Here is a 68,108-nt window from a genome sequence, read left to right on the forward strand (position 1 = left end):
AAAAAGAGAATATATTTCTTTTCAAAACTCAAGTTTTCATAGCTGCATATAACTCAATATAACCCCAAATGATTTGAAGCCCTACATACATTATTTTCCAAGTAAGAAAAATTCAACTATGTCTCTCAGCAAATTCTCTAAATTCTTCCTGTCTATATCTTCTGTTTTATTCACTGTTATTACTACAGTTAATTTAATCATTTCATATAATTATGGAAACAACCCCTTTTCCAAACCTAAACCTTTAGCACTTCCTGCTTCACACTCTCTTTATGTATAATGAACACAACTGCCCATACCACCTTCTATAGAAGGTACCTTACTTGGTTAATGATACCCAGATACATTCTTTAAAATCTTACCATCCAAGTGCTTCACCAAGCACTCCACACTGCTTCCCTTCTTTTGTGATTTAAATCTACAAAAGACCTTCCTCAATCCATTCAATTCAGTCCTTTTTAACAACTTTATATTTATTATTTTGAACTTCTGTGCCAAATATATGCCCCAAAACATACACAAGTTAGCCCTTTTTACTGTGGCTACTGCTTCCTCTGCAAAGCCTCTCTGGGCTAGAAGACCAATTAACTCCTCAATGTCACCTTCAGTGACACTTGCACTAATTCATTCAACAAACATTTGTTGCGCACCTATTCAGTGGTAGTACTCTGTACATTACCCGCAAATGCTTTATGTCCTTTCACACATGAATATTAAATCTTATCTATTTCATCACCGTTCATTACTCAAATAGATATCTGCTTGTGCTTGCTTGCATCAGCATAAACCTCTGTGAGTAAGGAATCACATCTGCGCACACTAGTACAGTCATAGGGTCACATTTCTTGCTTCTTGAAGGCATTCCAGAACTCTCCCGGAACAGGCCCAGGCACTAGGGAACACTGCGGTATGCTGCTCAGATCCTTTTGCTATGAGGAAGGACTTATCACCCCTGCTGCTGGAAGGACTGCCTGCAGACAGCCCCTAGCACCAGCCTCCTTCAAACACAGCCTCAACTGAAGAGAGTCATGTTGTCCAAGTCAAGTTCTTTTTGAGGATGGCCTACATCCAAAGACTGTTCACCGTGGAGCTAGAAAGGTCTATCTCTCTCATGTCAACTCGGGGTGGCTGTGAAGTAGACTTAAGAACTTCCCATAGGGTTGGCTAAGGCTTCTGCTGAAGCTGCCTTGAAACTTGACTTTTCCCTCCACGCCGTCCTGCTTCCTTCCCTTCTCTTTCACAAGCATCGATCTTAAGAGCACTCTGTAAAATCCCTCCTGCATGCTGGTCTCTGTCTTAGGGTTTGTTTCTCTGGGACGTCAACCTGCAACACACATAATGGATTAGGAAAGGTTTCCACCACTAGATGAGTAGGAATATAGAGGGAAAGCTCACCTACAGCAGACAAAATCTCAGTTTTCCACTTTCCTTTTAGCTTTTTGAAAAATGAAGTAATGGGCGGGCCCAGTGGCATAGTGGTTAAGTTTGGGGTGCTTTGCTTTGGGGACCCAGTTTCGTGGGTTTGGATCCCGGGTGTGGATCTACACCACTCATCAAGCCATGCTGTGGTGGTGACCCACATACAAAATAGAGGAATATTGGCACAGATGTTAGTTCAGGGCCAATCTTCCTCACCAAAAAAAAAAGAAAAGAAAAGAAAAAAGAAATGGGATGCAGAGACCACACATTAAAGAAACTGAGAAAGGTGATTCAGCAAGATGCCTGTTCTTTTCTAGTCATGGTGGATCCTGTAAGGCCTAAATTTAGTGAGGAGGAATAAACATTTATTGAGCCACCATTAAGTTCTAGGCATTTTAGCCACATTATTCCATTCAGTTTTTATAGTTACTCCAAAAAGGCTAACATGTGCAAAGAGTTAAGGTAATTTGCCACATATCACACCATTAATAAGTTAGTTAGAAACAAAAGGACTTGGAATACTGCAAAGGATAAAAGGGTGTAAGTTTTTAGCTCTTAAAAAAAGAGGCAAAAATTTAACTTAAATTTCTCCTTTCTGCATGACTCTTTGATATAAGATTTTAAAAAGATTTATAGGCCGGCCCTGTGGCTTGGTGGTTAAGTGCGCGTGCTGCGATGCTGGTGGCCCGGGGTTCGGATCCCGGGTGTGCATCGAGGCACCACTTCTCCATTCATCCTGAGGCCGAGTCCCACATACAGCAACTAGAAGGATGTGCAGCTACGACACACAACTATCCACTGGGGCTTTGGGGGGAAAAATAAAATAAATAAAATCTTTAAAAAAAATAAAAATAAAAAAAATAAAAATAAAAAGATTTATACTCTCTGATTAAAGTGGAGACCATGTTGCTGAGTTTGCTTTTCAAAGCCATGTTGAAAGCTTCTACCAATTCTTGGTAGATGTAGAGGAAAAGAAGCCTTTCTTGTTCTTTGTTGTTTATATACACAACAGAACAAGACCCTTCACAGTCAAGCATTATCACTTTCTGATGATGGCATTACATTAATCTACCAAGAAAACACTAGTATTGGTATATATCAAGTAATTTTGTGAAATATAAGGTTTTGGTAATTTAAGAATAAAAGAAGGCATTATACCTTACTTTTCCCCAGGTCCACATATCACTTCTCAGGCTCATTTTGTCAAAGACCACCCCCAAATAAGCTATTTAAACTCCTGTGAGGGCCTGTTTAATTTACGGCCCAGAGAAATGTGTTAAGTATTAGAGAATTGTGCCAAGAGACTGCTTAGCTGGGTTTTGTTAACTGACCTGAAATTTTCTGGGCCTTTTACAAGACTTGAAAGTTTCAAACTGAATTTATACATGTTTATAATAGCCAGAAAAATCAAAGTGAAAGGGACCAAAGAGACCTTTGGAGTGAAGGTCTCTTTCTCATGTCGACAGTTTAATTGCTTCGTGTGAAATAACACCACGCCATTAAAAATACTTTTGGAGGGCCTGCTTCACTCATAAAGCAGTAGATTTCCTGGAAGTATTGCAGTATGTTGCCATTGGCTCATCACCACTAGAAGGCTGCTTTTGGAATCCTGCAAAACTGGCTCTCTGTGATTACTTTTGAGCAAAGACCACATTCAGCAAATTTTAAGAAGGGACAATAGGTCATTGGCTCATGAAAAAAAATACCATTTCCCTAGATAGGTCTCTATCCTAGTGGTGTTCATGTCTTAAATAACTTCAAGCCCTATGGAGTAATCCATCTTGTCAATTTTTTTCAACTTCCTGCCAGTCTCTGTATCAGAGGAAATTAAATACCTGTCCTTGCAATCTTTATGTCCTGAGTAAACAGTGTGTCAGAAAAATTGTCAAAAATCATGAAATACCAATTTTTCTAATTTTAGTAATTTTTATATTTTTTCACATATTACTTTTAATTCTTCTAATAGTAATACTGACTTGTAAAACAGTAAGTGGTCCTGATTAAAGTGGCTATAAATGATGAATAGTGAAAGTGACCATTTATTAAACACATACTCACTATGGACCAGTTACTAATTTATGCAATTGGCATATGCCCTTTCTCAATAGCCCTAAAAGGAGATTCAGAGAGGTTAAGTAAAAACCAATACAATTAAAACTCAGCCTTACTCATTCCACACTGTAATTTTCACCATTGAACAGCACAACCACTCCAGAGTGAAGCTGGAAGACAAATGGTGACCTCTTTCCTCTCTCCCTTCTCCAGACATACTATTTACAATCCTCTCACAAGGCAAGAGAAGATGAAGAGCTTGATACCATCATATTTTTTCATACAATGACTTTGAGAGAAGAGTAATGAATCTAACTTCTGCCTGGCAAAATTCTTGTGCACAACAATTCTTGTGCTTGTTGTCTTATGGTCTTATTTGATAAATAGATAGATAGATAGATAGATAGATAGATAGATAGATAGATAGATAGGTAGACAGGTAGATAGGTAGGTAGGTAGACAGGTAGACAGACAGACATATGTATATATTACAAATTATATATAACATGTATATAGATTATATACACATATATGAAAAAGTACACCCAAAATTCTATAACAAAGGAACATAAGCATTTATGGAGAAGATATAGCAATGTTTTCAATGGAGGACTTTATTAAGGGAACTCTGCCAAGGACATTCATATTCTGTCAACAGTTAAAGGTATATATTTTGATTCCATTTTACAAATGAGGAGGCTGAGGGTAAAGTTAAGTATCTGGCGTAAGGCAATATGGCTATTAAACCTAATCATCTACACTAAAGCACCCCCTCAAATTCTCACATCGTCAACTTTCTTATCGTAATAACATCACCATTTCCGGCTGATTTCCAACAGCTGTTTTTGTTATTGTTCTCGATGTTGTTTTCATTTCCTGCTCCCCATTTACAACGAGATATTTTCAGAATAAATCTGCCTTTCAGCCAAGATAAATTTGTCCTACTTTAATTCTCACCAAATGATATAATATAGGGTTGAGTCTATTGCAGTAATTGCCAAACTTTGCTGACATTGAAATAACCTAGGAATCTGGAAAGACATACTCATGTTGTGCTCCTGTCCCCAGATATTCTGATTTAATTGGTATGGATGTGATCTGGGAATCCAGGTGTTTTAAAGCCCCCCCAGGAGATTCTAATATGCAGCAAAATTTGGGAATCTTGTTCTATGATTTTTTTAGTCTTGTCTTGGGCTGAATCTCCAAAACTCCCGGTTCATGCCATTGGACTATATTACTCACTATCCCTCTTTATTCCAGTCATCTATGGACCTCCAGAACCCTCCCCTCATTCCTTGAAGATATTAGCAATGGTCACTCCAAAACAATTACTGCCATAATTCTTGGTGATTTCCGTATCCAGGTAGACAATCCTTCCAATATCTTGTCCTTTCAGATTCTTGCCTCCTTTCTCGAATTGTAGCTGTCCTTAACACTGCCTAAGTCATCTCTGGCACAATACCCTCCATATGTTTTACCAATAACCTCACCATTCCCCAAGCTCAATTTCAAGTACACCTCTCTCCAACCACTACATCCTATCTTTCAAAATCATTTACTTTTGCCCACGACCCTAACAATCACTCAGCTTTGTTTGGACCTGTCTTTGGATCTCCAATTATTCTATCACCTCTTCGCTGTCCCTTATCATCCTCATATTCTTACCTCCTTCTTATCCAAGTTAGATTCTAGAATTCATCAGTATCATTGTTCCCTTACACACACTCTCTCACCCCACTTCCCCTCCATAGTAGTCCTCTGGCAAAAGTCTACACCTGGCTAAATACCACTCTCTCTCTAGTTTTCATATGCACCAAAGTAGGAGAAGAGATCCAAAAAAAAAGAAACATTCAACCATGCCGACTGGGCTCACTTTAAAATGATGACCATTAACCTCAAGTAGGCCCTTAGTGCTGCCAGGCAGTACTAGTCATTTCCCTAATTCATTCACTCATCCATTTCCCTAGCTCCTCAATCTGACCTGATGACCTAGATTCTTATTCTGCTGAAAAATATGAGTCAGATTGGGAAATAACATCCACATGGGTCTACCACAAAACCCACCACACCGTCTTTTTCTGTGCTCATATAATTGACCTTCCCTTCTGTTCTATGGATGAAACTTCTGTGCTCTTATGTGAGACAACCTCTTCACTTACACACGGAATTCTACCCTTCTCACTTACTTAAGGACCTCATTCAGGTAATGTTCCTCTTTTCTTAGAGATCATTTCTGTTAGCACACAAACATACAGTAAGAGTTCTTATTTAAAGAAAAAAAATCCTCCCTTGACCCCATATCTCCCTCTAGCAACTGCCTCATTTCTCTGATTGACTTTACTGCAAAACTTCTCACGCGTTAACCTATTCTCACTCTCCCTTTGCCCCAGTTACATTATTTCCATGAATATTCTATTTTTGTCTTGAACCCACTCTAATTGGGCTATTGTCCCTATATTGAAACAGCTTTTTATATGGTCCCAAATGATCTCCACATTTCCAAATCTGAAAGTCAAGTCTTAGTCTTCATCTTGACCTCAACAGAATGAATCACTCCTTCCATCTTCAATCAGCTTCTTCACTTGGCTTTCAGACCACATTCTTTTGGTTTCCTTCCTACTTTTCCAGTTGCATCTTCTCTCTCTTTATTGGTTCTTCCTCATCATCTTACACATGAAATTTTGAAATCCTTGGATTTCTACACTTTTTTTCCCTCTTTCTACACTTATTCCCAGGTCATCTCAATCAGTCTCATGGTTTATAATCTCCAGGCCAAAATGATTCCCAAATTTTTGTCTACAGTCCAAGCTACTTCCCTGAACTCATCTCAGATATCTAGCTGTCTACTCCTCATCATTACTTGGATGCTAATAGCCACTTAAAAATTGTGTGTTCAAATACAAACTCTTGGTAGCAGTGGGTGTATGTCCATGAGGCCCACCTTGCTGTACTTGGACTCTTGTGGGGAAGGGGCAGAAGAAGCCAATGTGTTAGGCTAAAATGAAAGAAAAGAAAGATGAGGCAGAGATGGAAATAAAGTGTTTTGAAACTGATTAGAAGCCATGGAGTGAGATATGGGTTAATTGTCAGCTGCTGCTCTAGGAATAGTTTCTGATGTCTTCACCTATTGAAAGTTGTTTTTTTTGTTTTTTTTTTTTTTGGTGAGGAAGAAGACTGGCCCTGAGCTAACAGCTGTTGCCAATTTTTTTTGGCTTGAGGAAGATTGGCCTTGAGCTAAGATCTGTGCCAATCTTCCTCTATTTTGTATGTGGGATGCTGCCACAGCATGGCTTGATAAGCAGTGCATAGGTCTGCCCCCAGGATCCAAACCCAGAAACCCCAGGCCGCCAAAGCAGAGTGTGGAAACTTAACCACTACGCCACCGGGCCGGCCCTGAAAGAAGTTTTTTATTTTCTCTATTTTTGTATATCTCTATTCTTGATTTGTTAAGCTAAAAATAAAAGCTATGAAAAGATATAAATAAATAAACAAATAACTCTTGATCCCTTCCAACACAACCTGCTATTCCTCTAGTGGGTCCCATCTCAGTAAATTGTGCCTTATTTCTTTCAGTTGCTTGGAACAAAAACCTTAGACTCATTCTTGACTGCCTTTCTCTCTCACACATTACATCCAGTCCATCAGCAAATCCTATTGACTAAAACTCTTTAAGTATGTACCTTAAATCCAACTACTTCTTACTTCCTCTACCACCTGGCTTAAGCCACCATTGTCATTCACCTGGACTGTTGCAATTAGCCTTCTACGTGAGCTTACTGCTCCCACCCTTATTCCCCCTCAGTTTAATCTCAACCTGCAGCTGGAGGTTTCCTTTTAAAATATAAGACATGTCACTCCTCAGCTCTGTATCTCCCCGTGATTCAGCCTCCCTTTGAGTAGAAGCGAAGTCACCACATGGATCGACAAGGCCGTCCATTATCTGCCCTTTGCTGTCTCTGACAGGTCCTTTTACCACTGTCTCCCTGGCTCAATACACTCTAGCCTCGCTGGCCTCCTTGCCGTTCCCCAAATATGACGAGCATACTCCCACTGCATTTGTACTTCCTGTTCTCTGGATTCTTTTCTCTCAAGTCTGCAGGGCTTTCTTCCTCACTTTCCTCAGGTCCACTCAGATATTACCTTCTCAGAAAGCCCTTCCCTGATCACTCTATATGAAAATTCCCCCTGCCTTTTTGAAAATCACTTATTGCCACCACCAACACTTTATACCAGGAGTCAACCAATATTGCTGTAAAGGGCCAGATAGTAAATATTTTAGGCTTTGAGAGCAAAAGGTCTCATCTCTGCCACAACTACTTAATTCTGCCATTAGAGTGCAAAAGCAGCCATAGATAATATGCAAAAGAATGGGGATGGCTGTGTTCTAACAAAACTATATTTATACAAATAGACGGTTGGCCAAATTTGCTCTATAAGCCGTAGTTTGTGGATACCTGCCTTATATAGTACCTACTTCTTTCCTAAACTCACCCTCTAGAATGTAAACTCCTTGTGGTAAAGATTTCTCTATTTAATAGTAGATGGTCAATTAATATTTTAAAGTAAATATTTTGTGTTGCACAAATCTATTTCTCTTTTTGTAATTGTTGCATCTCTTTCTGTGATATTCTTCCATGGGATGATCAGTACCAAACGACAATATTTTCATCAGTCAAGAGGGAATTGTGCATGTTTGGGTAGAATTTTCAGTATCGTTGAAAAAAGAAAAATCCAGCTAGTGGTCATTGGTAGATCTTCTTTATAAAAATATAAAATCAATCTTTTGTGTGTTTTGTGGGTAGGCATATTACTATTATTGTTTGGTGTCTTTGAATAGCATTTTCTTAAAAAAACAAAAATTGAATTGAATTTGAATCAAATTGGATAATAATCTATGTTTAATGTTTTAAAATAAAGTAAAATTAAATATTTGCCATAGCAATCAATTTTTTCTGAGGGAAGTTTTTTTTTTCTCTTTAAATAAGGAAAGTGGTCATTATTTCTAGTTTCATAAACCATGAGCTCAGGCTCTCAAATTTATACATCATGCCTGGAATCCACATCAATCCTACATAGATGTTTCCAGCGGAAGACTGCTCCAAATACTGTCAGAATCCCACTGTCATAAAATTCTAAAGTTGTCAGCTCAAAAATAGAGGAAAAGCATATGATTCTCAGCCATCTATCCTACTGGCATGTTTCTATGGTCACTGTTTGATGGTGGTGATTGCTTCCAAAGATATGTTCAGACTGAAGCATCAGTGTCTATAATTTATTCAAGTTTAATTTTTCACTAACATAAAAATTTTCAATTTTACAGCTTGTCCTGAAACTAAAGCAAAATGTTTTCTTCCTGAAGTTATTTGATCTCATCGCCTATGTGTTCCTAAATTATGTCTTAAAAGCATCCTCCTGGTGTTCCTAATAAAACTTGTTATGAGAAGATGTCAAGATTTCTTATTTTCCTAACAGTCACAGAAAATGCAGGAAATTTGCAAGGACTGTGAGTTTCCAAAGTGCAAAATGCTTCTGCATTCAATGCTTCTCGAGCATCTACAGCCACCATCAGTTAGATACTTTTGATTTGCTACTTGATCCTTATTTTGACAAGAACATAAAATAAGAAGTAAGAAAAATCTTCCTTCTTAATAACAGACAGTCTTTGCTTCAAAATTGTTAATTAAAAGCCAAATAAATAAATACATAGAATTATTCAAAGTAATTGAATTTCTTTCTTATCTTGAGATGCTGTTCTTCAAGGGTAGTTTTGGAAAATAAGGCTAGTCTTCTTGCACTCACTCTGAACATAAAAGTTCTCTATCTAGGCCTTGAATTATCACCTTGTGCTTTTCTAAAAGCAAAAGTGCATTCAGTTTGCAATGCGTACTTCTAAAGGAAAATAAACGCATTTCATTCAGATGTTTGTGAAACCAAACACGCACACTGTCATCCGAGGAGCAGAATTTATGGGGAAAAAAAAAAGAAAAGATTGTTCTGGGATAGTTCAAATCCCAAAGGAAGAGAAAAACACATATAACTTAGCAAGAATTCCCACCAGAGACAAGGGCACGTTCATTTCAGACAAGGAAAAACTGAATGGAACCCAAAAACAATAGACAGATAAGGAGGTTCAGATGAGTGAAAACTACTTTTCATTGTTTATATTACAGTGTTATAACTAGATTTTAGGGCAATTTGCCAGCGATAAATTCGTAAACCTCATTCAAATATGATAGTTGTTTAAGATATTCACTTTAATATTTTAATAAACATTGGCTTAATAGGGGTCACTAATGTGCTAAAAAGTCTCAGGATTAAAATATTTGCTCGAGATTTATTGGCGAGAGAACACTCATGTCAGCTTTCTAAAGAAAGGTAGCAGATAAGTAAAATAGGGGCTGTGACAGCTGCTTCAGAAAGTCTCTTCTTAAATGTTCCTTGTAGATGTAAGTCATCCCTAGCTGAGCACCTGACTTCTCAGACCCTTCAACTAGGGTGCAGCCTGGCAGTCAGCTATCTTCCCGCATGGGAGGAGTGTTAGTCTGACTTGAAAGAAGGAACACGCTGAACGCTATAAAGTTTTTGTTGGTGCATCTCAAAAAATCTTAAGGCTTAGTGCAATTCTATGCAAAATCCCCAAAAGATATTTTTAACTAATTCTAATTAGTTAAAATTAATTAACTAATTAACTAATAATTCTAAACATCTGTAAGCTGAAATGGGCAAGAAAAGCTAATAAATTTTTGTAAAGAACAAAAGAGTAACGTGAGGAATTTATCTTAGCAGGTGCTAAAATTTACTAGAAAGCTATAATAATCAAAACTGTGGAGCTAGAACAAGAATGAACAGATCAATGGAATATAATAAAGATCCCAAGAATACACATAGTTATATAAGAAATTAGTGTATGATACATGTGAGATTAGTAAGAAAACACGTAATCAGTAAAAAATATGCAATAAATAAGAAAATGAATGATAAGTAGGAAAAAATATTGTTCAATAAATGATTCTCGGAAATTGATCAATTATGTGAGAGAAAAAACAAGTAACTCCAAGTGTATTATAACGTTAAATATTAAAAATTTAAAGCAGAAAAGTCAAAGCTAGGAGAAAATGTAAATAAATATTTTCAATGCTTTATATGGAAAAACTCACAGAGAAAAAATTATTCAATTCAATTATTTGCAAGTACTATCAAGAAATATCATTATCAAAATTAAAAGGAAAACACTAAAATGGAAAAATAAATATGAATCCAACAAATATGGATTGAGATAATGTTCTTGATATGTAATGAACCTGAGAGCAACGCATTACACACCAAATTAAAATTAAGGAAGAATCACCAACGGGCATTTCACAAAAGAAACAACTTAAATGTCTATTAAACATAGGACGTTCATAATCTCCCTAAAGAGCAAAGAATGTGATTAAAAATAATAAGAAAACCTTTGCCTATAAAATTAAAAATAAATATGTATGTCTAATCAATGACAATACCCAGTGCTACAAAAATGGAGTGAAAGACCACTATGATAGATTGTTAGAATTATAAATTGGTAAAAGTTTTCTGGAAAAAAGATATACAGATATTTATCAAAACATTTTTAAAAAATAAAATCAAAACTGAAACAACTTAAACGTCTAATAACAAAGAAATAGCTAAATAAATGATGGTTAGCAAGATTGAGCATTTGGATACTATTTCATAACAGAAAATTCATGATGGATTATTAAAAAAACAAATATCAAAACCATATACAATATGATCCTAGTTTGTTCACACACGTGCGTGCACACACACACACACATTTTCACAGGGAAAAAAGAACAGAAAAATAGATAAATGCATTACTTGCAATTTTTGATTATTTCAGATTTGCTTTGTTATCTTGGTATTTCCCAGACTGTCCAAAAGGGGGATGTATTGCTATTTCTAGAAATTATTATTTAAAGTAACATATGTTTGCAGCCACCAGGCACATGTCTGGACTTCAGCAGAATTATATGAGATAGTTCCTGTTCTCAAGGAGCTTACAGTTTCACACCACACAAGCTCATAAACAAAAGAAAATTCAAATATATATGACAGGGTGTGTTCAAATATCAAAATAGGTAATCATTTGTATTTTGAAATTCAGAGGCTTTGTCAATTGCAGTAGTCAAGGAAAGGTGCCAGGGTTGGGTTTGAAGGAAGATAAGAGTTTGTCTAATGAGAAAAGATACGTGATAAAGACTTGAGAAGAGATAGTCAGGACTGGACATGACATATCCAAGAGACGATGACAACACACGCTTGGCAATATAGTCCATATTCTCTACCCTCTCAAAGGTTATTTTAGAGTTGTAAGATATATGGAAAACCAACATAAATATACTAATACACCAAATGGAGCCTTTGAAAACTTTCATTTTCTAACAGAGTTTCTACAATACCCTGTGTCTTTGAGAAAGAGGCAAAAATTATTAAAAATTGATGAATAAGTTATTCAAATGTACAAGCATTCTAAAATTCTTTTGCAATTATAGATAGGCAACAAGTTTGGCATCATGACTATATCTAAATTCCTTAGAGACAAATGGTTCTATCCACTAGTAAAATGCGGCTGTGGTGAGCAAGACTCGTATATGTGCTGTGCAGGAAAGACAGAACTTTCCCATGACCTAAAGAGACTCTGCAAAATGACCACAGATGGTTTATACCAAAAAAGCTGGAAAAATTATATGAAGTCCTGTGAAGAATATTAGTTTGGAAAAAATACGAGGAAACAAATAAATAGAAGTCACCAGCAACCTCAAAATTATAGGAGGTCTCTGAATCAGCCTCTGAGATTTTAACATATGGACTTTCCAAATCACAAAGGTCTGGAGAGAAGATGAGAACCAAAACGAGTTCCAAATCCCTGAGTTTTATTACCCCATTGTTATGCACTAGAGAGATTTATGGGAGCCTCTCCCATAAATGTTTTGAGTGTACTAAAGAAATGGCTTGTTCTCACTGGACCTTTTTGTAAAGAAGCGCTGCTGCGTGCCAGGAAGAGCACTGAGTGACTGGTTGGTGACCAGAATTCTAGCTACCTTGATAATTAACTTAGGGAAATGGCATCTCATACTTAACCTCACAGCGTTTTCACTTTCATTATCTGCACTATGCAGACAGTGTTTGAAAGCAGAGTAACACAATCAGTCCTAAGCAGGCTGAGAAGGTTGCTGCTCCGTAGCACTATTCAGAATGGTCAAAAACAAGAGATTGTAGCTGAATTCATAAAAGTCTGAATAGTGTGGAATACCCTATAGACCGCCAGGGGGAAGCTTAATGGTCTCTGGGGTCATCAATCCTACCTCATTAGAGCTAGGAACCTCCTGGCCTACCTCCTTCATTTTATAATAACAATACCTGATGTTGACTGAATGCAATCTAACATCAGGCTTGAAGTAAACAGTACTTTATTTATAAGGTAAATAATAATTTGAGGCAAATGATATCTCTATGAGATACATATTTTACAGGTGAAAAAACTCAAGGATAAGAGAAATTAAGTCACTTGTCAGAGATGAGACAGCTAAGTGGCAGAGCTGGGAGGTGAATGTAGGACCAGCCATTCCAGCGCCATGCTCTTAAGCAGTTTGCTCTACTTTCTCCAACGGGAAGGAGATAGGACCCAGCTGGGGCCAAGAACGGTTAAGTACTTTCCAAATAAGTGCTTGGAAAGATCTATCTAATACCATAAAAATAAAAAATAAGTACACCAAATTGCTCATCAGAAAGATGGTATGGAAACTGAAACACAACTGAATAACAACTTACAAAAAAATCCACCTTTTAACATTATTTTAAAATTTCACTGAGATGTTTTGAATAATTGAAGATGCAATCTCAAGATATCAGTGTTAGTTATCTTTATGTTAAGTGTTGATGTGGAAGAAATGACATAATTTTTTTCACTCACTATTAATGAAAAAACATTAAATTATAGTTTTGTGTAGAGGAAGATTTTAAGAGGTAGTGATTAAGACAGCATATTCTGGAGTTAGCTGGGCTGAGTTGAATCCTGGTCCCAAGACTTACTGGCTATGTGACATGTTGTCTTAGTCACTGCTGTATCCTGAACGCCTAGCAAAGGGTCTGACACTTAATAAACTGATAATAAAAGTTTGTTGAATTTTTAGCACTTAATTCATTTTTCCAGAAAATGAAGACTTGGTCTCTCTCTCTCTCTCTCTCATACACACACACACACACACACACACACACACACACACACACACACAATCAAGGTTTTTTAGAGGATAGTGTAGCATACCATTTCTACCCTTTCTCTTTCTTGGTCATTTTTGAGAACAGCTGCTTCTCCTAGGACAGCGACATCTGTAGAACAACACTAAAGCCATGTTATGAGTATTTTAACCAGAGGTTCTATGGGCGCATGTAAGAAATTCATATTTTGAAGTCTAAAATAGCCAGTTTGTCTACTTTGATCACATTAAATGACATATTTCACTCCACTTTGTGCTCCGTGGACCTGTCTGATTAGAATGGCTTTGGCTAGCATTTATTTTTCTGAAAGAAGCAAGAGAAGTTGAGGAGCTATTTGGATGGTATCTCAGATGACCTAAGAAATACAAAATTCCTTAAACAGGCTTTGATATCTGCTCCTCTGAGCACAGGCAACATTCAATAAAAATAAAAAATCATACAAGAAGAAACTAAATCTTCCAAAGCATCCATAATCACCAAGATGCATAACTAACATAATGCCCTAAATTATACAGAAGACAGGAAATGGAGAAAGTTCTACGTAGTGGAACGTGAATTATTCTTAAGACTTTTGACTGCCTACTTTAAATTTGTATTTTCTTTTTATTGTAAGTCCAATTATAATTAGACTACTCAATTCCCCTCCAATAATACAGACTAAGAGACTTTTGTTAACATCCTAGCATTATTACTAGCAAGCTGGACGATTTAGCACAAATAATTTGATCTTCCTCAACTCCACTTTCCTGGTGTTTAACTGAAACAGTTGGAATAGATAATTCCTAAAGGCCTTTTTAGTTCTAAAACACTATGAATTATTAGGTTAATAACAAAAATGAGATCTAGAAGACAAGCTGTGTTATAAATACTCATTTAATGCTTTAATTCATTTCTTCAAGAATAATGGTCAATATTTATTGAGCCAAGCACTTTTCTAACACTTCATATGTATAAACACTTTTAATCTTTCCAACATCCCCATGAGATAAGCACTATTATTGTCCCAGTTTTACAAATGAAAAAACAAAAACACAGTGAACACAAAGCTAGGGGTCAAGCCGTGTAGCTGGGATTCAAACCCAGGCCATCTGGCTCAGACTCCGCGTGGTGAAGCACTCTGCAATTCTGCTAGTGAAAATTTCAAAACACTCGTCCTAATCCAGAGAGGGAAAGACTCCACCCCTGGCTATCATAGCAGTTGGTAATGATTCCATCAGGGCAGAATGTCATGTCTTATTAGAAATGCTTTTTCTGGTAGAGAAAAGTATTTCGAAGGTTAAAGTTGATTTTTCCCCCCAGAGAACTGTGTATATAGCCCTAGCTCCTCCGACCTTTTTAATATTTTTGCTAGTTTTTAAATTACATAGTCTGCGGGGATTTAAAAGTAGTGCTGATATATCAATATCTTGTTCTTTGTGTCAAGACTTGTAAAAATGAATGCTGTATAATTATCACAATCCTGTAATGCCTGTAAGTGTTGTGTGTATGTGTGTGTGTGTGTGTAATAAATATGAATTACTAAAGAGAGTAGAAGTCAGCTAAAGTGATGGCCTATTATCAGCAATTCCTGAAGAAAAAAATAGATCAGTGAGGTTTTATGTATCTATGTATGTTGATAAGCTTGTATGTACTTAATAGGACACGTTCATATGGCCTAATTCACATCAAGTCAAAAATGTGTGGTGAACTTATTATGTGACAGTGAACAGGGGTTTCTGCCATTTTGACAGAGGACCAGGGTTATATGAAAGAACTGGAATGATGGTCCATCTCTGGAGAAAACCCTACGTAGAAATTAAAGAGCTGCCTAATCTCTCTTTACCGCCTGCATTGTGGGCAATGACTGTGCTGTTGATGCATGGAGGCCATGAACGATAGAAGGAAGGGAAATTTCAGTCAGTGATGAGAGGGGTTATATGCCTCCATCACACAGCTCCCAAAAGGCGGAAAAACCCCACATTTTCTACTGAGAAAAACGTGTAAAAAGCACATAATCAACCAAATAAATTATGAAACATAAACTATGGTCATATTGTTCATAAGTGAAAAAGTGATGATTATAGAAATTAAGATAAAAAAGAAAACCTTAGCAACACTAAGTCCAAATAATCTACTTCCTCTCTTGATATTTTAGTAACACAGTATCTATCATTATCTTAATGAATGTGTACAACATGCAGTGTGTCCACTCAATAACCACAATAAATGTTTTAAAATAATGTACTATCAATTATGATTTGTCATATGCTTTCACTCTCCTGGGTTATTTCCTTCTGCCTAACATCCAAAAGAGATAAGAGAAATTCCAGAGGGTGCAAGACCACATATTGTATGATTCCATTTACATGATGTACAAAAAGGCAAAATTAATCTGCAATTAATTTTAGGCTAATAATGGAAGGGAGCGTAGAAGAAGCTTCTAGGGTTCTTGTAATGTTCTGTTTCCTGGTCTGGTTGCTGATTACTGGATGTGTTTAATTCATCAAACTGTCATGATAAATAAACAAGCTACAAACTAAGATAAAATATTTGCAAATCACATAAAAGACTTGTATCCAGATATTAACAATTCTCAAAGTTCAATAATAAGAATGTAAATAACCCAATTAAAAGTATGGACAAAATATTTGAACAGATACTTTACCGAATAACATATACAGATGGCACGTAAAAAGATGCTCAACATTACTCCATTAGGGACATGGAGATTAAAACCACAACAGGATACCAATACACATCTATTAAAATATCTAAAATTTTGAAAACTAACCATGTCAAGTGTTGGCAAGGATGTGAAGAAACCAGAATTCTCATATACTGCTGCCGTGAATGTAAAGTGGCACAACTACTTTGGAAGAAAAGTTTAAAATTTTTTTTAAGTTAAATACACATCTATCCTATGATCAAGGCATTCCACTCCTGGGTATTTACCCAAGAGAAATGAAAGCATATGTCCAAACAAAAACATATAAACAAATGTTCATAGCACTTTTATGTGTAATAGCTAAGAACTGAAAACAACCCAAATGTGCATCAATAGTTGAATGGATGAATAAATTGTGGTAGATACATACAATTAAATACTACTCACTCGGCCACAAAATGGAATGAACTATTGTTATACAACATAACATAGATAAATCTCAAAATAATTATGGTAAGTGAAACAAGCCAAACAAAAAAGAGTACATACTATATAATTCCATTTATTAAAAAGCCTAGAAAATACAAACTAATCTACAGACAGAATGCAGATCACTCTTCCTAGGAAGAGGAGAGGTTAGGATGGGATTGAAGGGATGGATTACAAAAGGGCATAGGGGATTTAAGGGGTGATGAATATATATGTTCATTATCTTAATTTTATTTATGGTTTCCCATGTATGCATATGTCAAAATTTATCAAGTTGTACTCTGTATTAGTTTTCTATTGCTGCATAACAAATTATCACAAACATAGTGGCTTAAAACAACACAAATTTAATATCTCACCATTTCCATGGGTCAAGAGTCCAAGTACAGGTTAACAGGGTCAGGATCTTACTAAACTGAAATCAAGGTGTCACCCAGGGCTGTGATCCCATCTGAGATTCAGGGTCTCAGAACTCAGTGTCATGTGGTTGTAGGACTAAGATCCCCATTTTCTTGCTGGTTGTCAGCAAGGGGTTCTCTTGGCTCCTAGAGGCTGCCCTCAAGTTCTAGCCGTGTGTCACTTTCACAACATTGAAGCCTTCTTCATCAAAGCAAGCAGAGAATCTCCCTCCAGTCTGCTCTGATGGGGTCTTATATAAGATAACCTAATCAGGAAAGTGATGATCCCACTGTATTCACAGGTCAAAGGAAGGTGTCTTAATCAGCTATGCTACCATAACAAAATACCATATGCTCAGTGGCTTCAACAACAGAAACTTATTTTTCTCACAGTTCCGGAGGCTGGGAAGTCTGACATCAAGATACACACTGATTTGGTTCCTGGTGGGAGCTCTCTTCCTGGCTTGCAGATGGCTGTTTCTTGCTATGTCCTCACTTGGCCTTTCCTCTCTCTCTCTCTTCCTCTTCATAAAAGGCCACTAATTCCATCATGAATGCCTCATCCTTATGACCTAATCTAACCCTAATTAGCCAGCCCGGGTGGGTCTAGTGGTTAAGATTCGGCACTCTCACCACTGATGCCTTGATTTATCTACAGGCTGGGAACCACACCACCTGTCTGTTAGTTGTCATATTGTGGTGGCTGTGTGTTGCTGTGATGCTGAAAGCTATGCCACCAGTATTTCAAATAAAAGCAAGGTCACCCGTGGTGGACAGGTTTCAGCAGAGCTTCCAGACCAGACAGCCTAGGAAGAAGGACCTGGCCACACACTTCTGAACAAATTGGCCATGAAAACCCTATGAATAGCAGCGGTATATCTATGCAATGAGCATTGATGACATAGCACCGGAAGATGAGAGAATGTCACAAAAAAAAGACCAGGTGGGGTTTCTCTCTGCTGTACACAGAGTTGCTGGGAGTCAGAATCGACTGCATGGCACTAACAAAAATCCTAATTGCTCCCAAAAGCCCCATCTCCAAATACTATCACATTAATGGTTAGAACTTCAACATATCAATTTTGTGGGGACATATTCAGTCCATAACAGAGGGGATTATACAGGGTGTGTACACCAAGGAGTGGAAATCTTGGGAGACATCAGAGTTCTGCCTACCATATAACTTTTAAACATGTGCAGTTTATTTTATGTCAACAGAAAACATTAATGTAAAAAAAGAGGAAATGATATAAGGGAAAGAAAATTAGATTATCATTAGACTTTATTAAATAATGTTCTATGCTGGAAAAAAATAGAGCAATACTAAAGATACTGAAAGAGAATATGTGAGTTATGGGTTTTATAGCCAACAAAACTCACTTTCAAATACAAAAGGCATAGGCAAATTTTTATCAACATGTCAAAACTCAGGGAATATTGTTTCTATTTTCTTCTTTAGCAATCTCCTACAGAATGTACTTTACACTACCAAAACGAGTACAGAATTATCAACAGGAGGACTGATGATGAGTATTAAACATACAGCTAATTGTAGAAGGACACTAACTAAGGAATAAAGGAAGAGAGTATAGTGTAAAATGCCTTTATATTTAAACAAGGTAGTGGAGTTTTAAAAAATGGGGTATAAGGTGTAGAACATATTTCAAAAATACTTGAAGAGTTCTCAGTAATTTTTAATCAGGGTGGTTTTTAGTGTGCTTATTTTAAGACTATTATGTTTGTAACATGGGATAAAGTAATAGAGTAATTATGGGAAATTCTCTTTATTATCTCCTGTGTTCATGAGAACCAAGATTCTTGATGTGGAAGAAATTGGTTACAGTTTAAGTAAAAACAAACAAACATAACCCACGCTTATATGGTCATTTAATTTTTGACAAAGGAGGCAAGAATATACAATGGAGAAAGAACAGTCTCTTCAATAAATAGTGCTGGGAAAACTGGACAGCCACATGCAAAAGAATGAAACTGTATCATTATTTTAGACCATACACAAAAATAAACTCAAAATGGATTAAAGATTTGAACGTAAGACCTGAAACCATAAAACTCCTAGAAGAAAACATGGGAGGTAAGCTCCTTGGCATAGGCCTTGGCAATGGTTTTTTGGATTTGACACCAAAAGCAAAGGCAATAAAAGCAAAAATAAACAAGTGAGACTACATCAAACCTAAAAAGCTTCTGCCCAGCAAAGGAAACCATCAACAAAATGAAAAAGCAACCTACCTAAGAGGAGAATATATTTGCAAATCATATATCTGGTGAGGGGTTATTATCCAAAATTTATTATATAAAGAACTCACATAACTCGATAGCAAAAAAAACTCCCCAAACAATCCAATTAAAAAATGAGTGGAGGATCTGAATAGACATTTTTCCAAAGAAGACATCAGATGGCCAACAGGTACATGAAAAAGTGCTCAACTTCACTAATTGTCAGGGAAATGCAAATCAAAACCACAATGAGATATCTGTTAGAATGGTGATTATCAAAAAGACAAGAAATAATAAGTGTTGGTGAGGATGTAGAGAAAAGGGAACCCTTGCGCATTGTTGGTGGGAATACAAATTGGTGCAGCCACTATAGAAAACAGTTATGGAGGTTCCTTAAAAAATTAAAAATAGAACTACCATATGATCCAGCAATTCCACTTCTGAGTATTTATCTGAAGGAAACGAAAACACTAATTTGGAAAGATATCTACACCCCCATTTTCATAGTGGCAGTATTTCAATAGCCAAGATATGGAAACAATTTTGAATTAACAGATAAAGAAAATGTAGTATATACACACAATGGAATATTATTAAGCCATAGAAAAGAAGGAAATCTTGCCATTTGCAACAACATAGATAGACCTTAAAGTCATTATGCTAAGTGAAGTAAGTCAGAGAAAGACAGATACCTTATGATCTCACTTCTATATGGAATTTAAAAAAACTGAGCTCATAGCTACAGAGAACAGATTGGTGGTTGCCAGAGGTGGGGCATGGGGGAAGTCGATGAAGGGAGTCAAAAGGTACAAACTTCTAGTTATAAAATAAATAAGTCCTGGGGATGTAATGCACAGCATGATGACTGTAGATAATAATACTGTATTCTATATTTGAAAGTTGCTAATAGACTAGATCTTGAAAGTTCTCATCACAGGAAAAAAAATTGTAACTAGCCTTATTGTGGTGATCATTTTGCAATATGCACATATATTGAATCATTATGTTGTACACTGGAAGTTAATATAATGTTATATGTTGATTAGAACTCAATAAAAAATAAATAGAAATAAAAATAAATAAATAATAAATAAAATTCATTTTATCAATTAAGCTATGGGCTAAGCTGCTATAACAAAAGGACCCCAGAATACAATGACTTAAACAATAGAGAAGGCTCTTTCTTTTTCGTAGTAATAGTGGAGGTAGGAAGTCCAGGGCTGTTATCGTGGCTCTGCCATCTCCAAGCATCTGGCTTCCATTTCTAGGTCCAAGGACATTGCTCCAATTTTCCTCAACTTGTAGTCTGGAGGAAAGGAGGAAAGGACCAGAGGAGGGCATGTATATTTCTTTTAAGGACACGATCTTGAATAGCATTTCTCGACCTTGACACTGTTGATTTTCTGGGCCAGATAATTCTTTTTTGTGGGGACTGTTTTGTGCGTTGTAGAGTGTTTAGCAGCATCCTTGGCCTCTACTCACTAGATACCAGTAACACGCCCCCAGTTCATAACACCCCCCCCCCCAGTATCACCCATTTCTGGTGATAATCAGAAATGTCTGGGGGAGATGGGGCAAAATCACTAATCTAGAAAAAAGACATGTTACTTCTGGTGTTATCTGTCACTTAGAACTTAGTTATATGGTCATAACAAGCTAGGCAGCCATTACCCAAGTAAAACTTGAGAGTTCCATTATAAAGAAAGAGAACAGGAAAGTTTGGGGACAACTAGCAGTCTTCACATCCATTTCAGGCACATGGACTGTCAAATTACTGAAGTCCCACCTCATATCTGAGATGCCGGGCTAGAATGCACAGTGCGGCTGGCTGTGGAGGGAAGGGAGTAAGGGTGGTCACCACTAGGAAGAATTTCTGGGGGCCTCGGCTAGAGCCCAAAAAAAAGACTTATAATGCATGGTTTAAAAGAGAGAGAAGAAAAACAAGAGAAATCTGGTTCCAAGTCTAAGGAAATCTAGGAAGGGAAAATCCCAGTTTCCCACCCACAGCCCAGCCTTTGGAGTGAAGAATTAGATCAGTTTCATACAAGAGTTTTTAAAAAATCAAATCACAACAAAGTTGATCTGGCTTTTCTTCGAACGTCCCAGATTACCGAAAAAATAAAAATAAAAAACCAAAAACCACACACACACACACACACACACACACACCCCTCTACACCTAAATTTTAGTTGGAAATATATCCTTATGAACTATTTTATATGTATACGTATGTGCATGCATATATGAGTATATGCATATATATGTGTATGCATATGTGTGTATACACTCATATATGTATTTCCTCCCTTTTTCCACCCTTCCCACAAGAGGTCTTCTGGCTACATGGTCCTGACAAGACAATCACAAGAGTCAGTTGTACATAATTCCTTGTGAAGGACGGATATTCAGGTTTCTTTCCACTAAGCCCAGCTATCTCCTCATATGAAGTGACAATCAGGCTTTGCATCCCTCAGTGATAACACTGTCTCAGCTCCCCATCTCCTGTGGGGAAATTCTTGGGGAGGAAAAAGCATCTACCCACCTCCCTGAAACAGTATTTTTCCGACTTTGGGCTGTCTAAATCTGAATTTAGGAAGAAAAAATTTCTAATTCTGCAAGAATTAGAATTAGGTGTGTGTTCAACCAACACACACGATTTATATTACTAATTAAAATGCTTAACACCTCCATCTGAAAGTACTGCATTTTGGTTCTTTCACTGGATTTCAGAGCTTCTGTAAGAATAATGTGTAGGTGATCAATCATCCTACATCCACATCAGGAAACTCCTGGGTGAGAGGGAAGATCTGCCCCAAAGGCAAATGCCTGCATTGCTACCAGAAGATAAAAAATACTCACCAACTCCCAGACGGAAAGTTTTGGAGCTTCACCACGTTCAAGTCCGGAAGCTATTGAGCCCTCGACATTTTAGAATAAGGCAACCCAAGGCTTTCATTGAACAAGTACAATTTAGTCACACAGGTTTGCCAAACTGCCATGTGGTTTTTGAGTTCCTAATACCTCAGATGTCCCCAAGCAAATTTTTAAAACACGAGTTATTCCTTCAAAATGCCAAGATTCCATGGGAACGTTATCCTCTATTTCAAAAGTAAAGCTTCAAGCTATTCAAAAATGAAGTATCAATCAGTCAGTGCTGAAACTGTAGGGCTGTGGCTCTTGCCTTTAGAAATCTGTGCCTTTCCAGAATGTGAGGGCTGTGAAACCAGATTCCCGCTCACAGAAATATGTGATAGAGCTTGAAGCTCTTTAGCAGAGACAGAAATTAGAGGCTCCTCTAAGACATAGGCTTTTAGAACATCTTCTATATTAAAATGTGCTCATAAGTCCCTCTGACCCTCGTACGGAACAGAACATCTCAAAGCACTGACCTGTTCATCACATTATTTAATCTTCACTAAATTATTCTAATTAGTAGCATTGTTTCTTGTTCAGTTAAGGAAAGAAACTTATTTCTTTAGTCCTGTCTGCTTCTATTTCTCCCTCCTTCCATTTCACAAATTCAGTCCAGTTTTTTTTTTTAATATAAAACAGGTCTTTTTTTTTTTTTTTGCAGGGGAAGATTCACCTTAAGCTAACATCTGTTGCCAATCTTCCTCCTTTTTTCTTCCTCCCCACCCCACCGCCAAAGCCCCAGTACATAGTTGTGTATAGTTGTGAATTCTTCTGGTTCTTCTGTGTGAGCCACTACCACACATGGCTACTGACAGGCGAATGGTGTGGTTCCACACCCTGGAACTGAACTCAGGCCACCAAAGCAGAATGTGCAGAACTTAACCGCTAGGCCATCAAGGCTGGCTCTTGGTCCAGTTCTGAGAGTGCACCTAGTAGGTAAATGCCCATGGAAGTGTTTTAAAATGCTGTAATAGGCACAAGAAGGAAAAATTCTTTTCCCCATTAGATTGCCATCGGGAAAATTCCAAACCAAAGTGAGACACGGAAGTGAATGTTGATAGAGTGAACTTCTGGGAGCAACAAATGTGACCTTTGCCTCTTTGCAAGTCAAGCTAGAATCATCCTGGGGGCAGATTGAGAAAGAGGGAAAGAGAACTCTCCGTTGCTGAGTCTTGCATGCATGGCTGTACTTCATAGGCTTTATCTCAATGAATCCCCATGTGGGCATTCTTATCCCCATCTTACATATGAGGGTGAAAAACATGCCCATATCCATGTATCTGGTACATGAAAGCACATATATCAAACCAAGATCTATGGATTATAATTTTAAACATAAGTGTATCTCACTGATAAAACCTGTGTTCTGCAGTCTGTAGCCACACCCTGGGTAGCTGAGGAAGCCCAGAAAATTACCCTTCTCTGCTGCAGGTAAATCATATCAACTAATCACTCCAGGCTATTGAAAATGGTCCAGATAAACCTCACTAACTAAAAATATAATGGACAAAAAAACCCTATCCATTTCAAGCTATTTTTCCGTGTCTCTTGAATTTTTGAGTGTGAATGTTTGGTTTAGAAACAGCCTCATCAAGCCAAGTTTAAAGAAGTACGTCCAAGCAGCCTTTTGGTTCAGCAAAATTATAGGGTTTTTTTTTTTTCTTCAATCTTTAGAAGGTTTTCATAGCTATTTTTAAGAAATAGGGAAAAAAAGTTACACAAGAAATTTTGCTTCCCAAGCTGAAACATGTGCTTGTGAATCTCGGATAGTTGAGCAAGGAAATTATTCTTGGGAAAAAGATTATCTGAGAAAGAAAATATGCCTTATTAAGGCAAACTGAGTAAGGAAGGTGATGATTAAGTGGAGTAGAGACCAGGGTCGTGTAAGGTCCCACTTCACCTTTGGAGAACCTCACTCTCTCATCCTTAGTGGAGTCGTGCCTAGTATGGCACAGGGTTGCTTATGACAGGTGATTCTTGAAGTCACAACCCTGCACCACACCCCAAAAGACCTCTCTCTATCTTCCTCCTTCCCCCCCCCCCACACACAGTTTTACATACACATTTTATGTATACAAACCAAGATAATCTTTTATCATTTACCAGAGGCATTTATTACTTAAGGGCATTCCAACGCCCACACAAGATCACTTTATTTCCTGTGCTCGCCTCAATGCACATTTTTCTACTTTTTTAAATTAGGGAACTGTGACTCGAGCATGCTGACTTGTCATAGGAAATACAGTGGGAATCTTTAGCTATCACTTTTAACTTAAAACCATTGATTCATTTCTAGAATAACATTAAGCAGGAGAATAATGAGGAGGAGGAGGAAGGAGAGGAGAAGGAAGGAGAGAAGGGGGGGTGGGGCGGGGGGAAGAAATGAATAAATGGGTTATCACTGCCATCTGGTGGCAAAGATGCAAAAATACAGGAGATACATTCTGAGAGATCAACAACTTAGTTTGGGAAGTGCATTGTTTTATAAAATGTCAAGAGAATGTTTAATTCCAAAATGATTACCAGATGTTTTACGTTACTTATTTGACCCAGACTAGTTGGAATTTGAGCTGTTCTCACTCACATTTTTTCCCCTTAATATCCTGGAATAAAAAGGTGTTCAGAGTTTTCAGGCCCAAGGACCGCCGAAAAGGTTTAATGAGCATTGCATCCATTTCACCTCCCCATGGGACTCTGCCCCAAAACTCTCAATCCAGAAGAACTAAAAAGTTGAAAGATATGTAGGGGGTGTAACTTTCAAAGGGGACATATCAACACCTGTTTGCATCTATCAGGTTAGTACCGGTATATTTCCTAGGAAGATGTCAACGTGATAAAATCAGGCAAAATTCAGGATACAAACGTCCGAAGCTTCTGTCTTACGCCAGTCAACATGGATTCGCATTACCCAGCATGCTAAACCCCGTATAGAAAATCAAACTTTTATTATACATATGCACGATTTGTTTGTTTCAGCCTTCAAGTCTTCATACTTTTTTTCTTTCCACCTATTTTTCCTTCCATACTCTCCGAGGCAACTACTTGAGTCCTTGCCAAATTTCCAAACCGAGCACCTTGAAAATACTTCAAAGATTATCTACACATGGTTCTGATCACTCTAATTATCATTTTGCTTTTTATGTGTCAGGCACTCAAACATTTTCTACATATATTATATTTTCAAATCCTCAGAAAAACTTGAGGAATTATTATCCCTGTCTAAGAGTTGACACATCTTGGCTCAGAGCAGTAAATAACTTACCCAAGTCTACACAGGGAGTGAGGGAAGAAACCAGGTTTTGAAGAAAATTCAGTCTAATTTAAAGATTAAACTCATTCCTTCCTTCGTAATCACTCTATCAGTTCTTTAGCACACATAGACATGCATGCATACAAATGTGCATGCACACACACACAGCTTTGTGTAACTGATACAATGACACATTTGCATTTAATAATATTAACAGGACATATATATTCTTATATCACTTTCCTGTGCAATTGGATCCATTTCCCTCAATGGGCTGTGAGTGATTTGAAGTTAGAAATAATACTTGACATTTCCTTTTAGCAACTCCAGAGAGCCCACATTAGCAAGTGATATGGTCTCTTGATTTAAGCGTGTGGATTCCAAAGTCAGACTACAATCTACCACATACCAACTGTGGTGTGGGAAAAGGTGCTTGACATTAGACCTTCAGTTTTGTAACTCTGAAATACTGATAAGGCTTTTCAAAAATTAGGTGAAATATCTATGAAAAGAGCTTAACTAGTATCATGCCTGTTATATGTTAATCACTCAGTAAAGGTTAGTTTTTATTATTTCTCTCCTTTCTACACTGAATATTCAATTCAGATTGTTGACTAATTGTTTTCAGTGATATAGCCATGTTTTCTTGATAGAAAAAGAAAAGAGCTCTTATTTATCCTCAGAATATAATATTGGATGACTCTGAATGCAAACTTTAGAATAACAGGGCAAGGCTCTTTATATGGGTAAATCATGTGCGATCTGGATAGAGCATCTTCAGATATCAGAAAAAGCAGAGGGCACCAGAATCCTGAATTTTCTAGCCTGGCAGTGACCACAAGGAAAGTTCGAAATGTGAAAGTGGCAGCTTTGTCAGTTTTCTCCTAGAGGGCTGCCTAAGACTGTCATGCTCCCTGCCCATCTCCAGTAAATCACAGTAACTAATTCTGCTCCTCTCAATTTTGGCTTTTTCTATGACTGTTCCCTAACATACAAACACAAAAAGGAATTGCAGCACAAAAACTATTAAACCTTGTAAATCCCAGAAATTGTCTCCAGATTAAACATTATACTTTCTGCTTTCTAGTTTTGCGAGAGAAGTAAAATAGCAGTTGCTGAGAGAGAATTCTTATATTTCTGAAACAATAATTTAAAGTGTTATTTTTGAGGAAAAAAGCAATTATTCCTCATCCTAGGAAATGAAAGGAATTTTTCCAAATTACTGTTTAAAGGGCGGTAGTTTTATAAAAGTTGTATGTAGTGTATGTGTATGTATTCAAAGGTAATATCTTTTTTTGTGTGTGTGTGAGGAAGATCAGCCCTGAGCTAACATCCATGCTAATCCTCCTCTTTTTGCTGAGGAAGACCGGCTCTGAGCTAACATCTATTGCCAATCCTCTTCCTTTTTTTCCCCAAAGCCCCAGTAGATAGTTGTATGTCATAGTTGCACATCCTTCTAGTTGCTGTATGTGGGACGCGGCCTCAGCATGGCCGGACAAGCAGTGCATCGGTGCGCGGCCGGGATCCGAACCCGGGCCGCCAGTAGTGGAGCATGCGCAGTTAACCACTAAGCCATGGGGCCGCCCTGGTAATATCATTTCTTAAACCACTGCCCCACTACCATGGGCACTGGTGCCCAGAGAATGCCAACCCTGCCAAGACCATGGCAAAGGTTACATACCTCAGGGACCACCAACTGAGATTAGAAAAAAAAATACAAAATCCTTTAACCTTTAATCCAGCAATCCCGCTTCTAGAAATCCATCCCAAAGATACACTAGCAAAAACAAAAAATACATTTGCTCAAGATTATTCATTGCAGCATTATTTATAATGTCAAAAGACTAGAAACAACGAAAATACCCATCAGAAGAGGACTGATTGGTTAAATAATATATCTTTACACAATGGAGTACTCTGTAGGGTTAAAAACGGAGTGAGAAATCTCTCTATGCATTTCTCTGAATCATGTAGGATATATTATTAAGAACAATCAAGTAGAGAAAAACTTGTATAGTATGCTGTCATTTATTGAAAAACAGGATACTTCCCCCAAATTATGAAAGACATTAAACATAGACACAAGAAGCTAAAAGAAGCAATAGTTTTATACATAATTTGTCCTTTTTCTACTAATTCTCGTATTCTTAGCCAGTTACAGGCACTTTATTCTATGGAGATCTGTGCACCCCAAGGCCAACTGCAGTCTGCAGTTGGCCACCTAGGTGGGTTTCAGCCGAAAAAAATCTCCTTGGTCCCATCCTGACTGATATTTGCATCCTCTGAGCATTAACAAGCCCCAGGTTTGAGGTTTATAGCAATTTTAGGTTCTATGTGATGCCCTTAGAGCTAAGGTGCACCAGGATGGTGGAGGAATAATAGCTCTTTCTCATTTAATTTGATGTGGAAATGAGAATGGAATATAATGCTATCAACAAAATTTTTGAGGTCTTCTAAAGGCACCGTCTTCCCTGACGGTTTTCACTGCAAGGCAACTGAACTGAGGAAGACTGAAGGGGGAGGCTGGCTTCAGAAACAGGGACTAAACAGTGTGAGATCTGAGATACTTAAGGGTGAAGATGCAAGAGAGCTTAAGTCAAGTAGAAAAGGACAAAAACAATGGGAATGGAGAGAACAACTGCAAATCTGGGATGTTGTTTGTCCCCAAGGGTTTCTTTATAAGGACACGAAACAAATTCCACTCTTGTGTTCAGGGCCAGTCGTAGAAATCGGGCCATAAAATAAACAGGATAAGACAAAGGGCACATTGCAACAGGAAGGTAGATGAAGGCAGATAGTTAGAGAATTTTGCAACAGCCCCACACACCTTGGCGAGAGTTGATACTTCCAAAACCCAGGAAGAGCTCCACGTGTGATCTCTGCCTGATTGGGAAGGAGGATGTACCTGGTGTGGTGAGGGGAGAGCACTGCCAGAAAACTGATGAGCAAAGAAATCGTTTTCACTGCTAGAATTAGGTCAGAGAACCTTAGAGTGAAGAGATTTGAGGATGAAGAGATCAGTGATGGCCTCCATTTGCTGCTTTTAAAAAGGTAGGGTGCTGTTAACATCATACACCATTCATCTCGTTTATCCAAAAAATCACATTCTTCAACCGTACACTCTTTGCCAATCCTTGTACTAGACCCAGGGAATGCAATACTGAGCAAAACAGGCATGGTTTCTGAGGATAGACAGTGTCTCTTCTTTATCTATCAGGAAGTCAGTTGCACAAAGATGTTCACTGAGAGGCCAATGGACCTTCCTAGGCTCACCTCTCTTAGCTTCTTTCACCAACAATCCTTCCGTGCTAACCCGTGGGAACCACATTTTAAAGTTGACAGAGTCCATAATGGATTAGTATACAGGAACAAAGGATACGAGATAAGGTCTTCTAGGGGCCAGAACTCTTTTTTTCTTCTCTCCAAAGCCCCAGTGCATGGTTGTACATCCTAGTTGTAAGACCTTCTAGTTCATCTATGTGAGCCACTGCCACAGCATGGCAACTGACAGACAGGTGGTGTGGTTCCATGACCAGGAAATGAACCTGGGCTGCCAAAGCAGAGAGCATGGAACTTTAACTACTAGACCATCAAGGCTGGCTCCCGAATTCTTTACTCCATAGAATTTGCTATATACAGAAATGAAAAAATTAAGTCCTCAAAAATTTAGTTTTCTAAATAGGACAAAATAGCTAAATAAAACTGTCACCATCCACTATACTGTCATTACCATAGTTACTTTAATTCAAAGATAGACAAGTCAAGGTTGGCATCGTCTGTTTCTATTTTGTCTAAGTTAGAAGAAAATTTATACTATGAAAAAAATGGCAGCATCAAAGAATGAATTCAATCAAGTCTGCTTTATTCCATATATATAAATGAATACATATAAAGTAAGTTGGCTCATAAAAACCGAGAATATTTTGTCACTGCAAAACTGGGATCAAAATTAAAAGAACTTAGAAAAAATAGCCCCACTTAACAAAAAAGGCACAATATCCAAGTACCATGAAAAAATCAGATTATGAATATTATGCTTGAATATATAAAAAACTCATCTTTTTAAAATTAATGAATAATTAAAATACTAAAATAAATGGGAAAGAGACAAAATATTTTAACTCTTCTGTTATAAAAACATAATTATTTATGTATATATTTTTCTTGCATAAGATAACTTTTATTTTTTGAATAAGTAAATGAGTTTGGTTAAAAAAAAAGTGAACAGTAGAAAAGTGGGTCTCCTCCCTGCTCCTTGTCACTTAGGTCCTGTTCCCAGAGGCAACCACTAAAACCAGTTGCTTGTGCGTCGTTGGGAAATATGCAGTGCGTGGACAAGCAAGGCTGCTATCAGCATATATATTCATGCTGCTGTCCTCTCGGCTGAGGCTGACACCTGTTCCGATTGCTCAGTGAATATCCCCCTGGGTACAGGCACGTGTATGTTTGCCTATGTGTATGACCTTGTTTCACAAACGTAGTACACTGTGGTATCATTTGCTTTGTTTACTTAATTTATGTGTGAGATTTTCCACGTGCATTCATGTAAGGTTACCTTGCCCTTTCAGATGGCTGAATGGCATTCCATTACGTGGATGTGTAATACTTTATTTAACCAGGCCTCTATTGGTGCACATCTCAGTTGTGTCTAAATCTTTGCACAATCTTTGCACTTTTTAGAAGTGAAAATGCTGTCTCAAATTATATTCATATTTTGCACCTATACTAAGGTTGCCAACTTGCCCTCCAAAGATGATGAACCAATTTCCCCTTCATCAGTAATATTAGCCCACCTAGTTCCCCTTGCTATCACCAACACACTGAAATATCAAAGTTCTTTATATTTCACCTTCCAAGATGTAAAAAGTGCCATTTCATTGTAACTTTAATTTTACTTTCTGTTTCTATGAGGGTATCTGGCATTTTAAAAGGAATATCAGTAAGAGTTTAGAATCACAAAATTTTGTCACTGTCTATTTCCTCAAAACTCTGTCCATCAGAGAGCTGTTAAATTTTAGTCTGGGCCTTTGCCTGAGAGATGATTTAGTGAGACCTCCTTGCTTAGCAGATAAAGCAAACGAGGCATAGCCAGGTGAAGTGGGCTGGCCTAGCGCAGAGCCAGGCAGTGGCTGCAACCCGGGGTCTTGTCCTGACATAAGGCCCGGTGCTCTCCTCACCATTACACTCAAGTTTTGTTTTATATCTTTATGTCACATATATGTTTTATATTATATCATTGCCAAGGGCTAAAGACTAAGTGCTGATACACAAAATGCTTTAATTTAATTCCAACCTTAATTTTACTTTATGTAATGCTTGCTTTCCAGAATGTTCTGAATTTCTGATTATTATTTTACTATAAAGAGCTGACCTGTAAGAGAGAAAAAGATGTATTCATCAAAGATATTTCCCTCAGAGTCAAATCAAGGGGGGACTGCTTTGTTTTTTAAGAAGTGAACTTTAACTTCTGTTTTTCCCATTTTATAACTCACCATAGCTCCACATCTCTATCAGGATTCACTGTGTTCTAGATTTTGTTACATTATTGAACAGGCAACACTAAATAATCAAAGATTAATTGTTTCTAATATTCCCTGTTTCACTCCATGATAGAAAGTCAGATACATCTCCATATGAAATCAAGGTGAGAAAATAGTTTAAAATACTCAGACTGTTAACACAATGTACTCTCTCAGGAATATGAATAAAATGGAAAATCTGTAATAAAGAAATATCATTCTTTTATCAGTGCCATAATTATTTTTTAGTGTCCCATCATAGGCTATGTTTATCAGAGAGAAGATTTTAAAGCCAAGTAAAAGATTTCATAATTTACAAAAGGCTCTTCCTTACGTGATATAATTTATTCTCACAACTCTGTGAGGTATTAATTGTTATCATCCCATTTTACAGCTGAGAAAACTAGGTACTCCAAAAATTGCCATCAAATGGCAGTGACAAAATATTTTGACAAAAACTGGACAATCAAAAAAGCAATACATGCTAAAGTTTATTTCCCTTCTGAAAAAGACATTACCAAGAACAAATCATCATTTCATTTTGCATTCAATTTTGGCTCCCAACTTACAGTTTTTGGCTTTTCACCACCTCTTACTTTATATCTTTCCATCTTTTTTTTCTCCTCATGAATTCAAGCCAGGTCTTCCTCATGATTAATCTGTTTGCTAAATATTGCAAAATTTTTTAAATCTTATCTTTAATACTCATGCCATTTCCTCTACAGAGGAAATACCCATGTTTATTATCTTCCTCAAGGTGGTTAATATGGATGAACTTATTAACTAATTGTCTTTTTCAATATCTATGGAATGATGACACTAATTTTCAAAATCAATGTACCCCACCGCGTCCACAGATGAAGCTACTCTGTTATCATTAGCCATCACCCATCACCACGAGCCAGATGCTGTAACCAACTGTCCTCTATTGTTACAATCGCGTATTGTCTTAAATAGATGATCATAAAAGTCATCTTTTTAGAAGAATTCTGATCTTTGAATGCTTATAGTATTTGGACTCAATTATAAACTTTAAAATGAGGGAGACAATGATGAAGATGAAAATGCCTATATAAAAATAGTAAGAATACCCAGACAGAGATTTAAAGATCCTTTGCATCCAGAGTTGATGACCAAATATTGTCAGGCTGGTCAGATAGGCCTGAGGTTCCCAGAACACATCCGGGAGCACAATCCCTTCTGTAACTATTCCAGCAGACGTGTTAACAAAGATCTCAGTTCCTGAAAGCCCAAATGCCCTAACACTTCAGTGTTGCTTTATGCCTTCCTCCACGCATCTTTTGGCCTTCTCTCTGGGCCTGTCCCTGCCTCACACAAATCTTCACCAAGAGAGCCTATGATCACCTGAGCTTTAAATAGATGATAGGAGGTATGAGGTCTAGATTGTACAAACTGAGAAGAACCTGAGGGCGGCTGGTCTACAGAAGTGACACCGGAGGCTTAAAGGACTTTCGCTCTGTTGATAGAGTCAACATCCCCTGGTAGAAACTGAGAAGCCATTCCTTATACACAAGGACACAGATAAACATTTTAAATACCTACACCTGTCCTTTCAGGTTGATTGGTTTGTTTTTGTCATTGAGATTAGGGAAGCCAGTAGAAGTTGGTGTTTAAAGATATCACTTAATCATTCCTTTGCAAAATCAGGGACGAGAAAACACAATTCTTTCTCTTGTTGGAAGTTGAGTGCTCTCTGGGCAGAGAGTGAAGAAAAGTCCTCTTTTTGCCACAAGCAAAATGGTGCCTGTGCCAGCTGCCTGTGTATGGTTCCTAGAAAAGATGTCAATCATATGGTCTTTAAAAAGCACTAACGACAGGCTTCTTGCGCGTGGCTTCTTCAACACTTTCTCTCTGGTGCTCCCCAGTCAGTGCTCCCTTTTATGACTGCATCTTGGGCCTGCTGAAGCTGTAACAGCAGCAGCAAATCAATAATCTAAGGAGTCTGGACTAAGATCCCAAATGCATTCCTCAATAAAAGCTGATTCAGACTTTCAAACCATTGTCCTTATACTTATTATTATCACAGTTTCTATAAATAACCATAATTTATTAAATGTAAACTATGTACTAGTTTTACATATATTAGCTCTAATCTTCAGAATGTTCCAATTTATAGATGAGTAAACTGAGGTTTACAAAGATTAAGCAATTTACCTAAAACCACAAAATTAGCAAGTGGCAGAGTCTTGATTGAACCAGATTTTTCTCAGTCCAAAACTCCTCTTAGCAACTCCGCTGTCTAATGAGAAGATAAGAAAAACATCAACAATTTTAAACTTAGTAAGAGTGATAATAAATACACATAAGTTAACAGAAAAATACAGATTGTCAGCACTACTGCTACATTTTCCTGTTCCCTTGGCTTCTAGCCATGATTGATTTGATGGGAAAGATAGAAAGAGATGAATGAGGTCAGACTGAATTAATTGAAAAGGCTGGGAGCTCTATTTTAATGTTGTGCGCAGCATTTCTAGCAAACTTCCAGTAGGTGGCAGTGTTTAAGGACGTTACTGACAGCCACAACTTGACAGCAGCTGTTGCTGTCAAGAGATTGGGTGTCAAACAAGAGTCTATAACGATGGCCAAAACTTGCATTTCCAGTTCAGGAAATGAATCCTGCTAATGGTGGCTGCAGTGTCAACAAAGCCTGACCCTGTATTTCACACATCGCCTAGAAATTTGAGACACAATGCAAAAAAATAGCCATTTAAATACTACTTTGTAGCGTAATCCACAAAGCCAGGGATGGAATTGGTGTTTGGAACAATTTCAAAGACCTTACACAGAATTCCCAAAATAAGATTAACCAAACTTACTGTAATTTATTAAAGCCGGTGTTCCGTATCTGCAAATTGAAGGGTGAACCCCAAATTAAACAATTTTCTGGAAATGATAATGCTTTAGCTCCTGAACCTTTTATGTATCTAAAGAATCATCAGCCAATTCCATTTCTCGTATTAAATATCTTTAGAATTCACATTCCTCTCAGAATTGAGGCTTCTTCCAAAGAGAGAAATTTATGTTTGCAAGGCACTTCAAATCAAAAATGCACAATATTCACATCTTCCTTTTTCTTTTTTCGCTATCTTTTTGTGCAAACTTGTTACTGCAATGTAATACACATAACGTGTACAAATCACAGGCATATAGATGATAAATCCTCACAAAGTAAACACTCCTGTGTAGCCAAAACCTAGATCTAGAGACTGAACATGATCAGAACCAGGCACCCCATCGTGACCCCTTCTAGTCACAACCCCCTATAACCACTATCCTGACTCCTAACACCATAGATTCACATCTAATTTTAAAATGTATAAATCATCTGGTATACTTGTAATAGATAGAAGCATAAATATATGCAGAGTAAACATAACTAACCAATGAAGTACCCACATCTTGAGTATGGTGTGTGTGTGTGTGTGTGAGAGAGAGAGAGAGAGAGAGAGAAAGAGAGAGAAAGAAAGACTTTTGGAAACAGCTGATGAGATATCTGGACTCTCTTGGAAAAATACACATGTGTACATATACACAATTTTATATTAAAATGCAGAGGTTTTATAGGTCTACTGAAAGTTTAGAAAGCCTTACATCAATGAATATGATTTTAGGCAGTGTAAAAGGGTAATTTAAAACTTTTCAGGAAATACGGAATGTTAGGAACAAAGGACATTGCCTGGTTTACACACACATGTGTGCGCGCGCACACACACACACACACATACAGCCTGAGTTCCTGAATTAAGTTAAGGAAGATGATGGGTCAAAAGTCATCATTAGCTACCTCACACTTACTGCTCTGACAACTCAAAATTGCTCATGGCTCCTAGCTCTTTGCTTCTGTTAGCCCCTCTGCCTCCCCTCCCTCCTCCTCCTCTCCTCTCCTCAGGTTGAGTTGAGGTTTATTCGGCTTGATCTTAGGAGTGAGTACAGACTTCCATTTGTCAGGACGGCTTGCCTGACAGCCTAAACCCTCTATGCTCCCAGATGAGGCCAGAGACCCAAAATATTCCCCGCTCATGAGAGCATCATTACATATGATCTCCAGACACTAAGCAATTTGAGAGCATGAACTGTGAGTTATTTAACTTTGTGTCCTTAGGTCTTAACACAGTGCCTGGAGCTTGGAAATGTTTTTGAATGAATGAATAAGTGCACATATACATATGATACAACCACTCAGTGTTTAATTAAATTCAGGTAGTTTGAAGTTCAGACATGTTTGAACTTGTTTTCAGGAGTACTTGAAACAATGTCACTGCCTATGAATAGTCTTGTTTAAAAGGAGCAGGTATGCATGAATAAATTATCCCATCTTCTCTCTTTCAGCAAAACAAACTCTGAGAGGAAAGGGGGCAGCTCTTCTGGGTAAGTCCCCAAGAGGTCAGTTTTTGGTAAGTGATTTTTTGTACTAAACGTTTCCTATTTCCTTTATTACACTTTTCATAATTATTGTTTAAATAGATATACACGCATATGGTGTAAAATTTTTTAAAGCTACCAAAACATATACACTGAAAAGTAAATTCTCTTCCTACCCTATCCCCAGTTACTAAATTCCCTCCGCACAAGCAACCACAATTAGCAGTATTCAAAGTCTAGGCATATAAAAATATTTTTATTATATTGTAAGATATACATTCAAGAGAAAGAATTTGCTTGTGGCTAAAATATGCTCAATCCTTGACAGCTACTGAAAAAAAGAAACAGTATGTTCTGGAGGCACTTCCTCACAGGCAGGCTGAGTCTGAGGTGCCTATCAGGATTCCAGGCAAATCTATCCAGGAGATAGCTGGAAGTAGAGGTCTGAGGCTTGGAGAGAGGTCTGGGCAGGAGGTGGAGATCACAGGTAAGAAATTGTTGATGCCATTGGAATGATGTAATAGCCCACACAGCATGGACAAAGTGGGGATGAGATGCTGATATCACACCATATCCTCAGAAGCACCAATATTGGGGACAGAGGCGAGAAGAAGAGCTAATAACCAAACCCAGGCGGGATCAGCTAAGGATTGTCTTCATCAGTTTGGGTTGCTATAACAGAATGCCATAGACTGAGTGGCTTATAAACAACACAGATTTATTTCTCACAGTTCTGGAGGCTGGGAAGTCCAAGATCGTGGTGCCTGCAGGTCCAGCGTCTGGTGAGGGCCCACTTCCTGGTTCACAGATGACTGCCATCCTCTGTGTCCTCACGAGGCGGAAGGGGTGAGGGAGCTCTCCGGGGTCTCCTTTATAAGGGCATGAATCACATTCATGAAGGGCTCCACATTCATGCTAATCACCTCCCCAAGGCCTTACCTCCAAATGCCATCACATTGGGGATTAGGTTTCAGCATATGAATATTGGAGTGACACAAACATTTAGTCTATAGCAGGGACAAATTAATAATGGTAGATTTTGAAACATCAAAGTAAGAGCAAATTTTCCCTTCTAGACACTTTAAATTACACTAATACGCAACGGAAAGGCCAGCCCTGTAGGATACTGAAGGGAGAAGGATTCAAGAAAGCGTTAATGAGTGAGAGATGCAAAAACATATTATCTATTAAATATTTATTGAATGGTTACTGTGTGCCAGGAATGCGGGAATATAACAATGAACAATACAGATTCTTGTTCTGTCCTTTTACAGGTTTATATCTTGGACCAGTTGTAACTCGAAGAGAATGCCCTAAGATGACCTTTCCTCCTCACACTAGTGGAACATTCAACGTAGAGACATCAGTCTCAGCTTGCCCTGATATGGAAATCATCCACTTGAGCTGAGGACGATTTTGAAAGGCCTGTAAATATCTATTGGCTTAACCTGCTCAAAATCTGTGCCTAGAAAGAGAGGCCAGGCATGCCACAGGGGAAGCTTGCTGAAACACATCAAAGAAGAAGTCAAAGACAAGACAAAGATGAAGGAGGAGGATGAGGACAAGGACGAGGGTGAGGAGGATGAAGAGAGAAAAGAAGTAGCAGCAACAGGGGCAACAAAAGGGTCTGAGGCTTCCACGTGTTCATATAATCTTCATTCATTCATCCATTTAAAAGCAAAAATAGGGCCGGCCCCGTGGCTTAGCAGTTAAGTGCGTGCGCTCCGCTACTGGCGGCCCGGGTTCGGATCCCGGGCGTGCACCAACGCACCGCTTCTCCGGCTATGCTGAGGCCGCGTCCCACATACAGCAACTAGAAGGATGTGCAACTATGACATACAACTATCTACTGGGGCTTTGGGGAAAAAAAAAGGAGGAAGATTGGCAATAGATGTTAGCTCAGAGCAGGTCTTCCTCAGCAAATATGAGGATTAGCATGGATGTTAGCTCAGGGCTGATCTTCCTCACAAAAAAAAAAGTAAAAATAAATTATTTTCTACAATATGCCTTAAATTGTTTTAGGCATTGGGAGTACAGAGATGAAAGATGGGCTTCTAGAAGTTTGCAGTCCACAGAGAAATTAACACACTCTCCCCGATGGTGTGAGTAGTTACCATACAGAGTGTGGCACATTCCAGGGAGCCGTCTGACATGCACAGATGCACCAGTGCTGCACCCACATGGATATAGGCACAAGGTGCTAAGGAAACAGGAAGAGGGACACTTCCTCCTGTTTAGGTCAAGAAAAGATTTCAGGAATTTTAGACCAGAGATTATTAGTTCTCTCTTGGTTGCTGTTGTAGGGCATATCCTGCACAGACTTTATGTAATTTGAGCTTCATAACAATCCAATGGCATTCTGATGCCCATTTTACAGATAAGAAACATTCAGGAAGATTACGCTGCCTATTCCCCTTGACAGAGCTAATAAAGAGAGGGTCTGGATTCAAACCTAGGCAATCTGAGAATGTCACCTGTGATCATCATCCTTATCACTTTGATCAAAACATTTGGCATCAAGCTCTGTGTGCCTTCTTTCAGGAGTAGAGTGAAGGGAGTGAGACTAGGGAGTCAAAGGTAAGCTTTTAGACTCTTTAGAGGTTTAGAACAGTTTGCCACAAAATGTGTGCTTTGGAAACCTTTATCAGAGTCACATGGATATTTATTAAAAATGCAGACTCCTGAACTCCACCCCTTACCCACTGATTCAGAATTTTCTTGTATGGGATGTTTCAAAACCACTAGTTTCAAGTGTGACACTTAAAATATTTTTTAAAATCACCCTACCGTAATTCCAAAATGATGAATGTGATACAGTTTAAAGAAAAATTCAAAATCTTCCAAAATGCTTCTAAATATATGATGCCCTGAATGTCAGCCTGTATCTGAAGCATTCTTTTTATTCTGATATAGTAGGAAATTGAGGATGTTCCTCAGTTCTTGCTTGTGAAAAAAGGATCTGAGACCACAATAAAGTAAATGATACTGGACTTGCAAATGTAAACAACTAGAAAATGAAACAAAATAGGAGAAACTACCGTTTTTAGACATTGGAAAACAGACATGACAAGACCATGCTCCTTGGAAAACAGGAAAGAAGATGAGCTGTATCATTGCCCTAACTTTCTTTCTGGAAGCACTCTTTTGGACCACAATGTATGCAAGAGTCCAAGCAGAACACTGAAGTCTCACTGAGTTGGAGAGACAGAGACTGCCATTCGGGACAGTTGAGGCAGCCAGAACATGTGGGGTACACATAAGACAGGAGGACAGCAAAGAAACACTGCCAAGGAAATGTAAACTGAATGACTCCCAGAATCCAAGTGAAATTTGATGATATTCAAATTCTGATCAGCCGTTGTGGAGAGATCCTGTTGAAGACCTAGGGTAAAATTACCATAGAGTAAAATTTCTCTAGAATTGCTCTAACAGAGATTAAAAACAAGCTTCAATAGGATCAAGCTGATGCACAGGTAACTTAAATCCCTTCCCAACAAACTTCAGCATTCTTTATGGGATGCAGCGAAATCTAGACACTTTAACGTGGTAACATTCACAATTACAATGTCCACACCCAAAAAAGAAAATTGCTAGATACGGGAAGAAGCAGGGAATTGTGACTCATAACCAGGGGGAAAAAAGCAGTCAACACAAACAGAAGACAGAAGTGATGAAGATGGTTGAACTTTATACACACACACACACACACACACACACACACTCAAAGATGTAAAGGAAAACATGAATATAAACAAGAGAGGAATTGAAACTATAAAAAGAACCAAATAGAATTTACAAAGAGGAGAACATCCTTTCTAAAATGTAAAATATACTGAATGAATTTGAAATAAGATTAGAACCCACAGAAGAAAATTTCAGTGAACTGGAAAACATAACAATAAAACTATATAAACTGAAGCATAGAGAGAACAAAAAAGCTGATTTGTGGGACTATGTCAAGCTGACTAATATTGATGATTTCAAGCCTCCTGGGCTTGATTCTTAGCATCACCACTTAGTAGCTTTGTGGCCTTATTCAACTGATTTCACCTCTCTGTGCGTCAAATTCCCCAACTTTGAAATAGGGAGAGAAATAGCACCTGGATTAAAGTGTTCTCCTGAGAATTAAATATGTTAATACATGTTATTATAGGTAAAGTACCTGGCACACACCCTAATCACTCAGCGAATTTTAATAATTTTTATTAAATTCCAAATAGTAAGAGAAAAAAATTGATTATGGTAAACTATTTCTAACTAGCTAGTTCAGATTTTCAATATTTAAAACTAGAAAGTATAATTTGCTAAAAGTATAACAATTGTTATGAATAATAAACAGTTTACATCTGAAAAGGAATAGGATTTATTAGAATCTTATTGTATACTAACAAACTCTCAACTCTGTCTTTTATTTAAGATGTGGAGACAAAACAAACACATAGATAAGCAGAACAGATTAGTGGTTACCAAAGGGGAAGGGGGTGGGGGGAGGGCAAAGGGGGTAAAGGGGCACATATGTATGGTGACAAATGGAAACTAGACTTTTGGTGGTAAAGATGATGCAATCTATATGGAAGCTGAAAGATAATAATGTACCCCTGAAATTTACACAATGTTATAACCCAATATCACCTTCTTAATTAATTAATTAATTAATTAATTTTGTGAGGAAGATCAGCCCTGAGCTAACATCCATGCCAATCCTCCTCTTTTTGCTGAGAAAGACTGGCCCTGGGCTAACATCTGTGCCTATCTTCCTCCACTTTATATGGGACGCCGCCACAGCATGACCTGACAAGTGGTGCATTGGTGCGTGCCTGGGATCCAAACCCTGGGCCGCCAGCAGCGGAGCACATGCACTTAACTGCTATGCCACGGGGCCGGCCCTGACCTTCTTAAAATAATTTAAAAAAAAATGTGGAGACAGAAAGGAGGCACTTTAAATTGTTAACAGTGATTACCTCTAAGGAGAAGAATTGGGAGATGGGGACACTGAGAACTTTTGCTTTCTACTTTGCACATTTCTATATATTTTCAATTCTTTCTAAAATCATTAACTATTTATAGAGTAAAATTAAGAGTATTAAAATGAGACGATCTGACAGGTATGGTATCACTTAATTAGCCAGAAATTGTCTGATGTTTTCTTCTGCCTCTGGCTTTACAGTGATTCTGTTGCCTCATTATTGGCACCCTTCTTCATTAAATACGATTAGACAATTGTCTCAAGGTCAATAGCATCAGTACACTGTTGACTACACTGCCAAGATTATATGGGGCCACTCAGAACACCCAGTATAGCATCTAGCACGTAGCAGTTCTCAATAAATATTCGTTCCCTTATGTGTCACTCCCAAATAAAACCTATTTTTTTCATTTAATGAGCAACGTCAAAATTCTGGATTTTAGGGGTTGCTTTTGGTGTACGTGTTTTTCTGTAATTTTTCTTTCTTAGTTTTGTTTCGTTTGTTGTTATTATTCTTTATCTCCTATAGGCTAAGATCAGAAAAAACAAAATGAAACATTTAAAAAAGGGCTTTTTTATACTTAAATGCAGAAGAGAAAAGTATTCTTTATCATATTTTTGCTTAGGAAGTACCAGTGAGTGTTTGGAGTGAAAGGTAAACACAGCTGCAGGGAAATGGCTTTCAGAAACCCATTAAGCTAACCGATTCCAACCACTGGTGATGGTTGAGTGGTGGAAACAAATTCCTTTGTGGTACACAAGAACATTGGGAAAAGTTGCATTTTAACCTGCCTCACATAATGAGAAAGACGTAATAACTAACCTAAATACACAGCCCACAGCTAAAATGCCTGCGGCATATGCTGTCTGCAACATTTTCTACAGTAAAAGTGAAAGAAATGCCTTGAGTCCATTGACACTGCCTAAAAACCTAGCGCTTGATATATTTTGAAATACGTATAATGTTTATTTTCTAGTTAGAAAAATGATCTGTGCACGTTGCACAAATTGTATACAAAGAAATGTATATTTTTAAAAGTACTCAGATGCATATAAAAACTGATAAAATCTGAATAAGCTCTGTGGTTTAGTTCAGAGTAGTGTACCGATGTCAATTTCTTGGTTTTAATAATGTACAATGGTTAAGGAAGGTGTTATTATTGGGGGAAGCTCTCTCCAAACTCCCCAAAGAACTTTTGCAACTTTCTGTGAGTTTAAAATAATTCCAAAATAAAAAGTTTTTAAAAATCACCTATACTTTTAATATTTTGGTGTTGAAACAAATAATAACACTGTGATTAAAAAATGGGCAAAAGAATGTACCAGTGAGGACCGTCTCTGAGGCCAGTGATTTGCTTACCTGAAAACATCCAGGGAAAAGGCACAAAGACCATCCATCACCTGGTTTCTCTCTTGCCAGCCATCCCCCAATTCATATTTCTCTTGGTTGGTTCCAGTTTCAGACAGATTCTTCTCTTGAGAAGCTACAATGTATCCAAGAGGAAGAAAGGGTGATAGAAGGACAGATAGCTCCTGGCTGTTTTCACAAGTAAGGTGAATAGTTGCTAAGTAGAAAAAACAATACAAATGTCCACTCTAGTAGATGAGCAGATAATGGAAAGTTAAAAAAAAAAAGCAAAGTTCTATAAATATTCAAAAGGTATATACCTTTGCCAATAATCAAAGTTATGTAAATTTAGAACAACATACCATTTTCATCTGACAACTGCAAAAAAATTAAACATTAAGTGAGACAGACATGGCTGGGGGAGCATAAAAGGGTATTACCCTTCTGGAAAACAATCTGTTCATATTCTTTGGCCAAGTAATTTCACTTCCAGACACCCTAAGGAAGGAATAAAAAATACAGATGATGACTATGTACAAGGATATTTATAACATATTATTTATCATAGTAAAAAGTATAATGTCTCAGAATATGGGAAGAGTTAAATAAATCAGGGTATTTCTCAATGATTGAATATTTAGTAACTATTTTTAAAAAGGAAACAAATCTGTATGTATTTTAAGAATGATGCCAAATTTTTTTTTTTGAGGAAAATTAGCCCTGAGCTAACATCTGTTGCCAATCCTCCTCTTTTTTGCTGAGGAAGATTGGCCCTGGGCTGACATCTGTGCCCATCTTCCTCTACTTTATATGAGACATCACCACAGCATGGCTTGATAAGCGGTGCGTAGGTCCATGCCTGGGATCTGAACCTGCGAACCCTGGGCCGCTGAAGCAGAGCACGCAAACTTAATCACTACACCACCGTGCTGGTCCCTATGCCAAAATTTTAAACCAGTTTGCTTATGTAGGGGAGGGACTCAAATCCTCTAGCCTCTGGGTCCTTCTGGCAGGGCTAGGAATTAAAGTGACATGAGACAATAACAGGAGAAAATCAAACAAAGCTTTATAACATGTATGCATGGGAGACATTCAGCCAAATTGGTGGAGGCCCTTACCTTAAATACTATCTTCAGGGGCCAGCCCCATGGCTTAGCGGTTAAGTGCTCCCGCTCTGCTACTGGCGGCCCGGGTTCGGATTCTGGGCGCGCACCGACACACCACTTGTCCGGCCATGCTGAGGCGGCGTCCCACATAAAGCAACTAGAAGATGTGCAACCATGACATACAACTATCTACTGGGGCTTTGGGGAGAAAAAGAGAGAAAAAAAAAAAGGAGGAGGATTGGCAATAGATATTAGCTCAGGGCCGGTCTTCCTCAGGAAAAAAAAAAATACTATCTTCAACTGAAGACAAATGAGGATGTTGGGGGTGGGGGGAGTCAGTTATGGGAGGTTACCAGAAAAGGACACTAAACAAGAGTAAGGTTATTATGCAGATTTAAGTCCTCACCTTCCACATTCATAAGAGTTTCTAGAGATAAAGTCATCCCCCCTTCTTCCTAGTACAGAGAGGGAGATAACTTTACAATGGAGATTTCCCTTACAAAGGATAACTTCTACTTTTACTTGGTTTACAGAGCTTTTCCTATGTCTGCAGTTTTTAGAAGTAACCATCCAAAATAATCCCTATTCCAAAAAGACACATTTTGGGATGGCCAGTTCTGATCCCCCACAGTCCTGTCTTTGAAACTTTAAGAAGTTTCAGAGTCCTTTGAACATATAAGAAGTTTCATAGTCCAGAAGCTGAGTTGGTAGATTGTTTCATCTGTTTCACTGTTTCACTTGTTTCACTGAACAAGTTTTTAGTCCTGAAAATAGATCAATCCAGTTAAATTCATTTTAGAAAGTGGTGATGCATGTGGGCTCCCAAAGTTAGGCTCATGCTGTGGAAGCAAGCAATCAGTATTTAATAAGAAGCATTTCTATAGAAACAAAAAGAAAAACAAGGTTAATGATTGGAGCAAATTATAAACCAGTTTCTGAGCCCAGGGGACAGCCAACGAAGAAGATTTCTAGATGTCAGTGTTGAAGCATCTTTTGCAGCTTGAAATGTCTCTGATGATGTCATCAGGTGTTCAGGTAGCCTTTTGAGTGTCTTATACAGCAATAGGAATGTTATCACGGTGATCTTTACAAAGTTTATACCAAGTTATCCAGCTTCAGTTTTCAAGTCTTTGGGAACAAGGGTGGTTTCAGTTCTCACTGATTTGAAATAAAATTGATGGAAAAAATTGAAAATGTTAGTTTCGAGATTTTTAGCCAGATATTTCAGGAGACTAGAAAAATTCAGGATCCTCTCCAGTTTACAGGTAGAAAACAAAAGCCTCAAAGACAATTAACAGAACTAGAATCTAATATCCACAAATGTGTATTATAATTTTTACAGAAACATAATTTTTCTCTCTAAATTCACCCTCATTTTTACCAAAGAGAGCCAAATTAAGACTAATTCATTTGTAAAGTCTAGTTTCAATAAATTTGGCCCAATTATTTACATAAGTACAGCAAGAATAGCAATTGATCATATAAGCTCTTTTAAAACTGCTTTGCTGGAACTTTTTATAAGGAATCTCAGATTGAACTTTAAATGCCTCTTGAAGCCAGGAAAACCAAGCCAAGGACTTTGTCATCGGACTTGCTTGTAATACCTACAGATTTGGGTGAATTCCTCTCTTCTTTTGAGGTTCCCCAAAATATTGAGGTTCCTTCAACCTGCCAGATAAGTGACCTTCTTTACTCATCCAGTATGGTACCAGGCCAACATTTCCAACTGGCTTTATTTCATAAAGTCCAATCTTTGTTTCTCAAAAGCTATCTGGTCATATCTGAGTCTATATTTGTTTCTCTCAAATATGACATTCCAGTCAAAGCTTTGGTACTATATGTTTCCAATCGTGCCCTGTTATAAGAAGAACAGATTCTTATTGAACTTATGCAATAACTATATTGCTGTAAAAATAACAATACTCACTCACTAAGAGTTTCCAAATTCTGGAGGGATCAGGTAGGGAGAAAAAGATAAATGTTTCAATTCTGTTTACAAAAGTATAATTTACCAAATTTCTATAAGTCATAGTTACCTTAAGGGAAAAGAGAAAAAGGTTTCCTTAAAACCGAAAAAAATCAAAACATTTAAAAAATCAGGAATATTTCAAATGAAGTCATAAAATTCATAATCATCTCCATCAGTTCATTCAGTCTCATATAATCAACTCTTGATCTTTGTTACCAGTTTCATGAAGTCATCAGTTTCTCTGTTAGAGTTCTGTAATTTCTCACCCCATTCAGTTTTATAATCTGAGAGTTTGTCAGAAACTTGTATTTTAGAATAGGTGTCAGAGTCCTTTCCATGAATCTCTCTCTAAATATGAAAACATTTGTAAAAGTAGAGTAAAACAAAACTGTCTGTAAATGACGAAAGACTTAAAAATGACAATTGGCAAAGAAACTTGGTTATTTCTGTGACATACAACACTTTAAGATAATAACTAGAATTATGACTGATGACCAGGACAGATCAGAATTCTAGGAATGTTATATAATTTTTAAAACACTTAGATCAATAGCATTTACCCACACAATATCATAGGTCCCTATGAAACAATGTTTAGTTATCCATTTAACCATGGTGATAATTAAATATTTTCAGGCAAATGTAGAAAATTAAATAGTTATAAGAAAAACCTTAGCACATGTGATTAAAGACCTGATAAAAACAATACAGAAAATTTATTTTGATAAAACACAAAATCCCTACCTTTCTGGTAGACTACTCAAAGAAAAAAAATCTTTCATAATCTCTTTACCAAGAGCAGACTAAAAGTCCAGGAAAACTATCCTTATAAGAGAGAGGGAAAAAAACAAATTCTAATTTTGCATCAGCTTACTTTTCATATTTTAATGAAGTTAACTCATTTACTTAAATTCAGTTTAATCTTAGCCTACTTGACCATGTGCAAAACTTTTTTTCAGAATTCCTCTTTCACAACCTATAACTTTCTTTTTTTTTACGTTCAGAATTTATCCAATGCCTTCATTCTTCCCTTCTAGTAATTTGCGACAAAGTTATCTTTCTTAACAAAACAAGCAAAAATATTTTCATTCTTTATACCTTCTTTACTGAAAACATACATCTTACTTTCCTTGAATACAAATATGTTTTCCTCAATTTTTAATAGACATATTGGACATCACATATTAGAATTTTTAACCCTTAGAAACCGCAACTTCTAAGTAAAAACTAAGTAAGCAATTAAAACCTGTTTTTTACATTAGCATTTTGTGGCTTGACAAATTTATAAATACTTTTTATAATTTCTAGAAACATGTTACTTTATAGTACAATCTTTTAATAAAATACAAGACATGTTCACCAATAGACCCAAACACCTTTTAGTTTCTCTGTAATAAGACAAAAGTAGGTAAACTTATATTTAGTAATTAATGTCTAGTATTTTATCTTATTTATTTATAAATAATGTAGATATTCAATGAATTTTCCATCCCTTGAACAAAATTTCAAAGTTTCAAGTTACTAAAGAAATTTTGGAAGTTATTAAATACATGTTATAAAATATAATTATTGTTAAAAGTTTAAATTCTTATCTCATTTACATCTAAATCGTTTGTTCCCCACAACTGTGTTTAGGTTACCCAAGAAAACTTCATGAGACTTTAGACAAAATTAGCTATCATTTTAAGTTATTATGCTGACAAATTTGTAACAGGGATGACATGAACTTATTTAACTAGTAAACCAAGGCTGCATGTCTGCATCAGATCCAATGCTGACAACTCTGAGGACATGCGTATTTTAATCAATCCAACAAACTTAAACAAGCTTTCATTCACTAAAGATTATTTCATATCACGTTAACTTGAAATACATGCAAGAGCTTACTGTAAGTCAATTAAACAGAGCTCTTAATTTTGGCCATACCATCCGGAGGTAAAATATCACACATATATAACATACATATTGACACACATAAGCATACAGGTAGACACAGACAGAGACCTTATAGCTTCCATTAAATTTTATGAATCAGGTGTAATACAAAACTTACTAGTTTATGAGAAACATTTGCAGTTCAAAGAATGGCTCTCAGGTCCTAGAGAAGATGGGAGCAGAAAACCTACATCACAAACACACAGAGAAAGCAGTCCAGTTTTCTTCAAGATGGAGTTTCTGGGCATATTTGCCTTGTCAGTTTCTAATGTCTCAATCTTTTGTTTCAATCAATGTCTAGGAGAATTTTGAGAGGAACAGGGGAGGTTTTGGGATTGGCAAAAGACAGGTGAACTTTGAACTGCTTTCTAGAGTCATACCTCCAGCCTTGCACAGATTTGCAAGACAAAGATGGTTGCTTCCAGTTCCCCAAAGATCTGGATTACAGTCTAAATGACAAGAGCTGACCCACCTCTCCAGCTACACCCTTCCAATTGCTTCTTTATATCAGGGAAATTTCTAACGCAAGAGGTAAGTCAAAAGATTTGTATGTTCTGGGGCCAGCCCCCTGGCATAGTGGTTAAGTTCAACAAGCTCCACTTCAGCAGCCTGGATTCTTGGGTTTGGATCCTGGGCGTGGACCTACATCGCTTGTCAGCCATACGGTGGTGGTGACCCACATATAGAAAGTAGAGGAAGATTGGCACAGATGTTAGCTCAAGGCTAATCTTCCTCAAGCTAAAAAAGAAAAAAGAGGAAGATTGGCAACGGATGTTAGCTCAGGGTGAATCTTCCTCAGGAAAAAAAAAAAGATTTACATGTTCTAAAACTTTCAGAACAATGTATCACATATTTAAAAGTCTGCACAAAGCATTTAACAAAGGCCTCCCCCCTTTTTTTCTAAGCATACAGTTTAACCCTAGACCAATTTACCTTGGTCGGGGGGGAGCTTTTATTATCTTTTTATTAGTAGCTGATATTGGCCTTTAGCTTTTATCTCATACAGTGTAGGCTCAGGCAACCCTACTGATTTCCATTTGGAATGTTTAATTACCATTATCTGAAGGGCAGATTTATGTGCTGTCTTACAATCAAGCAGGGAAAATGTTCCCGAGTGAGACACAGTATCTATCCCCACAGTACAATCAGTCAAAAAGAGATGGAGTCACCTCACATAAAAGCCCATAAATATATCAATTTTCCTACAAAATTTCATCTGAATTCCATCAACTCTTATACCTCTAATCATAGTTTTCATTAGGATTTTATCAATAGGTCTTGGTCTTATAATTTTGGATAGGAGAAGCATTGTCAGTCAGACATTTTAAAACATACTCAGGCAAAGTTGATATAACCTCTTTATATAAAACTAGTTCAAACATTCCAACCTTTATAATCTTATCAGCACTTACACTTTTACATTTTCTCAATTTAATTGTAATCTGAGTCAGGGTCTTAAGACTAGTCATTTTTTTAAATTTCCTTTTCTTAATTTGGCCTTTTCATAGGTACCAATAAAATAATTATGATGAGAGCTCTTACAATTTTTTTCCCCAATTTAGAAGCTTTTCCAATTTGAATGATCCATCATCTGGCCACATTGATGAGTAGGATCTTAACAGTAACTCATACCAATAAGCTTAACCACAGACACAAGAGGAGTCCCCAAAAGAGATCCAGAAAGTTCACTCCCAAAAATAGTCTAAGAAAGCAAGGGCCTTTTTTGCACAATAAGCAATGAAGGTTGAGATGACAAAGGCCCCTTATGAAAGCAATTGGGACCCCTTATGACAAACTCCCCTGAGAGCTGACACAGCCGGACAAAGAGAATGTGTCCAGACACCCCAGTATACTCGACTGGCTGCCAAGATGCATGCCAGTACATGCATCCTCTGGATGGTGGAGACCAGAAAGGTCACGAAGCCAAGCTCTGAAGACAGAACAAGACAGAAGAAACCCAGACAACAGGCTTATAGAGATGCCTGTGTCTTACGACAAATGACAAAAAATGACAGAGACAAGGAAAAACAGTGACTGTCTCTGGCAGGAAAAGGATCAACAAACCAATGAGTACTCGACCAAATTTTCTAGAGTCACTGAGTCCAAGAAGCTAGCTTCACAATATTTTCTCCTGCTAATCTAAATTTAGAAAAGGAAAAAAACTCATGACTCTCACTTCCATTGGACCCTGCAGGCAGAGATCCAGGAGACTGACAGTAAGAACTCTTACCACATGCCGGCTCTTGTCAGGGGTCCAGGATCTTTTGGCTGCAGTATCCAGGAGCAAGCAGCATCCAGCCAGTGAAGTTTTATCCTGTCCAAGTCGCCAAATTGTGGGGGAGGAAGACAAATCCTCTACCCTCTGGGTCCTTCCGGCTGGGCTATGAATTAAATTGACATGAGACAGAATAACGGGAGAAAATCAAACAAAGCTTTATAACATGTATGCATGGGAGACCCGCAGGAAAACCGAGCAACTCACCAAAATGGCGGAGGCTGTTACCTTAAATACTATCTTCAGCTAAAGACAAAGGAAGATGTTGGGGGTAGGAGAAGTAAGTTATGGGAGATCACCAGAAAAGGACAGTAAACAAGAGTAAGATTATGATGCAGATTTAAGTCCTTGCTTTCTGCATTGATAAGAGTTTCTGGAGATAAGGTCATCCCCCCTTCTTCCTGGTACAGAAGGGAGATGATACCTTTACGAATGGAGGTTTCCCTTACAAATGTAAATGTGTCTCACAAAGGGTAACTTCTACTTTTACTTAGTTTTCAGAGCTTTTCCTATGTCTGCAGTTTTTAAAACTAACCAGCCCAAAATAATCCTTATTCCAGAGACACATTTTGGGGTGGGAATTCTGATCTTCCACACTTACTAGCTGTGTGATCTGGGGCAGAGTATTAACCTTCTGTGCCTCAATTTCCTCATCTGTAAAATGAAGATGATAAGAGTGCCTGATATGGTTGAAATGAAGATGAAGTTAGTTAATACAAGTAAAATAAGTATTTCACATCATTAATTCATGTAATTGCTTGTATTACATGCGTTACATGCCTGGCACATAGTACTTATAACAATAAATGAAGTTGTTTTATATATAAAACAAATTCCTGGATGTGTATTGCTTTATAGAACTCTAAGAAAACTTTAGGCAAGTGGGCCCCAGCGTTTTCCAGTTAAAAGCCCCAGTGATAACACTTTCCACTTTAAACTTGTTGTGCTTTAAAGGACTACAGAAATACTTCATATTTTAAGTGAGTACAAAGAAAGATGGCTAAGAGCAGATGGGCTTCAGGACTATGACTCAAGATGTCAGGATGAATAAGTGGCTGCTCTGAGGATCCAGACTGGGCACGAGAAGGAAGGAGTGGGGGACTGTTATTTTATTATAAGCATTTCCATTTTATTTGATTCTTTCTCTTTTATTTGCTAAAAAGAAAAAAAATTAATATTTTGAAATAGACACAGAAAAACTACTCATCTTCTTCAAGGTGTCTAAAATAAGAAAAGAAGTATGTGAAATCATATAACAAAAATCCTTGGAAACAACCTAAGTGCCCATTGACAGATGAATGCATAAAGATGTGGTATATATATACAATCGAATACTACTCAGCCATAAAAATGATGAAATTGTTCCATTTATGACAATGTGAATGGACCTTGCAGGTATTATGCTAAGTGAAATAAGTCAGATAGAGAAAGTCAAATACTGTATGATTTCACTTAGAAATTTAAATAAACATTTAAAAATTAAAAAAAATAAAATCAACATTTCAAATAAAAAGAATCCTTGGCACCAGGAAGATTAAGAGGTCATGGTTCTATGAACAGGAAATGTTGATGGTTCTTGGAGCACTTCACACAATGGAGACCTTTGCAATGACCTGAGGGCATGCGAGATGGGAGGTTCTGTTCCCAGAAGCAGTGCCCAGGCAACCTCAAGGACACCTTTTTGAAAGCAGTACGAAAGTTCTGCTTTCTGATTGGCTCTGCTGGAACTGGCCTGCCTGAAAGTTAATCTTCAGGAAAAAGTTGTGAACTCTACTCTGGTGTACAATTCACTCTACGTGAATATTTTCTTCTCAATATCACCTTAAGAGGACTGAACGCTTACCAAGTCAAGGCTCACCTAAGGTGCCTTTCAAAGACTTACCATCTCCCCCAGTAGGAGAGAGCAAGAATGCATTTTTCCATGAGTGGGACATGTTTAGTCAAAGAGTTGTCCACTGGTGTTTTTCAGACACCCAGACAAAACAGCCTCCGAGGACAAGAGAAATAAAAATTTGTGCCCACTCTTCGGTTTGGGCCCGGGAATTTGTTACCAACAACATTACTTCTAAACATATGTCATTCATGCATACTAGGGACCCCATACTGCTTAGTGCAAACTAGTCCACATCCAACTAGACTCCACCATGGGTCAATGCAAAACTGCTGGTATAATTCAGAATATCATTATCTTCATTTAAAAAGGAACAGCTAATATGTACACAGGAAAAGTACCCCATTTTACAACTATCCAATGACGGCTAGACAATTAAAATTAATTATTTTGCTTTCTGAGACATTAAACCTTCAATTCTTCTTTCCCCATTAATATTGGTTTCTCTCCCTGGCCTTATTTTTTTCTTGTACTTAGAGACACCCACCAACATCACTTCTTCATTTATAAGCAAATATTACCATTAGAGTTTCAACTTGAGTAACAACTCACTTACTTGAAACTTAGCTTCAAGTTACTTCAACTATCTGAAATATACCTAAGATTGGGAAATAAAGGAAAATGGCAAAAAAAAAAAAAAAATGGTGTAAAACAAGGGATAGATGCCTCTCAAATCCTAACTCAGAGAGTTTATTTGCTCATATTGAGCCCCAAGTTAAATAAGTATCTTGCTGGGAGATATATGAGCATTGTCGGAGGAAGAGGGAGAATCTCCCTGTGCCCTTTTCCTTAAGGTTCTTATGGCTGGCCAAATAATTAACAAGACAGGTTAGCAGGAGAAAATAATACCAAGTTTAATAACATGTATACACGGGAGAAACTCAGAAATGAGCAACTCGTCCCTCTGTCTAAGTTGCTTGCTTAGTATTGCAGCGAAAGGCAAGGAATGTGTTGGGCGTGGGTAGTGGCCTGGGACTTCAGAGGGCAGGAAGACAATTCTTTTCAGGGTCATCTATAGATAATGTGGTCAGGGAAAGACACAGTTTTTGATAAAAGAGGCTTGGTGCCTTTCCTATTGTAACCTCTATCCTTCATTATCTTTACAGCCATCATGATAACAACTCTTTCTTGAAACAGATCTTTTGTTTTAAATTCTTTAGGCAGTTTGGGAGGGGAAACTCAAATATTCTTCCTGAGTTCTCTGAGTCCTTATTGTCTTCAGCTCGAAATAATCCGCATACCAGAGTGGTGCCTCCTGGGGTAGCTTGCCCTGAGCACCATCAGTATCTTGTCAGATACTATGTTACTTGGAGATATAAAAATAAAGAAAATACACTCAAGCAATTTACAGCTCTAATAAGACTAGCTAATCTGTCTTCATAACCACAGAAGAAAAAATTTCCCAGAAAAATAGAATTCAAAGAGAATCCCCACAGGCAGGCACACAGACAGCAACAAGACTAAAACTATTTCTAGTTCTGTTCTAAACTCAGAGTAACTTGAGGCTAGTCACTCACATTCTGGGCTTTCATTTGGATTTGATTATACGGAAACTCCTATTCCATTCTAAAGTTCTACGCATATGGTTTTAAAACAGTTGATAATTTGGTAACAGGTGATAATTTTTTTAAAGTCACAAGATGTCAGAAAAAAAAAAAAACAACACAACAGTTTGTGGTCATTTACTATGAAAGCAAAGCCCTCTATCCTCTGTAGTAGGCTTTATTAAATCACATAGATATTGTTCACAATGGCCCACAGGCAGGAAAAGCCCAGACACAGCAATTGTATATTACATGCTTTATCCTTTCATTTGTTATCAACTTCTTTGTTATCTATATTCCTCTGCTAGAACATATGCTCTCCGTGAGCAGGCGCCTTGTCCATGCCTGTCATATGTTTCAACAAATATTTTGTGAAACAAATAATCTTCTCTTTTGATGATTTTTTTTTTTTTTTTTGTGAGGAGATCAGCACTGTGTTAACATCTGCCAATCCTCCTCTTTTTTTTTTTTGCTGAGGAAGGCTGGCCCTGGGCTAACATCCATGCCCACCTTCCTCCACTTTATATGGGACACCGCCATGGCATGGCTTGCCAAGCGGTGTGTTGGTGCACGTCCGGGATCCGAACCGGCGAACCCCAGGCCACCGCAGCAGAGCACACACACTTAACCACTTGTGCCACCAGGCTGGGCCCTCTTTTGATGATTTTTGACATTTGCATTCAGTTTTGTAACCAGATTTCTGGGAATTAATTACCTTTATCTCTAAATGAACTAGTTTAGCATTCTTTGCCTCTGCTGTGTTTTCCAACACCACCAAGCAATTCTCCAATTCTCAGCAGACAATGACTGGGTATTCTGCAAATTTAATTCAATTCTGACAGTATCTACTCGGAGATAGCATCAGATCCCACAGGTTACGGGCTCAGGTCCACCAGACTGCCCCCACTTCAGACACTCTAGTCCCAAGTCCAGGTTGTTACCTGTGCTTCTGACCAACCGGCTATAAATCAGAGGTTCCCATGAGTTTGATTAGTTTGCTAGGGTGGCTCACAAAATACAGAGAAACATTTGCACATTTACCAATAGATTATAAAGGATATTATAAAGGATACAGATGAACAGCCAGATGAAGAGGTTTATAGAGCGAGGTCTGGGGTGTGCCATCCTCCTGGTATGCTTACCAACCCAGAAGCTCACCAAATCTTGTTGTTCAAGAGTTTTTATAAGAGCTTTAATTTCCAGTCCCTCCTACCCCTTCCCAGAGGTCAGTGGGTGCAGCTGAAAGTTCGAAACCTCTAATTACCTGGTCTTTGGGGAGCCCATCCCCATCCTAAGGCCAAGTAGGGACCCTACCCTAAGTCACTTCATCAGCAAAAACTCAGGAGGGATGGAGAGGACTTGCTATGAATAACAAAAGATACTCCAATCACTTAGAAAATTACAAGGGTTTTAGGAGTTATATGCCTGGAATCAGACGAAGACCAAATATATTTCTTATTATGCCACACTGCCTATACTTTATACTATAACCTCCCCCTAACTTGGATCCCTAATTTTGCTTATTTTTCAATGAGTTGAGATATAGCTTCCAATGATTTCTTTTATTTTTTTATTTTTATTTTTTTCCCCCAAAGCCCCAGTAGATAGTTGTATGTCATAGCTGCACATCCTTCTTAGCTGCTGTATGTGGTACGCGGCCTCAGCATGGCCAGAGAAGCAGTGTGTCGGTGTGCGCCCGGGATCCGAACCCAGGCTGCCAGCAGTGGAGCACACGCACTCAACCGCTAAGCCACGGGGCCGGCCCCCAATGATTTCTTAAAGAACAGAATTATATGTGGTGTAGAGGAGAACATCTTTCCTAGACCCTCTTAGGTTCCCCTGCTGGGAAAAGTAAACTGACAAAGACACATTAACAAGAGAAATGCATACACATTTTATTAAATTTTTACATGCACATGGGAGCCTTCACAAAAGAATGAAGCCCCAAAGAAGGGACCAGAGCAGAAAGCTTTTAGACAAAAGAAACAATAAATTTGTGAAGAATTTGACAAGACAGATGGATTTGGGGTGGGGTAGTAAACGAAGAAGAAGTAACTGGGAAGATAAAGGTTGGTTTAACAAAGTTTGTTTATATGGATTTATACCATCCTGTCTCTGGTAATAAGAGTGTCTCCCTTCCTCCTGGTACAGGGAGGGTATCTTTCCCATGGGAGATTTATCTCCCACTCCCAGTGAAGAAGGACGAGGTGAAGGGAGGTCAAAGTAACCTTCCTGCTTCTGCTGTTTTCTCGAACCCCTTCAACTTAAGATATTTAACATGCCCAAGTACCATATTTTGGGGTAGCATGTTGTGAAGCCCGTCAGGGGAGTATGTTGTCTGAGTCATTGTATATATAAAATTGTTTTTCACTCTTCACACTTAAAAAGAAAATAGCTTGCCTGGATATACAGTTCTCAAAAATCTTTGAGACAGATAGTATGTGCTCTCCTGGCATTCAGAGTTGAAGATGAAGAACTCACTTTAATCAATCAGATTATTAACTGATGTGGAGGGGTTGGAGATGAGTGTAGAGGAAAGAAATAGAGAACTCTTCTTATTTTTTTCCTAACCCCTTCTTCCCTCCACCCAAAGACACACAGTAACAGGGATAACAGGAAGGGGAAAAATTGAGGAGATAGCTAGGAGTTTACAGAAGATGTAGATTGACTCTTAGAAAGTAGGTGAGAAAGAGGTCTAGGGTGGCTTCTAGATTTCTTCTAGAGTGACTTGCTAGTCTTGCTTCAAATCTGGATTCAAGTGAATGTAATAATACTTTTGAGATTATCCACCAAGCTCTTCCTCTCCCTGGTCATCATGTTTCAATTTGTAATTGGACTGTATCTATCTTCAGGGTCATTCAAAGTCCCCACTAACTGGACTCTATAATACTGGAAAATTGGAGGTTTATCAATTCCTCTAAACACACCTCTTTCTTAGTGGCTCTTCTGTTTGTATTTTTATTGTACTTTAAAGAACCTCGATTACACTTATCACATTGTATCGTAATTGAAAGGTTTTGTCTACTTGTCTATCTGCTTTGAACTGGGAGCATCTGAAGGGGTGCAGTGTTATACATATTCATTTTTGTACCTTCAATGCTTAGGACTGGGATGAAATTAAAGCAGCAACTATAGGACTAATGGCCATTTACCAGGAAAAAAAAAATACTAATAAAAAACTCCCTTTCACATACAGGGAGTTTTGTGAGATTTCTATACCTGAAAGCATTTTAATTAAAACACACACACACACACACACACACACACACACACACACACACACAACTGAAGCTGAATCTTCAGGATATCTCCAACTGCTTAATCATCCATTCATCATTCATTCATTCATTCACCAACACTGTATTGAGATACCAGGCACTGGGCTAGGTGTTGAAGGCACAGAGATTAATGGCAACATGCAGCTTTGGAGTTGCTCAGAGACTAACAGAGAAACTGCATCTTGCTAGTGGCCCCATTTTTATTTGCCCTTGAGACCATACAGATTTGCAGAGAACTTTAGAGGGCAGGTACTAGGCTTCACTGGTTTTGTCAGGCAACTAGCGGGCAATTAATGCATATTTGCTGAATTAAGGTGGAAAAAAACCCACCAGTCATTGTTGTATCAAATCAACTTTATATCCGAGATGATGAAAATTGAAAATTCAGTTTTATTTTTAAAAATATTCAGAAGCACCAATACTATTCCAGGGGAACACACCACCACAATCTTAGGGAAGAACATGGGTCCTCTAAACTTGACCCGGAAAGCAAAACAAAACTTATTTCTATTTGGACTAAATCTATCCAAACAAGAGTGTGAGAGTCCAGAAGAGCCGAAGATGGTCAGGTTTTAGAAACACCGCGGTCTCTGTGTTGAAGAGACTGCAAACTGTGAGACTGGCTGAGGGCACAGGCCTCCTCAGCCACCAGAAGGTGACCTCCTCATTTGGGGAGAGCGCGGGCGTGCGCACACTTGAGCCCTTGTCCTTGAAGGGGATTGAGCGAGCGGAGGGGAGGGGTAGGCGGTGCTCGGGTTTCCAATCACAATAGAGAAAGCTAAGAGGCTGCGAGGGGGTGGGCCCCGCCTCCTCCTCCCTCTTTGCAGATCCTGCGCCAGAGGAGACGCACGCTGCTGACATTGTCTTCTTCGCGCGACTCCTACAACCGTCTCGAGAGCCTTCTCTCTCCTGGTAGGTTTCAGCTCAGGACCCTGAATCCTGGCTCACAGGCAAACCGGTGGGATGTGCAGGGGAGTCATTGTGTAGTAAGACTGGGGGAAGGACCAAGAAGGACATCTGTCCTCTGGGACCTTTAGCCCTGAGCATCCGGGCTCGAGCCCTGACTCAGCCCCCGGGTTTGGGGCGGCAGGCGGTGCCCTCGGCCGGGGAGCAAGGCGGAGCGAAGGGGCTGCGACCGAGCTTTGTCGCCGCGCACCAGGGCTCGCCTCCAGCTCTATCAGGGGAAAGACTTGTCGCTTTTGTACCTAAAACCTGGGCCCTACGTGTCTTTGATCGGTTCATGGCGGCCACATCACCTCCAGTGCCTGCTGGCGGGAGCCCGGACACGTGCCTGAGGAGCTAGGGGAGGAAGAAGGAACCGGGTGACATGCGAAGGCTGGCTGATCTTGAACCTGGGTTTTGGAATCTACTACCACGGGAGTGGAGGAATGCCCCTGCTTTTGCGGGGCTGAGGGTAAAGGATGATCAGCAGGTTTGCCCCTGCGCTCCAGTCTTGACCTGGCTACAGATGCGACCCTTCCCGGAGCGGTAGGCCCGTTCTTTTCTGGCCTTTTTTCTGAATGGTTCGGGTGTTTTGCTTACTTAGCCAGCTTTGGGTGTTCAGAAAAAGGAAGGCCTAGACTTTTCGCTAGAGACCTTCTCCTAGGAGAAGTGTGCTTTCCTCCCCTTGTGACTTGCCCTCCCCGCTTCCTGCACCAGGAGGAAGAGGTGACCTGTGGGCGGCGAACAGTGCTAGCTGCCACGGGGCCTAGAGAGGGGGAAGGGGAGGCCTGGCACTTGCTTAGGGAGGAATTAGATGGCAAGACGTGGCTTTCTAAAAGGTTATAGATTTGAGAGAGATTCTGCAAAGAGGATCTTTGTTAAGATCTTTGAACGTAAGGCATTGGTTCATTTCCAATGATATACATGGGGGTAGGGATGTAAAGGACCAAGAATCGCAGGGTTTTTTTACCCTTTCTTCTTCCTTACAGCCACTTCTGTGATCTTGGCACAGGCCTGCATATAATATAGAACATTTTCTTCTAATTTTTTATAACTCCTATTAAGGAAAAATAAAAGAAAAACACTTTTCTCCAGAAAGATCTGAAAGAAAATCCTTACTGGCTGGAGCCTCTAAATTGTAGTTTCGGAAATTCCCAAAGTTAATTTAATTAAGTCTATCTGAACAACTAATCTACATTTATATTACCACCATTTCTGGATTTTTGTTTTCCGTTTCTTACTGGGTTCCGTATATACCTAAAAGACCTTAAACATACCAACTAATGAAAATAAACTTAATGGAGGAAAACTGTGCATTTGTATCTTGGTTCCAGAAGAAGAGATGTGGCCTTCTTCGGATTCTGCTCAAAAGGCAGGACGTGTGAATTTCATTGTAAGGTCATCTATTTGTGGAGGCAGTTGCACGGGGTTGTATATTTCTTTTTTAGCATCCAGGAGAAAGCAGCAGATGTACTCTGTGAAGGCAAAAGAATCGCTCGATTTAGTCCCTAAAGATTGGGGGAAAATAGATATAGAACAAAATAGTTGTTACACAGTCGTCTCCAAGTACTTTATTCTAATTCAGAGCCTTACTAATTCTTTCTTAACATTTACAATTACTAAACTAGGTTTTGTTACTTAGTCCATTGCAGATGAGAAACAAAAAAAAAGACTGGGAGGCAGGGGTACAGTTTGAAACAGGTCCAGTGGCCTCCGATGCAACAGTCCAGCATAAAAAGTAGAAGGCAAACTAAAATAATAATCATTATGATGGGTTGTAATTATGTGATACTTAATTATGAAGAAAGAGCTTATTTGTGATCTGTACCCCGTCTCTGTTTGAGAAGGCAAGGCGGTATATTTTGTATACAAAATTGCCATGGAATTGATGTTTATTTCAATAAATTTTGCCATTTGTTTTAGTTATCCAGAAAATACACTCGAATAACTGGTGGCACAGATAAATTTGATGTTACCATATAGACTGTTTTCAGACAGATTTCAATTTTATTTTATTTTTTGGCTTTTTTTTTTTCTTTAATGGCTAGAAAGAGACTAATTCAAGGCTGATAGTCTTCTAATGGGACCTCCTTAAAGGAAAATGTATTAAGTATCCACCTTCCAATAAGCTTCCAGGGTGCACTAAAAGAAATTCAGAGTAATATTTTTGCAGATTTTGCAAAATATTCATTGTGATTTTATTGTCACTGTATTTATTAAGCACACATTTTATGTCTAGTGAACTGTGACACATTTTAAGTGAGACTTAAAGATGAAAAACCAATCAGTCCCTATCTTCCAAAAGTGATAATAACCATTAGTAGTAGAAATTATATTTATAACTGCCTATTAATTCTTTTAGATCAAGCTTAGATACGGGTTAATACTGGGCCCAAGCCCAGTTACATATAAATTCCTTATGGGGGACTAGAAACAAATCAGCTACTTTAAGTATAAATATTCATGTCTTTTAGCCAGTAAACAAAGACCCACAAGACAAAATTGTTACAACTTGTTATACTAACGTGGAATCACAGGCTGAGGAAAAGAACCCAAATTCAAATAGGCTTCATGGAGGTTTTTGTCTTGATTAAATACCTCATTAAATGGGTTACATGGTTCTTTAAAATGTATTTTGTTTTAGAATAGTATTAGGCTCATTTTAAACTGTACTTTAGTTCAAAATTGCAACAGTAACATTGTATAGATTATTCCTGTTCATGTTGCTTGTGTGGATGGATGTATAATCTTCTGATTCTTTTCACGCAGTGCAGGATGGCAACTCTTAAGGAAAAACTGATTGCACCAGTTGCGGAAGAAGAGGCAACGGTTCCAAACAATAAGATCACCGTAGTGGGTGTTGGACAAGTTGGTATGGCCTGTGCCATCAGCATTCTGGGAAAGGTACATTTCAAGAACACCAAACATGATAGACAGTTTCAGCATGTATATACAATCTCTTTAGGCACATCAGAATTTTATTGCATCTTTAAAAGATTTTTTTTTCTGAATAATTTGAAGTAAGGTGTAGACATGATACTGCACCTTTAAATACATGAGCATGTTATCTCCCAAGAGAATGATACTCTCCCTATCAGACACAATAGAGTAATTACACTCAGGGAACTTAACATTGATATAATATTATTATCTAATGTACAGTGCCCAGATTTAAAATTCTCCAGCTGTCAAAATCATGCTTTTTATAGCCGTTTTCACCCCAATCCAAGATCATATATTTCATAGACTTGTCATGTCTCTTTAATCTGGAACTGTTACTCAGCCTTTTTTTGTCTCTCACATCATTGGCATTTTTGAAGAGTCCTTGTCAGTTTTGTAGAATGTCCCTTAAATTATGTTGGTCTGATGTTTCATTGTAATTAGGTCCAGGTTAAATTTTGGGGTGGGGGTTATGACTAGTGATGTCATGACTTTCCCGGTGCATCACATCAGGAGGCAGGTGATGTTCAACTTGTCTCGTTAATGATGATGGCCGAGAATCCTCTGGCTGAAGTGGTGACTGCAAGATTTCTCCACTGCAAAGGTCCTGTTACCCTCTATAATTAATAAATAACATGTACAGTGGCTTTTTGAGGTCGTGGAAATATCTCATTATTCCATTCTAACTTTCACCCAATACTTTATTTTGAAATAATTTCAAACTTACAGGAAATTTGTAAGAATAGGAAAAAGAGTAAAGCTTCCATGTCTGCTTCACCCAGATTTACCAATTCTTAACATTTTTAAATTTTCTCTTTATCTTTATGTCTCCCTCTCTCTCTGCCTCTCTAACTATACATATAATGGATTTTTTTCTGAACCCTTTGGGAATAAGTGCAGATATCATGCCCTTTCCTTCTAAGTCCTTCAGAGTACATTTCCTAATATTGTACAATTCCAGAGTACAGTTCCTAATATTTCTAACATATTCTCACATAATCAGCACAACGATCAACATCAGGAGATTTTACGCTGTTGCTGTACTGTTGGTACCTTTTACTCCTCCAGACTGTACTTTCCTTACATACCTCCATAGATTTTTGGCTTGCCTCATATATACCCCTTGCGGTTCAAAGCACAGTTAGCTTTCTTTAGTCTCCAAGGACTTTTGAGGAAAGAGCTCTTATTTACCTCACTGAATCAATTCCTTGTTCTTTCTGAAGGCTGCCTTAAATGTAGGAACCACCCTCCAGCCCCCCAAAAAAATGCCGTCTCGCCTTCAGTAGAGCACACTGTCCCTTTGTATCATATGTGAAGGCTGCCTGAATAACTCCTAGCCAAGCGTGTTTCTGTTTGCAAAGTTAAAATTCTAAAGGAACAAATTCTGAATCTTTACTGAGAAAAAGTTATCAAAGAAATAACTAAAATATGTAGTGCACACCTATGAAAGTTTTATTCTTTTGCATTTTTTCTGGCTAGTCTTCATTGACTAGGTGTCTTTGATTTAGGAGAGCTGCTTCCCAAGTTACAGGGAATTTAAATAATCACAATTTAGTGCTCACTATTTATGCCAGTAAAACAAAGAGTATTCCAGCTGATATTTCTTTTGAAATGTTTATTGAGTGTGTACCACGTTTGTACTAGCCCTCGTGGTCTAGTAGTTAAGATAAAGATTTGTTGCTCTCACCAGTGCAGCCCGAGTTCAGTTCCCGGAACCATACCACCATCCGTCGGTTGTCATATTGTGGTGGCTACATGTTGCTGTGATGCTAAAAGCTGTGCCACCGGTATTTCAGATACTAACAGGGTTACCCATGGTGGACAGGCTTCAGCGGAGCTTCCAGACTAAGACAGACGAGGAAGAAGGGCCTGGCCACCCACTTCCAAAAATACTGGTCATGAAAACCCTATGAATAGCAGTGGAGCATTGTCTGATATAGCGCTGGAAGGTGAGAGGATGGCACAAAAAGACTGGGCAGGGTTCCACTCTGCTGTGCACAGGGTCCCAAGGAGTCGGGATTGACTCCATAGCATTAACAACAAACCATGTTTGAAGTGTTTTAATAAAAATGCTTCATTTTAAACAACAACCTCAGGAAATGGGAATTTCGTATCCCATTTTCAGATGAGGTAGCTGAGGCCGGAAGAGAATAAGTAGCCTGCCCATAGTCACACAGCCGGAAGTGCTAGAGCTGTATTTTGAACCCAGGGCTCTTAACTCTTAACCATAGTGACTCTCCGAGTATTTTATTCTATGCTAGTATTTAGGCAGTTGAAAACATAAGGTATTAATGAAATACTAGCTAAAAATTCTTCTTTTCCTCCTGCTAATTTCAAAATTTGGACTTTTCAGAAAACTATATCTGAGCTATCATGATTCTATATGAAGTACCTCTATGGTTGTTTTAATTGTACATTTAAAGTCCTCTTCAATGAATAATTCAATTGAGACTGTGTCTGCCGTTATATAATACTTTGGCCCAATTCAAGTGCTTGAGAGAACAGACCCTGCTGCTAACAGTAGGAATCTTCCAATTTAGATGCTGTGAAGGAGTGACTGCCTTGTTCAAAGACCATTTTACTCATTAAAAATGTTTAAATCTTATTTTAATGGGTAAGGATTAAAGTGCTTCAAAATTGTTATTAATATTTGGTGAGGATTGTAAACCCCACTAGTTTAATAAAGACAGGAAAATAGTGCTGACTGTGTAAGGCATCTGTATTTTACCTCATTCCTCCACAGAAGTTCCAGGGGAGTACTGTCATCTATATATTACTGTTGAGAAAAACCAAACTCAGAAAGATTAAACGACTTGGTTAAGATCATACAGATACTAAGTGCAGATCTGGCCTTTTGAGTCTTTACAGAAGGCACACGTTGCTTTGGCCCAGAAAATGAGGGAAGCTAGAGCATCAGAGATCGAGGCTGAGGAGGTCTGCACCTTAGCTAGGCCGGTGAAGGCAACTGAGGCTCTCTAGTACAATGTCCCACCATTACGAAGACTCAGTTATTTTCTGCCTCTGCTCTTGCCCACTCTCCTCATGCTCATTGCTGGCATAACAGTAGTGAACTTTTATAAAAACAGTAGCTCTCCTACTTAACACTTTCCAGTAGTGTCACAGTGCACATATACTGCATGTATACATAAAATCATGTGAGGCGTCAAGGATCTCTCTGCCTGTCTCTCAGAGCTAGGCACTGGAGTGCACAACTCCAGGGGGTGCCCTTCACAGTGTCGTAGCACCTTCCAGTGCAATGTGGTGCTACTGTCTCTGACTTCTTCTCTTACCCTCTGTGCTCTTTCTTCAAAACCCCAAGCTTATTTCTGCTTAAACCCTTTTGCTTGATTTTTCCCTCACCTGAAATGTCTACGCTAGTCCATCACAGACTTGACTCCTTCCTATTATTCATATCACACCTTTGCGGGCAGGTCTTCCTTGACCATCCGGTATGAAGTAAACTTTCTTGCCAGTAACTTTGACATCACCCTGCATTGTGGTGTTTATACCACCTCCATCGTCAGAATCCTCTTACATTGTTTGTTTAATTCCTAGTTCCTTCCTGATGCAGTCCTCAAGAGCAGGGCCTTTGCTGAATTTATTCATTCCTGTTCCTGATTAGTAGAATAATCCCTGGCACATTCAGTAATAAATATGTATTAAATAAATGAATATTCCTGCTATTACTAGTAAACTGCACTTACATTTGGTCAAATTTTGATCCTTTTCCGTGGCTTCTACTGCCAAATACGACTTCTGCCCCACTACCAACCACAGGCTCTGCATTTTAGCTGCCAAAACCTCATGTCATCAGGGTCACATAGAGCTTCCAGGCAAAGTTATTCTCCCTGTAGCCTGTGTGTCCAGCTGTTTTTGGTTTGAGTGTCTGTTCTTGATTCAGTCAACCGTAGCCATGTTCTTGCAGTACAAAAACAGCATAAGAAGTCTCTTAGAAGGAGCAATGTAATTACAGACATATTGCAAAGTAGTTTTTGCAATGCAGGACTTCGCTTAAAAGTGGAACTTAATTAAAGTTTGGTATTTATACAAGAATAGAAAGGTTAATGGAACAGACTAAAAGCTCAGAAACAGGCCCCAAAAGTAGTTAATAAGATAGAAGTGGCATTCCAGAAGAGAAGAAAAACAAAGTATTGAATAAATGGTGCTTGTGCGTTTAGCTAATTATTTGGAAAAAGTTATACCTTTTCTTCCCACAAAATTTCTTGCAGAGTAAACATCTGAAATAAAACCATCAAATATTAAGGGATTGGTGGCAGTGATTTATTAGCTAAGAGGACCAAGAGGCAGGTTGTGGCTGTGTCTGGTCCACACAGGAGATTAAAAGACCTTTTTGTTGTATGTTAAACAAGTTTTCAGCAGTAATGTTCTTGGCTTCTAACTGACCTTGCTCCTTAATAAGTTACTGCTTTTGCAATTAATCTAAGCCTTGCTGTTTCAAACATTTTAAACCATATATTTATAGCTTAAGTGAAATATATGTGATAAATTCATAGGCTATACAGTATGTGAAGACAGAAGGAGATTTATTTCAGCCAAACAACAGCGTCAGTACTTAATCACACGTCTTCTGTTTGCCTGCCTCCACACTTGGAGGATATTCAGTCGTGCAGATGCAGCTAAATTCAGGGCTGCAGTTATTTTTTTAAAGGGTTGGATCGCTTCCTTCCTTGCCAGCTAAGTAGTGTGCACTTCTCAGCCAATTCTCTACGCCCACGGAAACAAAAGACAGGATCTGAGATCCGGTGACATCCTTTTCCAGTTAAGCCCCAAATTATTTTGGCCTGTTGACTGCAACGGCACACATGTGATGTTGCTAAAATAAGAGTGATATTCCTAGTGCTCAGTATCTTGACTGAATGTTATGGCTTTTAAGTTATATTGTATTAATTTAGGGCTTAAAAAACACAAATGAGGGTTTTGTGTGATCTTAGCAGAAGCTGCAGAGGAACAAAAGCATTTTAAAGTATTAAACATGTGTTTAAGTAAAAATGGATGAAAAGTGGGGCCGGACCGGTGGCATAGTGGTTAAGTTCATGTGCTCTGCTTTGGCGGCCGGGGGTTTGGAGATTCGGATCCCTGGCACGGACCTACGCACGGCTTATTAAGCCATGCTGTGGCAGATGTCCCACGTATACAGTAGAGGAAGATGGGCATAAAGGTTAGTCCAGGGCCAGTCTTCCTCAGCCAAAAAAAAAAGGCAAGAAAAAATAGTATGAAAATTAATGTCAGTATTTGACATACATGGAAAGGAGAAAATAGTTACTAAGTAATCCCCACCTCATAAAATGGTCATTTCGGAAGTTTGCAAGTAAATCGGTTGCTTGTAACGAAGAACACATTCAATCATAAGGAGGCTTGAATCTCAGAGAAAACCTCACAAGCAAGCCTATTGTGGCTCACTTCTTGAGGCTAGCCAGCCACTGGGATTCTAGAGACGGGACGGTGCTCATTCCTTGGCTTCTACAGGGAGCAGGACCTCCTTTGCTGGCAAGCTAAAGTTTTCTTAGTGACCATCTTCGCTCCCTCTGCTTCTTCCTCTGCTGGTCAGTGCCTTCCTAATACTTCCAGTTCCATCCTAGGCTATTCTGCCTTATTCTTCCAAGTGCTTCCTGAACCTCAGTTACCTACCCTTTCTTCCCATCAACACCCTTCACCTGTATAGCTGATCACACTATCCTTAGGAGAGGTATTTGCATTTTTAAGTGGGCTCCAGTATTGATATATTATATTCAGCTAATTTTACCAGCAGCCCTGAAAACAGTAAAGGCAAGGACTCTAGTGGTATTTCAATGGGACGGATAACTACTTTTTAAAGCGTTTGCAAATTACGACTTTCCATAAGGTAACCGGATTTCAAAGCTGAAATGTTGTTTAGATGCATTTAGATTGACACCTGCTCCCCTCATTCATACAAGAAGAAAAGATCGGGCCGGCCCGTGGCTTAGCGGTTAAGTGCGCGCGCTCCGCTGCTGGCGGCCCCGGTTCGGATTCCGGGCGCGCACCGACACACTGCTTCTCCAGCCATGCTGAGGCCGTGTCCCACATACAGCAACTGGAAGGATGTGCAGCTATGACATACAACTATCTACTGGGGCTTTGGGGGAAAATAAATAAATAAATGAAATCTTTAAAAAAAAAAAAAAAGAGGAAAAGATCAAGGACTTGCTGAAGAGTGTACATGATTACTCAAAGGGAGAATCCAGGGTTTTGTTTTTTTCTCCCACTATTTATGTAGAGATAGAACATATAAACATGAAATATGTTACATATAACCACCAATCTGTTCTCCATATCTATGTGTTTATCTTCCACATATGAGTGAAATCATATGGTATTTGTCTTTGTGTGTATGTATATTCTTAAAGCGACTTGTATCATGCTAATTGAATCCTAGTTAAGTATTAGGAGATGAAATTCTGAAAAATCTGTGTCTTAAATATTAATAGTTCATTATTCAAGATGTTTTATTATAAAATGGTTTCAAGAGCATGCCTAACTCCGTGATAAAATTCTCAAGGTTTTTAGACATTTTGTATTGAGCCATTTATAGGGTCTCCGGGTTGTTCTGTGAGCTGAGGTATCCTCGAGTGGTTTGGGTGCTAACACCTGTTTTGTGTTTATAGTCTCTGGCTAATGAGCTTGCTCTGGTGGATGTTTTGGAAGATAAACTCAAAGGAGAAATGATGGATCTGCAGCACGGGAGCTTATTTCTTCAGACACCTAAAATTGTGGCCGATAAAGGTAGTTTCATTTCACGTGCAAAGTGATCTAATAGTAAAGTAATATCCTCACTCCCTGATATAAAATTAGTCTTCTGTCTTGGTGAATCGAGTGTTGGCAGTTTTTTCTTTCCTTCTGGGTCCAGTTCATCCTCGAGGACAAATGCAAGTGTTCCCTCTATAAACCCTCCACCACGTGCCTTCCACACATTTGGTACATGACATTTTGGGAAATTGTGTCATCATGCTTATTCACATGTATCTGAGAACAGGAATGTTTTAGATCCAAAAAAATATTTGCACCAAGTCGTTTGAGTGCCTTGAAGAAACTAAACAAATTCATATTCTAGCTATCTCCGTTCTGGATTAGCACGTTTATGCAGTGATATTGCCACCTCAGCACAGCTGTGCCTAAAGATATCAAAACATGGGCCTCCAAAATAATTTCTGACAATACTACTACTAATAATAGCTGTTATTCATTGAATTATTAGCATTCTGGGTACTGTGTGAAACAACTGTCAAAAGTCAAGTAGCAACACAGTTTAATTTTATGAATCATCCATAGCTGTTGAGTCTAATGATCACATCAAATCATAATGTCTGTGTATTTGGGGAAAGGGTGCACTTCCTTGAGGAAAAAATAAAATATTCTCTAGAGAAACTCACTGCTAAAAGTGAATAAGCTCCCTTAAAATATTGAGTATTAGAAATTAATTTCTAGCCAAGAACAAACCCTTCATTGCCTTCTTTTCGCTTTGTAGGTTGAATTAACATTATAAGACTAAAGGTACCTTTAAATTGCTTTTGTGTTGGAGGGCGGCCTGTTGAACTTTGGACTCAACTGTTTATGCTTTGTATTATTACTGACAATCGAATATTCTCTGAAGTAAGAGCATTTTGAATTTGTTAGCCAGAAACATAATTTAAGGCCTTCCTTATTTCCTTAGTCCATTCTCTGAGCCAGTTTTATGGTTGGAATGTTTCCATGTAGCTCAAGGAGGAAGAAGCCACAGGAGCATTGCACTTCAAAACCTTATAATACAGAAAACGTAATTCTCATATAAGTTCTAGAAGCTTTTGTATGTTTAGCTTTCTAGAGCATATCGTATATGATATGTTTTGATGAGGAGTTGTATTTGAAGTATCTTTCTTTCCCTTCTCCTTCAAGATTACTCTGTGACCGCCAATTCTAAGATTGTGGTGGTAACTGCAGGAGTCCGCCAGCAAGAGGGAGAGAGTCGTCTCAATCTGGTGCAGAGGAATGTTAATGTCTTCAAATTCATTATTCCTCAGATTGTCAAGTACAGTCCTGATTGCATCATCATTGTGGTTTCCAACCCAGGTATTATTATAATGCCTTAGGGTTCACTTCGGTTAATGTTTTTGGGTTTTGTTTATTTTGTTTTTTGAAGTTAAAAAAATCTGTTCTGATATTCACCAGCAGAAGCAATTCATCTGTCTTCTGTTATTGGCCGCAAAAGAGTGGTGTTTGCAAAACAAATGGCACTGTCCCGGGCCAAGTGTTTAAAAATGTGAGAAGAGTTTTCTCTAAAGCGTTCATCTGTTTGTTTCATCTGGGTTGGTTGTAGAGTCTAAAAGCTTTTACAT

At 38.2% G+C, this 68,108-nt stretch overlaps 1 protein-coding gene and 1 long non-coding RNA gene across 10 annotated transcripts in view; one reads left to right on the forward strand and one right to left on the reverse strand.

Annotated features, from left to right (window-relative positions):
* Positions 1-408: 408 nt before the first annotated feature.
* Positions 409-49,433, reverse strand: LOC147914780 (uncharacterized). Of its 8 annotated transcripts, none has more exons than XR_015554981.1 (6): positions 49,118-49,335; positions 47,006-47,625; positions 41,890-42,375; positions 36,293-36,432; positions 33,356-33,440; positions 409-1,324 (listed from the first exon to the last, which is right to left on the reverse strand). It is a non-coding gene; the product is annotated as an uncharacterized LOC147914780 (long non-coding RNA). The 8 variants fall into 8 exon arrangements; XR_015554982.1 differs by lacking the exon at positions 409-1,324 and adding an exon at positions 31,507-32,971; XR_015554979.1 differs by lacking the exon at positions 409-1,324 and adding an exon at positions 31,507-33,107.
* Positions 49,434-56,650: 7,217 nt separating this feature from the next.
* Positions 56,651-68,108, forward strand: part of LDHB (lactate dehydrogenase B) — a 19,901-nt gene continuing 8,443 nt past the window's right edge. The window contains exons 1-4 of one of the 2 annotated variants that reach the window (XM_014791362.2): positions 56,651-56,787; positions 59,587-59,721; positions 66,402-66,519; positions 67,669-67,842. In XM_014791362.2, coding sequence (XP_014646848.1) covers positions 59,593-59,721; positions 66,402-66,519; positions 67,669-67,842 — 421 coding nt within the window. In that variant the 5' untranslated portion in view covers positions 56,651-56,787; positions 59,587-59,592. Of the gene's footprint in view, positions 56,788-57,148; positions 57,363-59,581; positions 59,722-66,401; positions 66,520-67,668; positions 67,843-68,108 lie in introns of those variants that run through there. The other variant, XM_087442689.1, reaches the window with a different exon arrangement.

The sequence above is a fragment of the Ceratotherium simum genome, chromosome 17 (assembly GCF_057802395.1).
Source record: "Ceratotherium simum simum isolate JZ-2026a chromosome 17, ASM5780239v1, whole genome shotgun sequence".
Taxonomy (NCBI): domain Eukaryota; kingdom Metazoa; phylum Chordata; class Mammalia; order Perissodactyla; family Rhinocerotidae; genus Ceratotherium; species Ceratotherium simum.